We start from the raw sequence: 72,089 nt of genomic DNA on the forward strand, positions 1-72,089 counted from the left end.
CAAGTCATGTGTGCTGAATTAATGTTACTCAGCTTTAACATATTCTACCATTTATTAATTAACAGAACCTTGTCAAGTTGACGATGCTTATAATTTGAGAAGTTAATGATTTATAATCATCGAGGGGGGTATTCCAGACGTAAAACATTGCATCATTACATGGAAAACAGCTGCACAACTGTATGCGAAAGGTAAAACAGTATATTCTATCGAGAACTAACTTGCAATTTGCATAGCAACGTCCGAAATGTGCAAACTCCGACATCTATTTCGAATTTATAAATTCAAGATATAACGTTAACTGAACTGTTATACAGAAATCAAACTATAAAACTTGTGTTTTGATAAAAAAAAATAAGCAAAGCAAACCAAAAAAAAATTACCCTTTTAACGGCAAAACGATTAATTTATCCAATATTCAACACATGTATTTCCATTCAAATTATGCCCTTGAACTTTAACGGTTGATTGTCGTTTCGTGCCAATACCAGTTCGTGCCACTAATATTTGTGTGTTTATTTTTAAAGGTAAGTTCGTGAGAAATAAATGTGTTTGAAAACTTTCTCGCATGGTAATGGTATATAAAATTCAACTCATCGGACAAATTCAAGAACACAATGACACTTACAAGTTTTCTGAACAACCGTACACAGCGCAAAATGCGGGAGGCGTGCCGCGTGATGTCTATTTCCATATCCACGGGTGTGTTTATGTCAAATGCTAGTGTTTTTCAATAGATCGTATACTTATCAAAAAACGGCGAAGTAGCGTTCACTTTAATTATTTTGATGATGTTATTTTGTAAATACTTTCTCGCGTTCTTTTCGAACGTTCATTGGCAGCCATATTGAATGTTGGTTGTATACTTCCGAAATTATGTGTTTTAATGACTCTCAAAAATGTTTTTAGTGCAGAAATTGTATTTTTAAGTATCAATTTCTCGGATTTATTTTATATATTTTGTTAACTTATTTGCGTTTAAATTTGATTGTTTGTTGTTTACTTGCGAACTATTTTTCATGTGTACGCTAGTGGATATGTAATCAGGTTACCATATTTACATTAATGAAATTTAACTGTTGTTGTTTTTGTTTGTTTTGTTAATATTTTCTAAACGGGTTCAGCTATGTATGTTAAACGCAATATGAATTTATTTATTAATTTGGGAATAAAATCGCATATGTATTAATTAAAATCAAATTTGAAGTGTCTATCGCGTGAATTGTCTCCTTGGGTTGAATTGTGTTGGGTTGCTATTAACGCTATTAACGCTTCCGGCGAGAACTCATTTTATAGCGATTGCGCATAAAAAAACACCACTTTTTCGTAATTTTATCAAAAACTGGACTTTTCCCAGATATGACGAATACGCCATCGTGTAGATCGAGTTCTGGTCCATATACATGTCAATTTCAGCAAAAGTTACAGACCAGTTTTCAAGACTCCAAATCGCTGCTATACGCTGGAGCTTAACGAATTTTAGCCCCCTTTATCATTCGTTCGATTGAACGTCATCAATGATGACGTCCAATACAGCACTCATTCCATATGATGAAGCATTTGTCAGCATTTAAATGCTTCGTAAATTAGTAAAAGTAAACATGTAAAAGAACAATTCACCACAATTGAAACAATTAACACTCTTAAGTGACTGACACAGTTTCCAATTTGTACATTGTTCAATAAAAAGGCTTGATTTAAAGCATCGCGTTACTAGAGTACATTCTACATTATTAAAGAAAACTAAAATGCCATCTCTCCGCTTTCATTTGAGCCATATAATCCAACACTATAATTCAAATTTTCTTATAATAATCCATCACACAAAAATACAGCTCCACGAAGCCATATTCGGCATAAAAACGCTTTTATTTGCACGTTGACAGTGGAGTATGACCTTGATCTTAGACATATTTAAGTTTTTTTTAATCCTTCATTGCATGATGCAGGTATTGCTCGATAATGCCCCTAACTTTATATGTTTAAAATTCGACCTTGAAATATGATATCAAAAACACAATTGTGCTGCCACTTAGCAAACAAAACCTTACGACTGGTACTTAAAAATTCCCAATCGGGAAGAGAGCACGGTCTATTTTCAGGTCATTGTTTAGTAAGGGAATTACCATGCTCAACTGTTTAACTTTTATCTGCAGATGCGGCGATACATGGCAGCATATGTGGAGCTGACGGTGCGGGAGATGGTAGAGAATGAGTTCGGCTCTGACAATATCGCTGTTCACCTCGAGCGGATCAAGGAATGTTTGGAGAAGTGCGACCTTATGTCCGTGTTTGATCTTGATAGCGAGACAGGGATGAAGGAGATTGATGTGGTTATGCTTCAGGCTTTACTCAAAGGTTTGATTGAACGTTTTGTGGTGTAGAGTACGATTTCCTAGGAGGAGCAGTACTTTGTTTATTTAAATGATCTTGAGCACGCTCGACGAGTGTGGATCGGACCCGCTACCTCCGATTGGCAAGGCGAAAACCATATCAAATACACTATTACGGCCTATTACGGTCGTGGGCATTATTTCACGTCCAATCCCGACAAACAAAAAACTAAATTGTATAGTATATTTACCAGCCCAGGTAATAAGTATGTGGCTCTTCCAATAGAGATACTTATAATTACCTGTTATAGATAGTAATCGATAAGATGAAAACTATTTAATTATTTCTTATATATTTTATATTCCTGACCTATTGGCATCAATGTACATCTAATTTACGATAATCAAGACCAATGTTATTTTAAACTTGCAACGTTTTTCCATTAAGTGCTTGAGTTATTTAATATTTCACTTTTTATGACAGCCTATAAGAACCAGGTTATTGATCAGTTGCGGCTAGCCCTAGCATGGAACAGGAATTGATGTTGCAAAGAGTGATATCTTCACTGACGATAAACAATGGCCGGTAATGATGCCTTATTGAATGTTTTTGTATCCTGTGCTACGGGTGTATTTTAAGATGAGATCAATCAAGGGGTAGATTGTAACAAATTAGTTTTTTTATAAAGAATATGTCAGGCCAATACATTGAAATTTATTACGTCAATGCTTAAAAAGCAAGATGTATATATTCAAATTAACCACGTTATACCGGGGTTGTTAATTAAAGCCTGCTATATTAACTTAAGCAAACCAATGTTTTATTAATATTTAAATTAAAGTACGTTCCTAGACAGGTATTTTGGACGATGTCATGTTCTCGGCAATTCAGCTCAACCGTGTAGATTTCATAGAGCTATTTTAGACCATGGGGTCAGCTTACACGAATTTCTCACCAAAAAGCGTCTTCTTCAACTCTACAACAGGGTTTGTTAAAAAATATTTTCTCATATAATTATGTTTGTTGACTTAAAAAATACTTAGATTAAAAAACGTTTGTTATAAATACTGATTGTTTAACACATGCGTACAAGTACCCTAGCAGTGAATATTTACAGAAAAACTGAACTATTTTCCCCTTATATTGTGGAGTACACTTTTCATTATTGTTTTGTTGGTATCTTTGACATATTTACAAACAATTGTAATAACTATTTCTTTTAAGGTTTAATGGCCAATGTTTTAAATCTTTCCATTTCAGATACCAAACAATTGCTTGTTGCGATCACTACTTACAAAGATCAAGGTCAGAGAAGATCCTGTAAGTCATTCTTATCTCACATGATATTAAGTTTTATTTTTTGTGAGATTAAAATACTAATTTCTTCATAGTATAACAAGATAATTGCATGTTTGCGTCCATTTTTTAAAAACATATTCAAAATGCCGTACAAAACACAACAATGAATTAAAAACAATTACTCGGACGTTAATTCAGGCATATACAAATTTTCATCAGACTTGTTTTGTCAAGAATGATGAATTTAAGTAACCCAAACCTCGACATAATTGCATTAAATTTATTTTAGCAAAGAAAGAACTTTTCATTGCTTGATGTGGGCATGCTGATACAGAGCCTGATGGGGGACACGTTTCAACCCTACATACATGACTAAGCCAGAGTACGCAAACATCGACGTAGATCACTTACTTGACGACGACCGCACCAGCGGAAAACAACTGAGGACTGGCCTAAAAGATATCGCAATGGTCATGGTTAAATCCGGCAAGAGGCCTTGATGATATAGACGGAAGTAAGTTGCCGTTTGTACATCTAGGATGAGTTAATGTGGCACTGACGTTGTGTTTGCCCCACCTTTTGCCTTTGTTTGTCTGTCGATCCGCCCATCCGTCCATGTGTAACTCCTACAAGTATTGATGCTTAGGTGATTAAACTTTACAAACAAATTAACAGGCTGTCGAACTGGAGTATCTGGGTATTTTTTCCATGTTAGTTGAGGTTTTACACCAAAAGAAAATGTGGTTACGTACATAACATAAGGAAAAATGTTTAAAGAGTTTGTATGTTCCCGGATGTGGCACAAGGAATCGAGGTATTTACAGTTTGACTGTAGTTTGCGTACAGTTTCCGTACAGTTTATTAATTATATTGATGAAATATTATACAGAGCTGAAAATAATGTTACGGTTTCATTTGAATAATAAAACACAAAATTAACTAAATGCCTGTAATCCATATGTCATATTTTATAAGGGTCAGGTTAATGTATCTAAGGTATTGTTTCCATGTCTCCAGAATTATAAGTTTATCTTCAACATGATTTTTATTAGGAAAAACTAAGTATGTTAAAATGCTTAAAATGCTGCATACTTAGGTGAGTAAGTTCTTCATTGCATTGGTAAAAATTATTAAGCAGTTGATTAAAATATGCTCTGTAGACTGAATTAAACTACATTTGTTCCAACTTTGTATGCCAATCAACACAAACTAATGTTGTTTTCTTTAATAGCAATACACCTATGTATTAATGATTTAAATGAAGTATTGTTGTTAATCTTCCAACCTTTAACTAACTTTCTATACACATCTAAAATCATGGATCAATTGTACATTTCAGACATTTATTTCAATTATTGTTGTTTTAGAGTATATACTACATTTTGACGTCGCTTTGATTAATAAAATTGACGGAATATTGAACATTGATTATGTTTTTTGTCGCTATTTGGAGATATGATAATCTGAGATACTGATAAAAAATCCCATGATGTATTATTTCCAGAACTGAAGAAGCCTAATGAGAAACCACTTCCCGACTTTGAACAGCCCCTGCCAGGATCTGTTCATCTGGTCCATCCTAATGATACAACAGGATATGGCCAAGACATTCTGGGTCGAGGGCAAGGTAAAATATTATAGCCAAGTTAACACATTCACACTTAGGGGCACTATGAAGAATATTACATTATCATAATATTATAAGAATATTATGTTATATTATAAGAATATTAAAGGGTGGAGTGTCTACTCCATCCATTTGAAAGAACAAGACATAGCAATTCCATTCCGGGTCAAGGATACGTTAAAACGTCCACCGTTATAGACGCTATCAAGATTTTCTTATGATGTCATGTCCATTCTTAAGAGACAACAGGACATGGTCATTCCGGGTTATGGTTAGCTACTACATGCAGAGTTATGTGTACAATGAAGAGTTGATATTGTTTTCGAATGGTATTTTCCAATTTAATACAATATATGTTTTTGTATATTGTCCGTATTGTTCTTGGAACATGAAAACTTAAAAACTATCAAATATGTTTAGTTGATGTGAGGCCATGTCTTTGACGTTACCCCCCCCCCCCCCCCCGCCCCAATAATGGTGATTGATATAAAAGGTATCCATATCCCCCTCAATTAAATAATTATACCAGTTTGACTTTAGGTAAACTTCTCTGCATAGAATTGCCTTGGTTTCAAGCATAAATCCTAACGTTTTGAGAACTATAGTGACTACATGCGTAATTGACTTGTATTATGTAGGATGCCATAGCGACTGCTCTCGTTGGATACAACCTGTTGAAATGTTGCAGAAGAAGACGGACTCATACAGAGTTTGTCATCACCATTCAAGGCTGCATTGAGTAGGATTATTTGATAGTTTGTTTTGTTCGATTGATTGCATTACACTCTGTCTAATGCCGCTGTATTTAGCCTGATATCTTATTACATGACTTAAATTATAGATGATGCAAATGAGGATATAACAAGTCAGAACTTAGATAAAATATATAATAGTATTTTGTATATAACTCAACTCTTCACCGGCTTAGTCTGACTTTACACACCCAAACGTCATTGTCGTCGGCGTTCGCATAATCCTCTGGTTAATGTAAAATGCACTTAATGTAAACTAAATAATGTCTCTAATTTTTATGTTTGGTACGTAGACATTAAGCGTGTAAATGCAACAACTCCTATCTCAACCTGACAGGCATACCCAGCATGGGGTTGCATTAAGGGCCAGCTGGGTCAAGGTCAATGTCCTTGTTACTGAAAAAGATATAATGTCTGCGCTTTATAACTTAAGAATGGAGATATTGTGCTGAAATGTGTGACAGGGATTTCAATCAATGTCCGTCCGGTCAAGTCTATTGTAACTTAAATACTTACAGTATTTCCGCTCAATCAATTATTGTACATGCATATATAGGGTGAGATTGCATTTGTGCCAGTTGGATTAAGGTAATTGTTACTTAACATATTTACAAAAAAAACAACAGGTTTCCGCTTAATAGATTTTGAACGGGGGCGTTTTAATATAAAAAAAAGAGTAAATTTATTAGTAAATGATGGAAAATCTTATTTCTTTGCATGTTGACATTTTTTGTCTCAATAAAAACAGTTTTAGTTGTCAGGTTACTAGATAACTACTACAAATATTCAACGTAAATGTGTCTCTGTGGTCATTATATCATCTGACTGACATAACATGTAAACAATACTATCAAAAGTGTAGAATAGTCGAGCGCAGTGTGTTGGGACAGCTCTTGTTTGAAGTTATGTAGGTCTAACAATTTATAAATTAGTACAGGGTTATAGAAGATTATTATCTAACAATGTAATGAATTTGTTTTTTGTGAAGCTGAATATTTAATTAATTTATATCTGAAATATGAAATCATTAGTATACACATAATTGTTTCAATGGTTGCTAACTGTAGATTGTAACAAAATTGGTATGTTCCCATGGTGATTATTACTTAAGCGAATGGTCTGAATTGGCGGTTGGGGTCCTAAGCGAGTGTTATACGACAGACGAACGCAACGCAGCAGGATCTTCTCATGCGGGGAACTGTCTAACTGGGGGCAACATGACATGCATGATGATTGCCGTGAAGGCTGTTAACAAGGAAGTTCATCTCACAGACCGCATGTCAGTCGGTCTTGAACAGTATCTGGCATGGCAAACTGGCTCAGGAGAACAGCGTGTTAAGGGTAGGGTTTACACAATAAAACTTCAATTGAACAATTTGCATTACACTAGTAAATACAAATTTAACTTTTATTTCGTACTTTACTCAGACTACAAGATAATTTTACTTCTATTCAATAGTGGATTATAAAAGTTTAGTGTTGAGTTTAACTTTTGCTTTGCTTAGACTGAGAAAACCACAATGTATTTTCAATCGAAACAATCCGCAATAAAAGACAGATCCGGCCATCAAAAGATTTTCACTCTTCTAAGTTATTCTTAAAGTTTTATAATGTATGTATTTTAATTCATCTAAAATTACAACATAATATCAGACTTTTTTTTAAATCTACAACAAAACACGCATGCTCTTTTGTGTAAAATATTAAAGCTACTGAAACACATGATATATACAAGCGATATTTGGCTTATATTACAAGAGAAGGAATATTACAAATATTTTCCAGCTTTTCGTCTGCATGTGTTTCCCCTTCTTGATTGTGCCCCTGCTCAAGTTCAACCTGCGCATGGACCCCTCTTCCAGCTGCTACCATCCACAAGCCATGGCATCAGGGTCCCAGCCCCGGAAAGTGTGCTCTAGGCACCAGCCCTTCACAGAGCAAACCCAACCCGCCTTTAAGCCAGAAGTCGAAGCCAAGCTGTACAAAATGGAGAACCGCTTTTCGAAGTAAGTTTATTCCCGATGTTGAGGATTTTGTATTATGAATTCGATCTAACATGACATTGATAGCATGCTAATTTAGGGATTAGCTTAAGCAAATAACCTAAACACCCTCTGCCTAACTGTTTTGTCCAGGTTGATATTCCAAGGATTTAAAGTAAACTTATTGGATAACATGTGGCTTTATTTATCACTGAAAAAAAACAACATATTGTTGAGCTCCATACTTTTCTGATAAGTTATTTAAGAAATAATATTTTTCTATCATGGTTTGTTGTCGAATAACCCACAGTAAGGAGTATAGATGCGTAGGAATTAAATCACGAGTGCGAAGCCATCATATAAAAATATTATTTCGATTCTAACACGATTCTGATTGATTTGGTTCAAGCTTTAGGACGTGAACTATATTTTTCACTACTCCGCCCTTCTAAGTACAAAGTTCACTACTTAATGACGTCATTGACTTGTACAAAATATGACGTCGTTTTCATTCATAAATATTTTGCAAATGACGTCACTTTCATTGAAAACAACAATCGTAGAAACTTAATGACGTCACGTTTATTGATGCTACTGAAAAGCTGATATGCTATAAATGTTTTCTGAATTACGCTTCCTAACCAATAACATTCTTTGTAAGTGTGGTTATGCCACTTATCACCAAATATACAATTTGTTGTTTCATTACATTTATATACATGCTGCATTTATTACATTTCTTTTAGGGCGGGTTTTAGCACGTGCATTTTACTGCAATATTTTCTTTATTTATTCGGAACTTTTTTCGAAACATTAAGCTCCGCCCATAAGTTATTGAAGATTCTAACACGGCACGTGACTTGTTTTCTATAGACAAAGAAGGAAATCAAGCGTGGGTTATTCTGCAATAACTTATGGGCGGAGCTTATACACTGAAAGCACGCGCTGTAGCTAAACAAAACATGCCGATACATTTTCCACCAGCGTAATAATCCGGTATTTTATGAATGAAAGTCACGTGACAAAATACTACGCTATGAACAGAAATGCGTAAACTTGACCCAATTTCCCACGGTGTTCGTCTGCTGCTTCGATACTGAAATGGCTGAAGTTCGAATCGGAGTGTTTTCTTGTAGATTCAACACTCTTGCGTTAATTTAAAGTGTACAATGAAAACATGTTAGTTTACGCAAGTTGTTGTTGTTCTTAGTTAACCAAACGTGAGAAATGAAATGGGTTTTTTCCATCCAGTTTGGCTGTTATTGAGGCCGGAGATCTGATCGACAGAACAGCCGAAAGCTATTTTTATGGGCGGAGCTTCACATAAAATAGTATGCAAGAAAAATAAGATACATTCTATAAATCTTTAGTAAAAATCGTGTTAGAATCGAAATAATTCGTGTACGTTATAGTTTGTTGTCGAATAACCCACGGCCGGAAGTTTAGATGCGTGGTTTCAAATCACTCGTGCTTCGCACTCGTGATTTAATCCCTACGCATCTAAACTTCCGGCCGTGGGTTATTCGACAACAAACTATAACGTACACGAATTATTTCTTAAATATCCCACACTTGATTTCCGTCTTTGTCTATAGAAAACAAGTCGCGTGCCGTGTTAGAATTAAGTATATAATGGTTCCAAAGAAACTGTACATTTTCTTATACAGTTGCATGGTTATAAGCAACCCGCATGCAAATTTGTGTGAATGTTGACAGTTGAGGTTAATAGACCAATGTCATTGTTGCTTGTCACATTAATTTCGTTCTGTTTGATATCTTGAGAATACCTTTGATCTACGTTCATGAAAATTGGTATTTATGTTACTTGAGTGAAAAGTTAGACGCCTATGTTTTTTGCAGGTCACACTGTCAAAGGTTCATTTCATTGTGTTTGTGGAAGAAATATTTAATAAAACATTAATTATTCTTTAGATAGTATAGTTTAATATGCGAACGTATGAATAAATCTCATGTTATGTACAATTTAAGAGCTAACAAAGTTTTCAATTCTCGTGCTTACTGGCAAAAATAAAATTTATTATCTAAACAATGTACATCTTTGTGGAATCTATATATAATTACTTATGTTAAAGGGGCCGTCCAACAGATTTTGGCCATGTATTGAAGCTTGTCATTAAATGCTTTAAATGCTTTATATTGAGACATTTAAACATTTGAACTAAAAATCTCCAGTAAAAAACAAGAATACAATTTAAAAAACAGGAAAAAAATTAACCCTCAACAGGGCTCGAACCACTGACCCCTTGATTCCTGGAGTCCTGGAGTCCTGGAGTAGAAAGCCTTCCGCCTAGACCACTCGACCATCCACGCTCATATTCAGAGCGGATGTATTGTTTAGCTATATAAGCAATCCTCGTAGTTTCCCAAAATATCACACGGCCCCTTTAAGAAATTGTAAATTATTATTTAAAAAAGATAGTATATGATAACAATGGCACTTTATTCAAGAAAAAGACAAATGTGTATACCTTTTAGTATACGTATATATAACTTTTTCAGAACGTCTGATTATTCTGAGGTACAGAAGCCTAATGAACTGCATATCACACCAGGACAAAAGCTGTATTACTTTTTCACTGCTCCAGTGATCATCTTCATGTATAATGTGGTACAAAGCCTGATTTTTTGTGTAGTTACTGTAGGAATGCTTTTCCTTAATTTGAGTATTTTTCCTTGGAATATTTCAAGAGTTAAAAATCTTTAGTCGTCTTAGGAATGCATTTGCTTAATTAGGCATTTTTATAATTTAAGAGTTACTTTTGCTTTTCATGGTATCGGTATATATCTAAATTCTTAGTATCTATTCTGTGCAATTTAAAATTAGTCAATGTAGAAGTTAAGTTTTGCATGTGGTGTCAGCCTCGTGACCAGGATAATGCGGGTTTGATTGGTACTTGGATTGAATTCTAAAGATATTTCCAAAGAAAAAAGCACGGATACTTCCCTGAAAATCGGTTCGGGAGAGTTTCTATAATGCCAAGGTTTTCGATGCAATTTAGCTAAAGTTAATAGGTTTAAACTATTTTCTTGCCCTGCTGGATTGCATTTATTCATAACATTCAGTTAATGTTAAATAGTGTGATGACAAGTATTTTAACATTTTTACACAGCACAATTTTTCAGCTTTCCTACTTTGGCTTCCTGAGTCTGTACACGTATGTTCTGATATTCAACTTCGCGCCAACGGTGTCCGTTCTGGAATTGGTGCTTATGGTGTGGGTGTTCACGATATTATCGGAGGAAGTGCGACAGGTTTGTGTTGATGTCTATAAGACCAGTTTGCTTAATATTAAAATAAAATCCTCGAATTATTGTTATATGGTTGGGAAATTGTATGGTAAATTGTCATGGCAAATAATACCGTAATGCTTTATAATTGTTGTGGCGTTTATTGTGACTGCACATTTTAAAATGTGCAGTGTAACAATCGTAAACGTAAAGGTATTTACGTCCATTTCAAATATAATTAAGATATTTTATACTGTTCACATAGTTTTCATCTTCAATAAGTTTGTAATTATATTAAATGATCTAATAAGACATGAAGGAGTATTGATTAGCAAATAAGTAAATAATGGTGTACATGATTGATAAGTTTTATACTAAATTATACAAACAGGTCTATGTCTGCGTGTATGCTTGACTAGAATTTCAAATGATTTTGCTAAATAGAGCTAAATAATGTGTTCATGATTTTATAATTTACCAGTTTTAATGCTTAACAGAAAGGAATGTTAGTTCATTGCTATACTAAACTTATGTGTTTGGTGCGAGTATGATAACATTCTTCTGTATGCTGGCACCGTATTAGGGCTATCAAAACATATGAAAGGCATGCCGAAATTAGTTTCATGTAACCAATGTACAAATGAAGTTTAATCACGTGCAAACAGTATATTTGGAAATGAGTGCCATGCGTGTTTCCTAATCAAACATGCTAAAGACTAGAATATATACCAGTTTTCTGTAGAAGCGACAAGCAATATATTTATATTAAAACGTTTTTACTTATACATTTAATCGTATAAATCATTGTCAAGAATTGTTGTGTTTAATACTGTTTACTCTTCTTATATTTTACAAAGTACCCATGTACTCATGTGTGTGCATATGCACAGCATCTAATCGCTCACATGTGTATGATGGTATACCAAATAGATCCATACTTACTAAACTAAGATAAAGCAGACAATTTTAATTACAGCTCTGTAACAAGTTCAATATCATGTGTCATCTTATCTTCTGTAAATGGTATATACACATGATCAACAAAAAGTATTAACAATTTTCACTTAATTTCTAATTGTCGGTATTTAAAAATTATCTGATACAAACATATGTTATCGTTACATATTTTGTTTATGTATTGTACATTTAACCTGACTGAGTAGAAATATTGATTTAGTCCTTTTCAAGTGTTGTAGTTTGAATAGTATATGTTAAGATGTAATCATCTTTATTCGTTAATATATATAGCATTGGTCATTATGGTAAAACACTTTTCCTTGTTTAGTTGTGTAATGTAATAGTGCCTTTGATTCGCTATTTAATTATACTATTAATATACGACAGCCCAGTACACGTAGATGTGTGGGGGAAAAACTTGATTTACTGTGTCCATCCAGTGTCTTTTTTCGTCAAAATGTTGGCTTAATTCCCATTTTGAAAGATTTTAATTCTTCCAAAATGACTGTCTAAATTAAAGATTGAAAGTTTTTTTATCTCGCTTGAGCACAGCGTGCTCACATTTGTTGTGCTCACATTGAGCTTTTGTGATAACCTGTTGTCCGTCGTTCGCCATGCGTCGTCCGTTGCAAGTATATTATGACCTGTGGTACTCAAGAAGCAACACGCGTTGCACAATCATCATGTAACATGCTCGGAACATCGCGATGATTTCTCGGCTGGGTTCTAAAATGATTCCGATCTGGTGGAAAACATAGTTAACAGGAGGGGGGGGGGGGGCAAATGTAGTGAAAACTTGTGGGCAACCTTGTGAACACTCATTGTTAGGTAATATGTATTGCCCATTCATCGTTTAACTTGCTAAGAATATTTGACCTGTTGAAGTATGGACTGAGTTCCAAACTTAGTCACATGGGGTTCAACTCCTGGTCACTGGCTCAAATTAAGGAAAGCTTGTCAACACTCTTGTCACATTTATTTCCCTATTTACATGAAATTTGGTCAGAGTATTTGTCCCAAATGATATCTCAAACAAGTTTGAAACTGGGTCACAAGGGATGAAAACTCGGTCAATAGATACAAAATAAAAAGCCTGTGAACATTAAAGAGGCCATATTTATTACGAAATATTTATTAAACTTTGCATAACATTTCCCCCATAATAATATCTCGGTAGATTTTGAAACTGGTCGACTTGTATGCCACATTAATGCAAAACTCAGAGGCCGCCTTTATTGACCAATCTTCATGAACAGATGAACAGTTTTCCCATGGATGTATCGGCTGAGTTTGAAACTGGTTCAAGAGCGGTTATACATAAGGTCACTAGGTCAAATTAGCAAACACGCTTGTGGGACAATTTATTGTGAAATCTTCACGAAACATGGTAAGAAAATGTTTCTAAATGATATAATAACCCGCTTCATAAATGAGTCACATGGTCTAAAAACCTAGGTTACTAATTTGATTTGAACAAAAAGTTTTCAAACATTCACGAATCCACATTTTTGCTCAATATACAGAAAGCTCTGTTTGAACATTTGTACAAAGTATTTCTCCTCCGATTGAACTCGGATTCCAATCCATTGAAAAAATGGCTGTCTTAAACCGGGCCGGTTTTCCTTATGTTGCTTAGGTAAAACCATTTAAACTCTCTAAAATCCCATGTGAAACCTATTCATTATAAAATTTGCTAAGATTATAAAAACATAAATGTGTTTTTATGATATCTATGAAATAACAGTAGTTTGTTAAAAAAAAAATCCTGTCGTCATGTTTTGGGACAGTTTTATTGTGAAACCTGTTGCAAACGAAGTTATCGGGGTTTAAGGTGAGCTCATAAGCCCGTTTACTTAAAAAAAGAAATGTTCGGTGCTTCTCCGTTTCACCCTTGTGAATTTATTTTTAGCAGTTATAATGTTTAAAACTCGTTTATTCCCAATTTAGTAAAAGCCCATAAATTCACATGGATACAATATATATGTGCAATATGTATGTTAAATTCATTTTAGTTTTTTTACAAAAATTGGTCGTGCATAGATTTAACTAAATTTATTACCGCACTCTATAAGTGTTTCGTGCAAACTGTCAAAAATCATCCCAGTCTCTTAAGAACAATAATTGGAATTGTTTATAAAGTGTTTTTTAACCACTTTTGTCTTCAACAACACAAGTATTAACGAAAATGGATAACCATCTAATTTAAAAGTGATATTTAATTATCTAACATCACTGATAAAATTTTAAAATGTCATGTATACAACAATCTTAATTTACAGTGACAAAACTATCTTTATAAGCATGTGCTAGCTATTAATATATGTTAAAACATAAATATATATGACTATTTTGTTTCAAATGTAATGCATATGTAAGGGATTTGTTTCTGTCGTCATTATTCAGGTGGTCACCAGGTCCTCTACCACTCTTGTTTCCAAACTGAAAAGCTACGTCACCGACAGCTGGAACATCGTTGACATTATTACAATTATTCTGTTTATAATTGGGATGATCATGCGTTTCTTGCCGTACAAGGACACGTTCGAAGCTGCACGCGTGGTCCTTGCCTTGAATTTTGTCTCGTTTTGCATGCGTCTGCTGCACATTTTCTCTGTGCACAAACAGCTGGGGCCCAAACTGGTCATGATTGGAAAAATGGTACATATTGTAGTTAATATAATGCTAAAAACTGATTTTCTTATGCCTCACATAAGTATCTAATTGAAAACATTCAGCTGTCGATAAAAAATCTTCATGAAATAAAGTACTTTTTAGTGAATAATAATTTTAAAAATGTTATAATAACTATAATTATAAAAAATCTTTAGAACTTAACATCGTATAAAATACAAAGTATGGCTTATTTAGAGAAACGTTTTAAGATAATTGAAAAAAAAAAAATTTATAAGTAGACACATATTTTCTTAACGCAAGGTACAAGACATGATGTTCTTCCTCGTAATACTGATGATATTTGTTGTGTCGTACGGAATCGCTTCGCACTCAATCCTGTACCCAAACTCCCCTCTGGCCTGGAGCACGGTCTTGCAAGTCATCAAAAGTCCTACTGGAACGTATACGAGGAGTTGTTTTTGGATGAAATTGAAGGTGAGTATAAGGCAGGTTGATACACTTGCAGCAGGTTTTTTTAAAGTATCAAAAACTGTCGGAAAACTAGATGCAAATGATGACTCCAGTATATTAAATACAATGGGAAATGAAAATTGCCATCTGAAGCGCCTTTACATATTATCGTGAAACGTGGTATACACTTTAAAGGAAGTAAAGGTTTTCGCAACATTTTATATAAAACACGGAAACCACTTTATACAAAAAATGTAACACTTAAATATACGTGACTAACGGAAATGTGATTCGATAATGGTTGTTTCTCTTGGAAATTACACCCCTTTATACGTAATCACGTTAAATTACAACCTCCGGAGACTTATTTCCCAGCCATTATTTTGAATTATTTTACTATTAATCATATAAATTACTTAATTACATAACGTCTTATTACAACTTTAAATATATTAAAATATTTCTTTACAATTATATTTAATAATAAAGACAATTTATGAACCATATGAATTATTGCGGTTGATTGTTAACAATGGTATGAAAAATAAATAAACACACAAAGGAAACTGACTTGCTCTTCTTGTACCGTTGCTTTATTGATAATAAAACGTGTTTTCATACAAATTATTTGCTATCCGACTGAAGTTAAGGATCATCCAAAGTCTCAAACCACAGGATCTTATCAACACGGATTTAAAACAATACCGTTCTGGATGCAATTTGGTTATGCAGATAAAGATTTGGATCTGTGTGTGGTGCATAGGTAGAAATACAAATATTGATTGGAATAAAGTAAAGAAAGCCCTTGATATTTTAAAGCAAAACATTGTATAAATCACAATTTCAGAACAGATGTAAAGCAGTGTACATTTGTGCACTGAACAATAGCAGTCTCTGAATAGATTTTCAGTAACATGAGTACTTTTCAAAGTGCGTATCATAATACACTTTGGATTTTGCAACAAGGAAAAACAAAGTTGTCATGCTAATATATCCAAATTGAGAAATATATAATTAGTCAATGAAGTTAATCTATATTGTACTTTTCAGCAGCTTTTACATATGAGACGTAACATTTGCGTATGAGAGAATACAATGGTTTTTTTCCTAATGCGATATATTTCGTGATGTTAATACATGTTTTATTGTATAACACTGACACTTTATTTAGATTCCTCAGCAATTGGGTATGTGCGAAGAACTGCTTCTTTAGTCGTGTTCATTTAGTGGAAACTTGTAGTGGTCTCAATATATTACTTTATTAATAATACATAATAATAAAAATATTCAATAAAAAGCCTTTATAACTTCGTTGTTACGACATTAGCTTATGTAATGTATCAAAATTATACATACATTATTACTGCGTTTATATTTATTTGTAGACATTTGGTGTGTAAGTATATATATATATTAATACTCTTTAAAATCAGGGGATGCGAGCGAAGCTTATACTGTAAAATCCCTCCTCATTTATTCACCGCAGGTAACACGAAATGCACGTTTGATGAGATACTGTGGGGTAACGGTACCTACCCACGCTGCCCCAGTAACGTTGGCCGGGTAATCGTTCCGATTCCTAATGGGTGTCTACGTGTTGTTGGCCAACGTTTTACTTCTCAATCTTCTCATTGCCATGTTCAGGTGCAAACACTGGTTCATGCTTATCTGTGTGTTTTTATCTCGATGTATAATGCTCATTGATTTTAATTGAATATTGTCAAATTTAGTTTTTGGAGCTGCTAATTTCAATGAATTTCTCTTCTCAAACAGGGAAGAGAAGAGAATACACGATATGTTTGTTTCTTTCGCATGATAATCTACGACTGTGTTATAATGTATACATAGAATGTAAGATTTACCCCGTAATTAATTTGGTGTAAAACTTATGCATTGATACTGTATGATTTTGCAACAAACTATGACATACATTTTGATGATGGTTGAAAAACATTAATTGTGCATGTTTTGACATTACATCATTAAAAATATGGACACTGCAATTGATTTTAAAATAATATACATAACATACATGTACAGTGCACATGAATTGTTCCTACAAGTATAAATATAATTTATTGCGCATTACTATATGTAGGCCGAGATTGAAAAATCAGCCATGTTTGTCAACAATCAAAGTCACGTGATCAAATTATATTTAGCAAGACATTGTTATCACTCTTAAGATAACAGTTATGATTCAATCTTTGTACAACTGTGTCAGAATGTTTCTCGTGAAAAGATCTAGGCAATATTGGAATGTCTGTAACGTGCGTCCAAATTGGTCACCAGGTCAAATGATATAAAAACTTTGTTAATAATGTACAGCATCCCAAAACTAGACTGCCAAGTCAATATCTTAGAAAACCTTTGTGTTCATTCTACAAGCCACAAATAGGACTTTATATCGATGAATCTTGGTCGGAATGTTTATCTGACAATATCAAGGCCATATTTAAATCCCAGTTACAAATTTTAACCATATCAAATCATTTAAAAATTGATATCACTTTAGAGGCCACACTTTATTACTCAACCTTGATGAAATTGTATCAAAATTCTTTTCCTTGACAATATCTTGGCCGATTTTGAATCTGGGTAATGAGCATCAAAAGACGAGTCTACCAGGTCACAATCTTAGAAAACTTTGCAACCACTCTAAAGACTGTATGTATGATTCGATCTCGATAACACTTGGTCAAAATACTTATCGTGACGCTATCTAATCCAAGTTTCATTCTGGTTAATGTGCGTTCCAAACTAGGTCACTAGGTAAAATCTGAGGTAAACATTGATTTCATTCTTGAAGCCACATTAATAACTCAATCCTGATTAAACTGGGTGGGTCGCGATGTTAATAGTTAAGGCATTTTATCATTTAACTTCAGTCAAATCTGTCAAATAAAAGATTTTGCTTTTGACTTAAGTTGTATTCCTTCTCTGTTTTAAACACACATGTATTTGATATGCATTTAAAAATACGTGCATGTGTGTCAATGAAATGTACTTGATAGTTTTATAGATTGATCTTATATTTTCATTTAAGTCTTATTTAAACAATGTGTATGTGAGATATGCGAATGTGGCAGTAAAGTGCTTTGGTAATTATTTTTAGCTGATAAACATATTGGGGCAATAGACTCATGCTCTTTATATTTTCGCTGCACTGAATATCACTGTGTTGTATACTTGCAGCTATACTTTCACCAAAGTTCAGGACAACACAGACAAGCACTGGTGTTTTCAGCGTTATTCCTTAATCTACGAGTACTATGAACGGCCCGTGCTGTGTCCACCGCTGATTATGTTAACCCAGTTATACCTGCTTGTTCGGTATATTGTTACATCGCTGTGTGGCTCGAGATTAAAACACCAGGACTCAAGCAATGACTTTAGTAAGTATAACTCAAATAATCTATGAATGAACACACATTGTTGTTTGCTGTATTTAATTGAATGAGCTGTTTTTGGATTATTGACGCAAAGCGGCAATAATACACAGTAGCCAATCTTCAGCCTAATTTGCATATTACTGCAAACTTCGGAGCACTTCTGTCTACGCCGCAGAACTAACTCTCTGTTAACGCAACGCAATTTGATTGGGTGTTGTGAAAATGTTAGTACATGCGCATTGCTAGTATTCTCTATATAACGATAAAAGCCGTTACCGAGAAAAAGTATCCGAATGTACAATACTCGATTCACACAGGCGATATTTTAGATTGTATGTTTCCCTTTAACTCTTTCCTATTGAAGCTGGTCCGAGACTAGTAACACACTAAACATCGCAGTGGCGAAGACAGGGTTCAGAAACTTGAATGTTTTTCTAAATGAACTTAGTTTCCTTTTGAATCAGGGCCACGTTGTGAGATTTCATGTCAATAATCCACCAGTACTTTCAGTGCTTTGATTAAATATCTGTTCTTTCTTTGACGATGTTGTTGCTAAACATAATAACACAAGTATTGCAAAGTTTTTTAATTGTGTGGACAGATTTTCTATAACAAATAAATTGTATTGTTGTAAGCTGTTACAGTATTACTTTAATACATGACCCGAAAGTTCCTATAATGTAATACATTTTATGCCATTATTGTATTTCTTTAATATAAATCATGTTGTCATATAGAAGTTTTATTCTTTTGTATAATTGTTAGTGCTTTGATCATGTATGCTAATTTAAGAGAACAATATTTCAATTCTTATAATAGGTGTTGTTGTTTTGAGATTAAGTGTACTGTAACATTATATATTTGATTGAACTATTAAAGAAACAATTACATATCATCTAAGCTTTGAATTAAGTATATTTTTCATGACACTCTTTGCCATATTTTTTATAATTAATACTAAACTAGTAGAAGAAAACACACACGCTAATTATACTTAAAACAGTATGAACAAGAAATAAAAATAATCAAGCGAATATGTTTGTTAAAGGATTTATTAAATTTGTATTCAATGTATATAATCATTAGTTTCAGGACGAAAATTAAAACATGACCGCGAGCTGGTTCAATGGGAAGATGTAATAGCTGACGCCTACCACCAGAAAAAAGAACAGAAAAAAATCCAGAGTATGGAATTCAAAGTCATGTCTTCAAATGACATGTAAGAAGTGAAAGTTTTACTTGTTTTGTCGATTGTAGGACATAAGCCCCCCAGGACAAACCCCCCCAATGAAAAAATGAACATTTGGACAATTGCCCCCCAGTAGAAATGACGGTTAGGATATAAGCCCCCCAGTGCTTATTTTGCATCTGGATATTTGCCCCCCAATGCTTATTTTAGAAGTGGACATTAGCCCCCCAGTGCTAATATCATATGTTGTTTCCATTAGACTAGTATATCTCTGTATTTGGATTCAGTATTATTTCATATCTCCTAAATATATATTCATAGAAACTTGGATCATTATAATTCGATATAAAAAAGGTCCAGAAACTCACTTCAATTGCCTAATCTTAGGTAAAACAAACATCTTAAAGAATTTGAATTGTTTTTTAATTAATCAATCAAAAGGATTATCAGCTTGTTAAAGGTGTGACATGTGGCTTTGAAAATATACTTGTTAATGAAAATTAAAGGATTCTGTATTTAATCAATAAAAAGGATTAAAAGGTGGTGATAATTGGACATGATTATCTGCTCAATCGAGTAATGTCATTTAGAATTAGGCACTGGGGGGGCAAATGTCCACGTCTAAAATAAGCACTGGGGGGCAAATGTCCAGATGCAAAATAAGCACTGGGGGGCTTATATTCTATCTGTCATTTCTACTGGGGGGCAATTGTCCAAATGTTCATTTTTTCATTGGGGGGGGTTTGTCCTGGGGGGCTTATGTCTGGATCCCGTTTTGTCAGTGAATTAAAGACACTATGATTGGAATGATACAACATTGAATGCAATCATTGCCATTTTGTCAATATATATATAAATAAATAAATAAATATTTGGCCAACAACACGTAGACACCCATTAGGATCGGAACGATGATTCGGCCAACGTAACTGGGGCAGCGTGGGTAGGTACCGTTACCCCACAGTATCTCATCAAACGTGCATTTCGGGTCACCTGCGGTGAATAAATGAGGAGGGATTTTACAGTATAAGCTTCGCTCGCATCCCACATAAATATTTAACAATTGTGAGAAAATATGTGATTTTTTTTAAACTTAAATTTGTGATCAAAAATATTAAAATGACCCTTAGAAATGGTCCTAGATCATATCCAGTTTTTTTCGACTTTGGGAAAAATACATTGACAATGACGAACACACACAAACCGTATTGTACACGAGATATTAACCTTTCTTATCACTTCTTCGCCATCGCCGCTACTCTTCGAGTCTAGAAGCCATGATAAAACGGGGGTCTTATGTAGAGCCTCCACTCGGTCCGTAAGCTTCTGCAGACTTAAGGGCTGGTCATATATTTTCCTTCAGGGTTTCGGGGTCAATGCATTTCTAGAAGATTGGTCCAGCCGATTGGTCCGCTTACCCACAGGGCCACTAAAGAAACGGAACGATGAGAAATCTCTTGTATATGTGGTTGATTGTTTTATTATTCACTATTTGCTCAATCTGTCCTTTAAACTTTTCAGGCTGAAGGCTCTTATGAATCGCATAGATGACCTTCAACAGCAGCAGCGCAAATCCGAGCAGTTTTTGTGTGACATCGAGTCAAGCGATCATGTGACACCATTGTCGCCTACCAACGTCAAAGCCAAACTGTCACCAGATCTCGACAGTCGACTGGCAAGTCTTGAACAACAGGTGTGTCTGGTGTGCCAAAGGCTCGCTTTCTAAAAAAATTCCTGAACTCGTTTAATAAAATATGGTATGATATGACAACTTGTGCCTGATCCTATATTTATAATTGTCATTTGGCTATTAATTAAGGGTTCCGATATATGTGTATAATGGTCATTTTGTAAATAAAGAATTGTTCCATGTTTTTTTAAAATACAGTGGTGTAATGACCTAGAAGCTTAATAACCATAATAGAGCTATAACCAGTATGGCAATATACTGTCTTATTTCTAAATAATTAACATTTGTGCTGATAATTAAGGGTTGTAATGGCTTTATCAAGGGCGCTGCTACATGTATTGTAGTTTGCAATGAATTAGCCCCTGCTATGGTTTGTAGATACAATGGATTGTAAAGACCCTGAAGTGGAGCAGCCTCGTTGACGGTCACCTTCCTGCCTCTCCGACTGAACAACGTGTATGAACGGAAACGACTCGTGATCGCAGATATGACTTAACGGACCGAATATGAAAAAATAAAAGCTCGTCTGATGTTTTCCTATAGTTATATGATATGCAATCATTCTTTGAATAAACATACACTTTATATCGCCCCATAGGTGCAAAAGGTACCACGTGTGAAATAAGAAGGCACATGGCACCTGTTTGCACCATTCGGGCGATATATCATTGAAAAAAATAAGTCATTGTCTTGACATAATCAGTTTGCAATTTTATATCCACGAATATTACTTACCTGCATGAAGACAGCTTTTAGTCTACACACCACCACTTTCGAAAGTAAAATCAATACCAAAAATACACAAGCAAAACTATTGTGAATGTTTATACTATTTATTAATAAATTATATGGTATAAGTTTCCCGACAAGTTCTTATTGTATTGCGCTTTATATGCGCAATAAAAAATTGATGTGTAACCTTAAATATCCCTGATATATGCAAGTAGATTACAAAGTTTGATCCTTTCAGTGAAACAAACTACAGACCAGTTAGCATCCTGCCCACAATGTCAAAGATATATGAAAAAATTAGCAACCAACTCACTGAACATTTTAATAATGTTTTCCATCCTTACCTATCAGCATTCAGGTCATCTTATGGATGTCAATCAACTTTATTAAAACTAGTAGAAGATTGGAAACAAGCCCTAGATGAAAACAATTATGTTGGAGCTGTTTTAATGGACCTGTCTAAAGCGTTCGATTGCTTACCTCACAATCTAATTGTACTTAAACTCAAGGCCTATGGATTAACCGAGCATGCATGTAAATTAATGTTAAACTATCTATCAAACAGGTCTCAAAGGGTTAAAATAAACAATTGTACTAGTAAATGGCAAGAAATCATTAAGGAAGTGCCTCAAGGCTCTATACTCGGTCCGTTGATCTTTAATATCTTTATCAATGATATTTTTTATTTTATAGATAAGGCAACCCTGTATAACTTTGCAGACGACAATACCCTTTCCGTCAGTCACAAAAACTTAAATACCTTTAAGGAAAATATTGAATCAGGAAGTAAATCCCTGATACACTGGTTCAATATTAACCAAATGCAGGCAAACCCCGATAAATTCCAGGCAATATGTGTAGGTAAAAAGACTTATATAGAAGTTTAATCATTTACTATAGGTCAAAATTAAATTAAATGTGAACAAAAAGTAAAACTCTTAGGAGTGGAATTTGATTACCAGTTAAACTTTGATCCACAGGTTACAAGTGTATGCAAAAAGGCAGCCAAACAATTAAATGTTCTCCAAAGACTAAGCAAATTCCTGAATGTAAGCACTAGGTTAATCATCTTTAAATCTTTTATCCGGTCTAATTTTTAATTTTTGTCCCCTTATATGGCATTTTTGTAGTAAATCCAACACAGAAAAACTAGAAAAGCTACAGTTCAGAGCCCTTAGAATTGTTTTTAATGACTATGAATCTAGTTATGATACACTACTAAAAAAGGTTAACAGTACTACTCTTCACTTAAACAGGTTACGCCTCATTGCGTCAGAAACATTTAAATGTATACAAAATCTTTCCCCAGAATATCTTCAATCCTTGGTTAAAGTTAAATCCTCTACCTATAATTTCAGATATTCAAACATCCTAGAGACACCACAAGTAAGAACAACAAGGTATGGCAAAAATTCCTTTCGTTTTGAGGCTGTACAGGTGTGGAACAGCCTCCCAAAGGACATTCGCACAGTCGACAAATATAAAGACTTTGTACGGCTGATCCGCACCTTGACAGGTTCAAAATGTAAATGCGCCATGTGTGAGTAACCTGCTTCTCACATTTTTTACTTGCTTGCTTGTTTTTGCTGTCCCGCTTATATTATTTATTTATTTGTCAGTTAACCCCTTGTTTATTCTCCGTGTATATAGTGTATATGAGTTTCTTGTTTGTTTAAAAAAAATACTAATAAAAAATAAACATGTATATATGTGTATATATGTGCTATGTAGTTGTTTTTTATGTGCTTAAATATGCTTTTTTACATCTTGTGTGTTTTTAAAATGTTATAAACATGTATACATGTGTATATATGTGCTATTTATTTGTTGTACTATGTAGTTATTGTGCATGTGATCTTTGCTAAAATTAATTGAATTAATATTAGCACAGGCTACTGTATAATTGTCATTCATTGACACAGCAGTATAATATAAATGCAATTATTTACAAAAACGTAGAGTATACAATTCTTATACATAATTCTTACAGAAAAAGTATACTTTTACCCATGTTTACAATGAATCAATTCTATCACACAGGAAACGTCACATTCGTTGAGTTCAACTTGGCGTCTTGTGATGGATAAAGCCTTGTTCAAAACGAAAGTTGAATGAATTATCAAAAGGAAAATTGAACAAATCATAACAACAATCGATTCGTACATGTAAAATTTCCTCTTTTAGCAAAACTCCAATCCACAATCGTACACAATAGATCCTGCACAATCAACGCAGGATTTCCGTTACAGTATCTTTCCATGCCCTACCAAGTTCTTAATATAGATAAAGGTTTAAATTAACTAAAATGATGTTGCGCTCGTAGATTTCGTAGTCTTCGTTCGGTTCTCCGAAATATCGGTGCATACGCCGCCATATTTACGCTAAATTACTGAGTTACGTGAGCCTTTGAGCACAAGTAACTATACGTGCAAAAAATACGGCAAACGTAACTTTACGACGTTTATAGAAACGCTACAAACTGAACGGTTTGCACTTAAGCATGTTTTTTGAACGTACGTAGTTTTAAGAAACGGTCCCCAGGACCAAGAACAGGCGATTTCGATAGCCATAAAATGAAATATTTTTTTTGTAAGACACGCATACCTTTTGGATTATTGCAGGCTACCGGACAATGTTTTGGACATTTTTCTAACGCGACACTTTTCAAAAATGAATATTTCAATTATAAGTAAACATTTTTATGTAAAATTAAGATAATTTGACTACAATCGATGCACGCAAATCATTCATCCGTGACGATCGAACGCATTAGCACGTCGGGAAGGTAGCCTGCAATTTGCTGGTTTGTTATGTTTTTCTGATGTATTTAAATAAATTGAGAATAATAATGCTTTCCACCATTGCCACGTGCAAAAAAGAGGAAACCATACATTCCCCACGTGATAAAGCGTCAAATCGTAACGGATAAATGATTGTATCGTGAGCTTTCCCAAAATGAAGTTAAATAAGCACATGTGAAAATGATTTTCACAATCTTAACTCATTTGAGAGATATTCAAGTGGAAAGTGTTGCGCTAGAAAAGTTGCCAAGTGTATATGGCTGTTCATCCCCACTCTCTATTAATAACTTATTCATGCAATACATGCTTTAATTAATTCACCTTTAGATTCGGAATTTGCATGTTGTGAATAATTAACGACCGCACCTGCATTTAATGTATAGCATATCAATTTCACCAGGGAATATATGTATCTTGTTCTGTGAAAATTTGGCAAAAAGCATGAGCGCAAAGTGTCGTACCAGATTAGCCTGTGCAGTCCGCACAGGCTAATCAGGGACGGCACTTTCCGTTTGTATGGTATTTTTGGTTTCAAGGAAGTCCCTCCTTACCAAAAATCAAGTTTAGGCGGAAAGTGTCGTCCCTGATAAGCCTGTGCGGATTGCACAGGCTAATCTGGGACGACACTGTACGCACATGCATTAAGCCCACTTTTCTCAGAACAAGGCTCATATAATGACGGAAAATCCACATGCTGTTGACTGTAAAAAACTTAACTACCGGTAGTCTGAATGACAATTATGCTAATCGACCAGCTTGCGATGATACTACGAGAGCTACTGACATTCGAAATTGATTAAAAGGAGAATCCGTTCCATTTAATAGAATAATTTCGAAACTTTTTAATGTACTAGTATCAGCAATTTTAGTAAGAGGGTTATGTGGACTATTTAAAAGTTAAAGGGGCCTTTTCACGTTTTGGTGAATTGACGATATTAAAATTAGTCGCTTCATATTCGCAAATTTTCGTTTTAGTTATGATATTTGTGAGAAAAGTGTAAAACCGAATATTTACCATCCTCTAAAATAGCCCTTATATGCATCTTTTGACGCTTTAAAAACATGAAAATTCTAAAGCGTTGCAACGCGAAACGATTGAATAATTTGTAGATCTGTTGCTGTTGCTATATTTTGTGAAAGACGAGAATTGCTTATATGAAGTATAAAATACACCCTTCATTGTATGAGCACGGATGGTCGAGTGATCTAAGTGGAAGACTTTTTACTCTAGGAGTACAGGGGTCAGTGGTTCGAGGTCGGTTGAGTTTGACTTTTTTTTTTTTTTGAATTGTGTTCTTGATTTTTTTCCTGGAGCTTTTTAGATCCAGTTTTTAGATTTATTAATATTAAATTAAATTAAATGACAAACTTGCATACATGCCAAAATCTGTAAAAAGACCCCTTGAAAGTCAAATAGTAATACAATTTATATAATTTTAATATAGTTCTAAAGTTGTAATTCATATAAATTGTTTTATCGTTTTATAACATAAACCGTGGATGTTAAAATACATTTTGAGGAAAACATTAAAACATTTAACTATAAAAAAGTCAAAAGAAGTGTCGTCATATATCTTTCAATCTTTGAAGCTACAAATGCGAAGTTGATAGTTTATAGTCTTGTCGTTGCGTCAAAAAAATGTATATATTTGGTTACGTTTTTTTCCCAGCTAATACTGTTAGTTCGCCTGCTAATAAGATACAGGCTCTTAATCACAACCCAAGCGTTCAGTAAACTGTCGTGTTACGAATTCTTCAACCAAATTTGTGAAACTAAAGTAATTGTTGTATAATTTTATATTTGTTTTGTTACATTGAACAACGAAATATGTATATCATTATTAATTTACCCCTCCCATTACCTTTTTATTACATTAAAAGTTGCTTACTCACCCGCCATGTCTACATTAGATGTGCAAACATAATAGTTTGAGGATTATGGTAAATATTGAAAGCGATTCGATATAGATATGGAAATTACCTCATATGTTCTTTTTTATTGTTTAAGTATATCTTTCAATGTCTCAACATGCTAACGCCTAGCCGTGGTTTACCTATATCAGTGTAAAAAGTCAACAATAAAAATCATAGAAAAAAAGTTACTTCAATCGATATTCTTTCTGTAGGATAAAACGCCATATACGGCACACGGTCAATGACATAATTAGTCAGTCGAATAAGTTGAGGTGAGTCCTGTATAACCATTATTGCATTGTGTCTCAGAGAATTGGGACGCGTAATTATGTTACCCCAATCAATTCTAAAACATAAAGTAATACCATTCCAATTAGATTAAATCCTTATTTGTTCATTGATATTTACTTTTAACAGCAATTCTATAAGTTTAATGTTATTTTACAGCCAGTTTATTTTGGGATATATGTTTGGCTTAGAGTGATGTTCGGCATGTCATTCGACTGGTCTGATCCCCCAAGTGTTTTGCATGTACTGTTACAAAGCGGTAATCCCAGCCTTTATCATCTTAAAGTTTGTGTTTAGTGCTAGTGTGTTTGTATTTTTCTGTATTGTATATGAACTATTTTACTTGGCTGTAATTAAACGACTAGAGGATGGTGTCACACATTTACCTCCTGATACTATTTCTGGTGTTTCATTTCTTATTTTAACCACTTGGTCATTCAGACTTGTTTGTTTGTTTTGTCGATGTTATCGAAATATGTATACTAAAACAGTGCATTTCCATACATAGCAATACTTAATTTCGTTCATTTACATTATTTGTATCAGTTTTTCAACTAAGTTGAACATCCTTGTTAGTAGATTCAGGGATGGCGGTCGGGTGGGCCGGCGTTCCCGTTATCTTAATAAGTATGTCTTACAACGCATATCTAATGACATATGATTAAGTATATGAAATCGTGACAACAACGCTGCGTATACATGTTTGGTTCAACATAGCGGAGGGCTGAAGTGATACAAAAATTACGATTGTTTGTTAGTATTGCAATGTTAGCAGCCTTACATACGTTAAATTAACACCTAAACAAAATTTAGATCAGATGCTGCACATTTACTAGTATTGGTTGGTTTTCATCGATTACGCTGGTTTCATCGACGTTGATTAATTGTTTAAAAAAGATGATCGATTTATTGTATTTTAATTATGCTGTCCGGTTTTTGTGTGTGTATTTACATAATTGTTATTGAACTAACATCCGACTGAACATGAGATATGAATAGATAAAATCGCATTGCGAAAATAGGCAACAATTTGCAGAAACATAATATTAATAAATGTCAAAGTAATGTCCACTCATGTATATTTGTTAAGTTTATTTTTAAATGTTAAATGTTTACGTGTTATTCATTTGACTTCAAAATTAATAGTGATGTTTAAATTCGATACAATACAATCTAGAAATTACATCAAGCTCAATTATGTTACAATAGCAACAAGATAAAACTGCAACTCAAATCTTGGTGATTCTCTCAATAACACAATTTGTTTTTAATTCAAATCAGTCTTGTTTATTAACATTTCCCTTTTTTCGTTGATCACTTACTTGTTTAGGAAAATATATTTTATTTTCCAACAGGAACGTGGAAAACATGATAATTTGAAAACAAGAGCAATATTGTAAGAATTTTTTTTTAGATTGCTATATGTGACATCAGGTGTTGATAATTAAATTTCGTATTTCATACTAACGTGTTTATATCTGCACATTGCAAAGCTTGCCTTTTCACATGAAGTAGAAATATAATAACACGTTATAAGACTTCCTTACATCGTTGTTATTTTAGTTCTTGCTCGCCATTAGTTTGTTATTGTAACGTTATGAGCAATTATATATATATATATATATATATATATATATATATATATATATATATATATATATATATATATATATATATATATATATATATATATATATACTTGGAAACTATTAAAGTTTTCATTGATAATTATTAATACTATAAAACTTTAATTTTGAAAATTATAAATATATGTCTAATTATAAAGATATTGAAATTATAATAAAATAATTGAAATGTGCAAAATATTTTAAGAACATTTCAATTATTTTATTATTAATTCATTTATTTTATAATTAGACATATATTCATATTTTCCAAAATTCAAGTATTATATTATTAATAATTTCAATGAAAGCTTTGGAAATCATTAATAAATCTTTCATTGAAAATTATAAATAATATAATATTTCAAACATTTTGCATAAACAGGCAAAACCTTTTCATTTCTTGTTAAAATGTTATAGATCAGTAACTTGAACTCTCAGAGAATGCCAAAACAGATAAAATATGAGAATCGGCAGAAATAATTGCAGAAGTAAATTATGATCAAGTCCGACAATCTATAATGTCTTTCTAACTGACCAAAGGTGATGATTATAAGTGCAATTTGGATGCCTCAAGCGTTATAATCTGAGTCAGCCATCTATTACATCGGTCGAATGTAAATAATGTTGTCTATACATTTCTTGCATCATTGAATAAGTACACTTAGCGATTTAGCCAATCAACAATTAGCACGTGTGGAAACACGCACTAATGACCAATTGAAATTATAATTTAGTTTTATGCAAATTAACATGTCAATAAAATGTAGATGTTCTGTCAGAATAGGACACCCTCCGCTTAGATTCAGATATGAACTGATCAAGAAAGGTCCAACCATGTAGTTATCAGACTGTATTTATATATTTGGGAAAAATAATGACGCGAAATCGAACGATCGTGACATTATGTTGCCACTGATTCGGCTTTGTTAATGCGTAAGAAAAAAAACACTTTATAACTAAGACCTAGCTCAGAACGCAAAATAAGTAAGCCACAACCCGTATAGGCTCTCGTACATATCTTACCATGTGAGCATTTAAGTCAATCGGCATGAGATGATTATTGAACGAGTTAAATAAGTTTGCGTCGAATCGTCAACTAGGTTATATGTCCTTCTGAAGGTGCAACTTTATGGAAGGCGCATTAAAATGCTCGCAAACGGGCGGTGTTTAGGAATTAGGAGAAAAACATTCCTTATAATTTTGATATTGTTTGTAAGTAGTATTGCATATTTGTTATTAAAAGGTTTAAGTATAAGAACAGAGACGGATGAAAGCAATACATCGGATATGCGAAGAGATTTTGATCAGAAAAGTAATAAAATAAAATGTCGTTTTGTATTTTTGGATCTTGGAAGTAACAAAGGTGTTCAAGTAAGAAAAGTGTATGAACCTTGGTTGTATCCTAACGCACCGTTTTTAAAATATTTTGACGATTATTTCGGACCTGTTTCACGGACATATCGACGACAAGATGTCTGTTCGTTTGGATATGAAGCGAACCCTCGACACTTCACCAGACTGAAACATATCGAAAAGTCTTACATAAACAAGGGGCTTTCGGTGAATTTTGAGAACTACGCCGTGTCAAATAGGACTGGAGACACAGTTACAGTTTATTCAGAGACAAACTTTGATTTGGACTGGGGTGCGGGAATCCTTGATACTGTTATTAATAATAAGAAGAATATGACCAAGTATGACGTTCCGACAATGGATTTAGCTAAATTCATCCGTACATCAATTCAACCGCTTCGCCCGGAGAAAGTTCTAATGAAAATGGATATAGAAGGATCCGAGTTCATTGTTCTGCCGCATCTGTACGAAAACGGGTTACTTTGTAACAACACAATTACTGCTATGGCAATCGAATTACACGACTGGGCAAAAACTTCATTCAACTCCTCATTGACCATTCCGTCATTGAAAGGTCTACTTCAAGCACAAGCTTGCAAACCAACGTTGATAATTGATTTGGATGACGAAACGTACAACAATGATGTCAACGTTCAACCAGATTGGTGAAAATACTGAAATTGAAGGTTTTGTTTCCGTTTGTTATAAGTGTTTTATAAATTGACCAACGGAATATGCGTATCATCATGAATTGGACAATCGTTTATTGGCTTTATCAAATTAAAAGTATCTTGCTTATGCGACAACTCTACTTAATATTATTCAACATTAAAATGGACATTTTATAATTGTGTAAATTTATGAATACTATTAGTCATTGTAAAGTTGTTATCATATGTTCTTTGTCGTTTTTTAAGTATATCTTTTCAATGTTCCAACGTGTTAAAGCATCGGATTTCCATGATAAACCCCTTTTTGAGTAAAAGAAACATAACAAGAAATTATTTATACCGAAACTCGATTTTCATCATAAATACGCCATATACTGCTTACGACACGCTTTGTTGAACACATTTCTTTTACATCCGACCTACATTTGGTAGTAAGCGTGGCAATTTTTGATTTCCTGTATATGAACATTTTGCTACCATAAACTACTGCTTTATATTATATGGAAATTATGTTGTGATAGACCACTGCTGTCAATTATCTGGAATATTAATAGTGCTTCTATACATCAAACCATGACTTCGTCCTAAGATACTTCACGAAACAAGTATAGAATTATATAATGACGGGGGTTTCTGACATGGTGGGATTGAGCTATTGTGAGTATTTTCCTCATTTATCGTGCCTAAGAATATTGTTGTGTTTTTTTTTAATTTATAAAATATAAAATTGCAATCTAATTTAATAAATCTAAATTTCAAAGGAAACTGCCATGCTATCAGATTTTTGTCTGTTTACACCGGTGATTTGTGATGAAGTGTGAGGTTCGGCATGTCGTTTTATCCTTTTAATCCCTGGATGAATTACCGATTCACCGCGTGACACCTGTTTTATTTATGTTAATATTATTTTTGCATTGTGTGTTTTTTTCTGAATTGAATGTATGCAATTGAATCACTTGCCCGAATTAACAGAATGGCGGTTAGAAACAAAAATGTCTCTACTGATATCTTTTTATTTATAAAATATGAGCAGTTTGTTACGAAATTGATCGATGTGTTGCATAAAAGTTAAAGAAAATTATAAGTATTTGTCTTTATTCACAGTGTCCATGGGTAATTTAGTTTCTTAACACACACATTTTGTTTTGCAATTTGTGACAAAATCAGACATGCGACATTCTGTCAAAAAGTGCATATAATTCACCTGTTCAAAAATGAAAACTGAATCAATAACAATTTTACTTTCACAATCTGTTTTCTGCTAAATTGCTCAATTTCAATTTGTTGTTCAATCACGCCCCTTCATGTCAATTTCAGTCGAACACCGTGTACAGTTAACTATTGTTATAACAAGAAATATCCGAAAAATAAAAAAATACCGGTCTTCTGAATGGCTTTAACAAATTATCAATCATTATATATCGAACGGCCGCTTGTCGCGCTTCTTGCACTGTAACTTCACAGCCTTCATGTTGTAACTACATGTGTTCAAATACATGTATGGTATTTTTGCAACATTCATCTACTGTTGTTGTGTTTAATTTCACAGAATGCTCAGATCATCAAATTAAATTGTACACACGACCGAAAACGACGCTATACTTAAAATATTTATTTTATAAATTAGTTAAAAATCACTTTTTTTACATAAATTGTGTAAAAGTCAATTCAATTTATATAGATAATACAAACGTGCACATTCAAACGGCATAGCACAGACATAAAACTGTATTATTTAAATTTCATATGTCGAAGGATTTTGCAAACTAATGGACATCACATTAACAAATATAAATCGGACCCTGCTCGAAGATTGTTCCATATATATAATTATTATAGATAAACGTCACAGTGAACACAATTTGTAATATTCATTATATGTATGAATGACAGGTACAAAATAAAACAATAATCTAAATATGCATTTTGATGTATATTCATTTTTTAAATGTAAATATCAGGTGTAAAATGTAAAGTTTAGAGTATTTCCTTATGACAAACATTGAAATAAAACTCAATAATAGTAGATTTGTACACAATGCAGAGTCCACGCCATAAATTTAGAAGTATAATGATCATATGTAAAGTTACAGTTCTTGTATTGTTTTGAAATGAAATGAATGTTTCTATACCTGCTGAAATAATTATTTAGATAATTAATTGATCAATAGCGTTTACTGAAATAAATCATAGCACAAACATATTGTTGTACGAATTCAAAAGAAGGAAATTAAGAGTGAATTTTATAATAAAATAAGCATTTAATTCAAATGTCGTTTTATATAGAAATTATAATTCTTTAGCCTATCTATCGTTTGGTATTGTTTTAGTTTCGTTTCAAGATGCTGAAATTCTCAATGCTATACATAATTAAGTAGTAGTTCAACTTGAATACTTTTAATTCAAATTGTAAATTTGTATTGTAAAAGTCCATTTAAAGCGAGTATATACGATTTTGTCAAATATTTATGAATTAATACAAACAGTGTAAACAAAACTTATTATACACATATTTCAATATAAATTAAAATAAAAGTTAAGAAAAACATGTGTCGAAAAACGCGAAATAAGCCAGATATTAAATTCTGAAATCGAAAAAGGCTGTACAGTCGAATTTGCCAGCATGTATATCATGCATGTACGATGTGAATCATAATTTAGTTTTAGTGCAGATTCGTTCATACGTCACACAGGCACAATTTTAATTTACGGATCATTTTAACAAATATCTCCATCACAATCGGCTCGGGCGCAAATTTGTGTTTGCTGCATTTTATGAAATTCGTCTTCAATGTATAATTTTTCTGGCCTATTTTGTGTGTTTTTTTGTAACAAATTTTTATCAATTTATGTAAAAATCGTATATTCTCGCTTTAAACTGTGAATTTATTTGATCTTGCGATATTTATTTACTTTTGAACCTTCTTTTTAAAACACTAATTCATGCAATTGATGTGTTTGGAAGGCTACAGTTTGAATTTCGAATACAATATTAAGAGCTTAAATATATTCATTTATGTCTAAAAATGATTTATTTATTATTATGGAGAAAGAAATTTCCCGATGAAGATTTTCTTACTGTTTACCCTATTAACCACCTAAAATTATATTAAAGCTTGATGTGTCGAATTGTTCATATCCTTTTCGAATTTGTACTTAGAAAGAACTACAGCTTTTTCACTCGCCAAATCGAAGCCAATTAGGAATTCAGTCTATTATTTAAAAGCTTATCAAACTCCGTGTAACAAATCAACCATATAATACGCGGAATTCTGTCAGATTGTGGTGTAATTGTAATTATTTTGTGTACAAATATTCACTCTGTATTAATTCTAAACTTCGGTAAAATCAAATTAAATTTTTAAAATCTTGTGTTGTATTAATAGTTTTAATGATTTTTTTAATTTATAATTGAATATAACTGTATAAGGTAGAAGAGGTCCACAAAATTGGATGAGTGCACATATCATCTTGTATTCAGTCGGTCGCAGTTTCACTGGTTATTGATCAGCCAGACAGCAGGGGAATGCCTGTATCCGCGACAAAAAACGACGGATGTTTAATTAATCAATTATTCAATGATTGTCTTAATTGGAAAATCAGGTTTCATCGACCATACTTGTAACAATTCGTTGCGTGTTAGCAAACCATGAAATCAACATAGAACTGAGATCTAATAGATATAACTTTACACACAAAAGTGACATTAATTAAATATTTCAATCGATCTACATGTGCTCGTAAAATATAAATACAGAACAAGGAATTCATACTATACCTGCATCTTTGCGGTATAACGCAAATAAAAAAAATGTTTCAAGGAAAAAATAACTGTATGCATAAAAAGAATGTCTGCCTGCCTGCCTGCCTGCCTGCCTGCCTGCCTGCCTGCCTGCCTGCCTGCCTGCCTGCCTGCCTGCCTGCCTGCCTGCCTGCCTGCCTGTCTGTCTGTCTGTCTGTCTGTCTGTCTGTCTGTCTACATTTTTGTTTTCGTTTCGTCACTGCCAAAAAAGGCAATCCATCATAAGAACTCGTGAAAGAAAGTACATTGGTCTCACATGCAAGGATACTCACGATACTGACACGACACACACACACATTTTACCCCAAAACATGCGACAAAAATATATCTTACCGGACATAAGAGCTGTTCGGACCTTACCAGGTTTTGAACATCAATATTAAATACAACTAGTCTCGGAGGGTTATAAAGTGACGATCAATACGGCGACTTTTATGCCGAGACATGGATATTTCGCCGGCTTAAACCCTTTATTACTTTTGTTTCAGTTTTAAATGCCGCTCACTTTCCAGGAATATTAGTAGAACGTGATTAGGATTCCTTTCGTATATATATTCGCTTATTATCTCGAGTTTACTCGTTACAAATTGTCTTAGAGGTAGCTGGATTATGTGATCCCGCTAAGATAATCTGTAACAAGTAGTGTCGAGATCCAGAGCAAATATTAATACGAAACAAAAAACCAAAAATCACTTTCTTGTAAAATAATATTTCGAAGTTAACAAAAACAACACATACACCAGTCCTTATTTATATGTCTTATACATATTAATAGTTTTGCGTTAAATTTAACCAAAATTTAACCAAAGTTTTGCATGTTGTTGTGTTTTTTTGAGGGGGGGGGGGGCTGCGTACACGAGGTCCGACATTTTCGGAAATACTATCGAACTTCAGCAAATGTTATCGGCATGTCTGAGGTCCGACGTCTTTCGCATTGGTTGTTTTCCCCACACCAGCAGATTGCCTGATCGATAGACAATCGATTGTATTTTATATAAATATGATGTTATTACCCTTCTCTGTGAGTATTAATATGTATATTTGCCGGTTTTTATTAGTTTGTCTTTAATTGCATGAAATATTCCTTTAAGCTGTTTAATGAACTTTCATACCTGCAAGAAAAAACACATACATGTACAGTCATTGACGAGAAGAATTAAATTAATCGGCACAGTTGTTTGATAATTTTTACTACAAGGTTTAACTCAAAGGTGATGTTTTTTTTATATGACAAACACCATATAGTTTTGGATACAAAGAAGACTTGGATTGAAATCATGATATAATTAGGCAGTTGAGAAATTATTAAATACAATTTATGACATTCCTCTGTCCACTGATACACCTATGTTCGGTAAATTTGTCTCAGAGCGTTAAATTGTCCGTGTCGTCCGCATCTTCTTCAGAACAGACCTCTTGTGAATTGTTTGGATTGTCACAGTTTTCAGTTTGGCAAGGGCCACATACAGCAGTGTAGGGGAGTCCATAGCGTCGGCAGCTGCATCGAGAGGATTCACATCCTACAGAACAGTTACACTGTATGATTTTCAATAGTTCGTCAGGTGCAGGATTGCTTTGGTTTATGATGGAATTAATTGGTCGTTTTCTTGTTTCCATCCCCATTCAGTAGGTTTCATATTATTTGCCATCCCCATCCACACAATGATGTGATTATATTCGCGATGGCTATGGCAAAATGTTGCATGTGATGTTGGGGGGAAGTCGCCCAGGAGTGACAATTGTTCCGACAATAGCCACTTTTTGTGTGAAAAAGTTATGGCGCAGTGATTCTAAGAAATCATTGGACTTTCCACCAAACAGTTCCACCATCAAGCCTTTTCCAAGATTTGATATTTCCTCTTGAAACTTGTTTGGAAGGAGGAATGAACTAGCGCATAACTTCATGATCGCAACAGGTTTTATTAATTTACGAAAGGCTAACTTTTTACCAATGCCGAAAATCCTTCACGTTGAATCACAGCCTGTGTAAGCATGAACAAAGAGCAACTGATTGCACACTTCGTTTCCTAAATGTTCTTTCAAAAGATTAATATTATACACTTTGTGTTCGTCTGACTGTTTGTTAATATCAGAACGGAACTAGATGGTCTTATGGTTCCGTTTGGAGTAATGTAGGAGCGAGATTTACAAATCTGCATCCTCGCCGATTAACGTTGTGGTGCTATGACGGGATCTTTCCACTGTTGCTTTAACAATATCAACGTCTGCATTTCCTGGTGTAACAACGACATTACACCCTCTAATAGTCAGAGCTGTGCTGATCAGAGCAATCATGCCTGCCTTGTTTTTGTCACGAGATAAAAATTCCTCCTTTTTGCAGGAACATTCTGTTTCTTTGGTGAAACTCACAATAGGTTTCAGATTTTTTCCTCGTCTCTGGTGTGTGTTGTCTTTGATAGAAGGGCCGTCTTCGTAACCATCGAACACCACTGTCGCTTGTCCTTAATGCCTTACAGTAAAATCAGCATAAGACTCGGCTATTGCGTTAAATGTGTCGCCTTTTTTCCATGGTTAACGATGAAGTAAGGAGCCACTATCAAGCACGTAACACTCTGTTTCAGGAATACTGTTCATCACAGCCCCACTTTTTCAGCATGATCTCTTATTGTCCGAATGATCTGAGGCCTGTCTGCTTTGCGAAGTGTGTTCTTGGCTTCAAAGAGGGCGGGAGGATGGGGGCTAAGTTCATACGATAATACGTCTTCAAGGGAAAGATCTCCAGATCTTGACACTTCAAGGAAACGCTGGAACACAAGGGCAGGATCAATAGAACGGTCTTCAGCAATCTTAACAGCGGATCTATTCCCAAGAGTTTTGGCTCTATCTTTTCTCTTTAATTTGTAAGCAAAGGCCGACTTTTCTTATATATATATAATGATCTTGCTCCAAACCTCCTGAAATGCATGCACATTCACATCTGACCCAGTCACTATCCCATTGACAATGTTTCTCATAGTTGGATCAGCTGTGTAAGATGAGCAGGTTGTAATCTAGGTATGCATTTTCTCTAGATCAGAAGCATCTCTTTTGATGCGCGCCTTAGTCGAATGTTTGTGTTGTGGACTTGTAGTATAGGCCAGGTCTGTGAAATCCTTCATTGAACCATTGTACTCACATGTTTCAGGTGCAGATAGGGTCTAAAGGTTTTGCATTTCCTCGGTCATCCCACTTACGCGATTTAGACCCCTTGTGCTGTTAAGAGACCTCATTAATGTTTGCTTAATGAAAAGATCACTGCTTAGCCCAGCCAATCAAAGATTGCTCCTACGAGCAACGTGAAAACCATCAACACATTGTTGATAAACTTTTGGATGCGTTTTCTCTATTAGCAGATTGCAAATAATTGAAGTGCCCAGCTGCAGCAAAGACGGATAGACAATCGGATGCTGCCTGCAAATGCATCAGCCAACAACCAGTACGATCCGCATTGATCAACATCCTTGCTATGCTGACCATTAGCTGATAATTTAGCCATAATTGGATTGTCTTTGATGTTTGCGTAAGTTCATGTTTCTTCTTCTCCATAGCCGTCTCGAGTTTTATCAAAATCTCAGAACATGTTGCATCTGCTAGCGTCGTCGCGCCCCTAAGAAGGGAAGAGTACAACTCCTCGGCCTGATCCAGACGTATCTGAATCTCGGAATCTTCCTGGGTCATTTCGGATATAATCTGGCTGTGAAGGCATTTGTCAAAAAAGAAAATGGCCTCGCAAAGCCCTCTGGACAGCCTTCCCTGTCATAATGTGCACAATTGCATTTTCCCCATAGACAGTCTCAAGTATGTTTTTAAGACCGGTTCCTTCCATGAGGGATCCTATGGCCCTAGAAATTTCATGAGTGTATCAACAATGTTTTTAGACAACTACTTTGTGGCGCATCAATGATTATTTCAACAGCTTTTCAATACAAGGATTGGTCAAACGTTACGATTGCGGGAACTTTGTGCTTAATTGCAAGGTTGCAAACAAAGTCGAATGTTGACAGAATGCACGATTTGTCCCCAGAGTACATATTGATCATAGGCAAGAATGTGTCGGTCGACTTCCCAGTGTGCTGGCTCCCCTTGTGCAAAATATGCATCATTCTCTGCCAATTCGGTGTTGCCTGCTTGAAGCTGAAGGAGACTTCCCACAAAATATCGACACTCTTGTCATAATCCAGAAATCGCGGCAGGTCCTCGAATACTACCGTATGACAAGCATGTCTTTGTAACCGGTACTCCAAGATAGGAATTTTAGTCTTATTTCTAGTGTTCAGCACTGAGGTCTGTTTTCGCGGAATCAGAAAGTTCGTCGGTGCTTCAGGGGTGATAGTTGCAATGATACCCATCCCATGCAAAGTACCTTTGCCATCAAGGGTGACAATATTGTGGTCAACATTATCTGCGGCAAAGGGAACAGACTTCTCCAACAAATCAATATCACTACCCAGGACATCAGGTTCCATAAAATCCGCTGCATTTTTCTCAAATCTCATAACTTCTTTATATGAACAAAAAAATCCCATTTCGTGAAGAGTATCGACAATGAACTTGGACCGATATAGATGATGGATTTGTACAGCAAGTCCCACTTGCAATGGTGCAATAACAGCAAGTGGGCGAACTGCTTGAATAATAGCATGACCAACTGCTGCAACCTTGATTCGTGTGTCTTTTCCATAGAATAATTCTTCCAGTAGTGCCCGCTAACTAGTCGGAAGGAATGATGGAGCTTACTCTAGCTTTAAATCCTCACTACTCGGATACCAATTCGTCAAGGTAACAACCTCAGACTTAATATCACGTATTATTAATCTAGAAGCAGTTTCACCTTCTCCTCCGGAAAAATGAATAGTGTTATTGAAGCGTGTTTTAAGATGCTTTTTCAAACTGTAAATGTCATATGGTTCCAAATCATATTTGCAAAGAGACCCTCTCATTATTTCTTTCAAAGACGTAATAGTTAGCTGTTCCTCGCTGTGTAATTCTAGGTAAGAAGACGTCTTCTGAAATGCTTGATACTAATCTTCATTTTTATGACGACCAGATTTTCTGCGTTTGATTTCGGCGGCATTTTGAAATTCTATCGGAACACATTTGAAAGACCGAAATTTTCCACTACATGAATGATGATAAAGTCCGTCTGCTGCATGTAAATCTCGTATATAGTATTCAGTCCGGCCCTTTACGGTAAGTCCCCACTCATCTGAACGGGAATCACAGAGCTTTAAAATAGTCTGCTCAAATTGGGCAGTACGTACCCAGCTAAAATGCGTTTTGTCCAATTCAACCTTACAACCGCAGAGTATGCAGTCTTTATGACTTTCAAAACCTCAACTTGATTGCCTTGTGGTTCTCTTATGCACAGAACTACAACTTTGCTTTGCCACATAACTGTTTATGCTTTTATCATTTGTGTACTGCTGACGACATTTTGTATGTACTTTAGTGTCGGCCTCAATAACAAGATTATCCTTCCGCTTTACACTAGCTTCATTCATTCCCTTCACTCCCTTCCACTGAATAGCTACCCAGTTATTCTTGGAAATCTCAATCTCCTCCTTGCATATTGGACACAAATCTTGCCTGGATGTGCTCGCACTCATTATTAGATCATTTATGGAAAATGAGACAATACTTACTTGTTTAAATTTCTAATTTAAAATGCTGTAATGTAAACAGAATGGGTCCAATATATTGGCATTGTTGACACAGCATTTAAAAAAAATAATTATTAGGCAGTGTTTAGCAAACGCAGGTCTGATTTGTTTGTACAATGTATATTTGATTGTTTATGGTGCTAGAGCTTCAGTATCGGAATATTCAAACAATGTTTTACTGGGGATTAATATTCAAAACAAAACATGAAAAATATATATAATAAAATTACGAAAATAATACACAGTTGAGTTAATAGTTATGCACTTGCGGTCATTGGGTTAGCGATTATTTTGACACTATGTTGTATTTCTCTGTGACGTTATAGACTTACATACTTTTTCATTATCTTAATGTGTTATTTGACCCCCGAAACCTATGTTTAAACACCAAAATAATGCAATTTGAGTGAAAGTCACAGTTATCAGCATTAATAGGTTTTGGCGGCCATCTTGGACGGCATCTTGAAAAAAAAAACACTTTTCGGTGGTCCAATTTTGGTAAACTTTTGACATGTTATAACATGCATCCTATCCTATCAGAATCAGTTGAAATACCCTTTGTAGCAATTTTTGGGGGTTGGTTTTTTTTTCCATATTATAACCCGACTAAATACATGCCAAAATCTTTTGAAAGTTCCATTTAATGTGTGACCTTTCCATTTTTATTATTTATTACCCATTTTAGTAACGTTTTCAATGGTTTGTTTGTGCAGTCATTTTAATATTGCAAAGATTTTATGAAAAAAATCGTTTATTTCGCAACTTTATTTTTTCCATTTTACGGAAACATGGTAAACACTCTTATTGAAATTTTAAAATTAGGATCGGCGCAATTAGCCGCTTCGAGTGCAATTTTGTACATGATAATACAGTGTGTAAATAATATTCTTGTTATTACTATATGATGTTTGTTTATTTGTTCATTTAGGTCTATCGTATTGTTCTCTCACTAAACTGGAAATTTTAATATTTATTTGTAAAAACAAACATTTCAATGTAAATATGTTCAACGCTTTTGTACATAAAATAGCAATGCTACAAATATGTGAGAGGTACACGATGATAAAAGCAAACCAATTATAAATAATAACAATAAAAGCTATTGAGCTATTTTGATGCATTCACTGGATGAACATAAAATTTGTAAACAAACAATAGTGCAATGTCAATACTTATGTAGCAAATATATTATCAAGTTCAAACATGGGAGTACATGTAAACATCGCTAAAGTAAAACGTATTTCCATGTTTAGTTGTTCGTGTAGCGAACAGCTCATGTTGTTACTGAGATTTTCAAGTCAGTTCGGCTTATCAACAGAAAGCCAACTACCCGCCACACCTGCCGTATCCGCGCGAGAAAGAGTTGTATAATTTATGAAAGAGGTTTGAGTTCTCCAACTATATTCATTCACAAATGGAAACATTATGTGAATATCTTGTTAAATTGAATATTTTTAACGGAGCTTATATAGAAAAGAATCAATAAACAATATTTGTATTATACGTGTCGCGGAAGAAATTATTTATGAATGATTAAAATAGTCCACTATCTGCTGCGTCTTAATGATGTAGTATAGGTCATCCATTATCTGAGGCTATTAATAGAATCGGGAAAACAACGCAATAGTATAAGGTTACGCTTGTTTATATTCTCAACTTATAAAACGTTGAACATGAGTTCAACAATAACTTCAGGAAAACGATAGACAATAACAAAAATGCTTCGTAATCGCTCAAATCGAATATCAAAACAATTAAATATAACAAGAATTATCTGCTTCGTAATCTCAGTTCATGCTTCTACAGCGGGGTTAAATTTGATTTTTCTTGGAAACGTTCTTTTGTTCTCAACAGATAGCGGCGATCCATTGTATTTACAGTTGCTAACAACGCAATAGTAAAAGGTTAAGCTTGTTTATATTCACAATTCTCAATTTATAAAACGTTGGACATGAGTACACAAATTATAACAGGTATTCTGTAGACAACCTCAAAAATGCTTTATAATTGCTACAAACGGATTATTAAAAAACAACTCAATATAACAAGAAACTATCTTTTAAAAAGGTAGTCGGCGTAAATGCTGACTTTGAAATAAAGTTTGCAATTTACGTTTCTAAATAAATAAACTGATACTGAGTGTTATTAATGTCAAACCACAAATTAATGTAAGTAGATAAAAATTATACTACGTGAGTGCACATCATATGTGTCCTTAAATGCCTTAGTATGAGTATATTTTTTCACTATCGAAATATGTCGTATGTTAATATTTGATTTATAAACGCAGTTTTCTTTCGACACATTTAAATCACACTTTCATAGCCGCGTCATGCGAAATTGGATCTTATGCGTTTCGGCCAGCATATCTTAAACCCAACATGCGCAATTGCGCAGTCTGGTCAGAAGCGATGCTGTTCGCTATAAAATCTTTCAATGTGTTATGGTCTCATTATCTCCTGACTAGACTGAGAGATGTGCAGGCTAAATGGGCTATATATATGATGGGCGCATATGGAATAAGACCCATTTTCGCATGATGAGGGTCATCAAAAATCTTATTGAGAACTGTAAATGGCACATTTTAGAACAATGCTTTTTGATACAAAACTTAATTCAAAATAGCAAACTTGTAAATAAGGGCTGCCTATCGCCTTGATAGAAACGATTTCCAGACGTGCTGACCGATAACGGCAAACATTGTGGTTGGATAATTAAACGATTTTCCTCTTAATCGTACTACCATACTGTTTCGGTAATGTTTGTTTTCTCATCTTGAAAGCAAAACTGTGTTTATCGATTGTCAATTATATATTCCCCGGACGATTTAGTGAACGAGTACTGACCCTGAAAATCTGAGATATGGGTTTAAAGCGTAGTTGTAACTCGGCCACAATTTGTGTCGTTTGAACACACAGAGGGTAGTCCGGAGTTCCTTACACTGAACAGTGCTACATCCGTTGCGCTGAGCACAGACACGGTGATGTATCCAAAGTTCAGAGGTTTTATCTCGAATCAGCCTATGAAATATATTTATAATTATTCACATGTGTCTGCTGGCGTTATGTTAAAGTCATTTAAGGTGAAAAGCTGTGTAAAACAGCTACGCCGAAAAAGCGCATAAGTGCTTTTTACCTTTGTTTAGGTCAGAGTTGTTGACACTGCGTAAACAGCTAGGGTAACAAGTAATGCATAAACAACGGGTCAACAGGGCTGTCTTTATGACCTAATTCGTGAGTAAAAAGTATTACTTGCAGACTTATTTTTTTTCCTCCATTATAATATTGTATATTTTGAATTTGTCTATGGTGTTAAAAATACAAAGTTTTGTACAGGGAATTTTTATTATATAATTATATTCTTAGTGGGAAAGGTATTCGATATTCTAACAATATTCATTGAATATGATGGTGATGGCAAACTGTCTTTATATTCAGTTCTCATTACCATTTTCATCATACTTTCTATGCTTTCAAAACATCCAAAAAGGGCCATGTTGTTTTTATTTTGTCTACTGCCAACAAAAATAGGTCCGTGTATGGTCTCTTTGGAAAAAAACAACAGGGTCGGTAGGTAGGGACTTATTTATTTATTTTTTTTTTTTGGGGGGGGGGATGGTACTAGAATGGAAGGCTTGTAAAGCTTATAATAAGAAATGCATGTATGTATATATATATATATATATATATATATATATATATATATATATATATATATATATATATATATATATATATATATATATATATATATATATATATTTATATATTTATAAATGGTACTATATATATATATATACATATATATATGCTTTGTTTGCTTGATATTACATCTTATATAAACGATTTTGTTTTTGCGACTCCAATAAATAGTTAAGGGTCGGCACCGATTCGGGAGACACGGTCGGGCGACCGGAAACGGACATATTATTTGTTGGTCTAAGTTATCTCTATAAAATAAATAGGATGATAAAAAGTGCACACAAATCTCGACCCGTGCGTAATGACACACTCTTTATAAATTTGAATGGCGTGTGTTCATTTCTAACTTGCTATTAATGTTGAAAAATGAAATGCTTCTTAAATTATGCAATAGCGAACAACTTCAGTGCCTTCGGCGCTTTGATTCTTAAACGAGTCGAGTTTCCCCGATTCCCGTATGCAACCGTTTTTGCAGTGCATTCCGCGGCTTTTGATGCACAGATATTAAACAGTACAATCAAAGACGGTCTCACGACATATATAAATATTGTTAAATGCTTTAAATGATTGGTGTTCTCTGAATGATATGACTGTTATTCCGTCCAAGAGTAATATTATTCACTTTCGCCCAAATGCTTTTCAACGTACGAATATAGTTTTTAAATGTGGTGAAAATGTATTACAACTAGTAGATAGATATACTTACTTAGGTGCTATTTTACATGAGCATCTTGATTATGATATTACCGTTAAAGCTGTTGCTCAGAGTGCTAGTCGTGCTTTGGGTCTCTTAATCGCAAAAAGTAAAAGCTTGGGTGGCGTTCCATATAATGTTTTTTTTTTCAAATTATACGATTCTGTCGTTTGGCCTGTAATTAACTATAACGCTCCTTTATGGGGCGCTCGGACTTATTCATGCATTAATGCGGTGCATGACAGGGCGCAACGCTTTTTTCTAGGAGTGGGAAAATATACACCAAATGATGGCATATCGGGTGACATGGATTGGATTCCACCACAAGTACGGCAGTGGAAATCTATCACGCTTTATTGGTCACGTTTATCATATATGAACGCAACGAGGGTAAATAAGCGAATAGCACTCTGGGTAGCATCTAAGTCTAATCGTTTATGTAAAAATTGGGTATTTGCTATAAAACAGTTTCTAGATGTTAATAACTTGAATATGTATAGCAGTATTTTGCAACCGATGTCGTCATCTTTTGTCGATGAAGTCATAGATATTGTTAAAAATAAGTATATCTCCCAGTGGTATGACAGAATAAATAGTAACACTGGTCCTTCTAGAAGAGGAGGTAATAAATTGCGTCTGTATACGTGTGTTAAATCTGAATATGTCACTGAACAATACTGTAAATTAATTATGCCACCTAGACATGGGAGGCGGAAAACTACAACGGGCGAGGCATGGTCAGGGGTGATAACCCAAAAAAAAGGTTAGGGTAAGGGTGAGGATTAGGGGTCGGGTTAGGGTTAGGGTTGGGTTTAGGCTAACCCAAACCCTAACCCGACCCCTAACACTAACCCAAACCCTAACCCTAACCCTCTAACCCCCCCTTGCGCAATACCATACCATGCCTCGCCCGTTGTAGTTTTCCGCTAGATCTGCGTTTTGTAAGTTCCGGTGTGGGGTAGCTCCCATCAGAATCGAAACCGGCAGGTATGAAGGTTTACCAATTCAGGAAAGAAATTGTCCATTTTGTAATAATGTTGAAGATGAGTACCATGTATTGTTCCATTGCCCAGTGTACTGATATCAGGGAAACTTTGTTTAAACGTGCTTCCGAAACAAATGTGTTGTTCTTAACACTAAATGATGTTGACAAATTTAACTATCTGTTTTCCAATTCTAATATCATACGAGCCTGTGTCAGATCCTGCTATCTCATGCTACAGAGGCGGGTATTTTTAATTTGTAAGTAATCTATTTTATTTATGTATATAATGTGATCATTGCTTTAGTTTTCCCCCGTTTTATTGCGTCTGACGCAACTTTGCTAATCCGGTTCACGGTGATCTGATCAACGTGATATATGATTTCTTACACCCATTTTTTAACTAATGCGCGATCGTGCTTTTTTTCTATCTTTCAGTATCTTACCATTGTTTTTAGGCAGATCGTAATTAATTTGATAAGCAAAGTTTCTCCAGTTTTAAACTTTTTAACTTTTAATTTTTTATTTCATTTGTTTGTGCAAAATGTTGAATTGATAAAAGTCGTAATGTATGCAATTTGTAAATATTAAGTGGAATTCTTAATTGCGATAGTCTCTTATAATTCCAATATGGAATGGCAATATACATTTGACAATGTGTAAATAATTGTAATATAATTATCATGAATCTACTATATAACTAGTCCAATCAAATACGGTCTCACGACAGATATAACCGGTCCAATCAAAGACGGTCTCACGACAGATATAACCAGTCCAATCGAGGACGGTCTCACGACAGATATAACCAGTCCAATCAAAGACGGCCTCACGTTGATTGAATGGCACCGAGTTGTTTAAAGTGGTGTGGTCATCTGATATCAGATTTTGTGATGGGTCATGCTGGATTAACAGTTCTGTCAGGTCGACTGATGCGTTTCCACATGAACAGTTATACATAAATGTCGTAATTTTAAATTTTATTCTCACCTTCAAGTGTAAAACATCTAAGTCGAAAAACGGAAGAAGTCGTTTCAGAACTACTTTAACCCACAGGTTGTTAATCCGTTGAATTTTGTGTTAATCACAAGCGGGTACACAATATTACAGTACTTAAAATTAGAGATAACGAGTAGAGCTGGATCTCAGTTGCTTTTTGTGTTAGTTATTTGCGTATACCGTTCATTTGGATGAAATTTCTCATAGCAGTTCTACATGCACATTTGGTGACATATTTGTAGCTTAATTTACAGTTCATTGTGTTCATTGAATTGTTTATTGCCAATTCGCTCTAACAAGGCGTTAATTTTTGTGTATTGGTTTGAATTTAAACGCCTATTTACTATTTATCCGTCAGCGAATGCATACACCGTCAAAGATGGCAGAGTTGAGTCAAATCCTAACATACGTTATATTTCTCCAACGTCCGGACAAAATTCTAACTGATCGAATTCTGACATTTTATTTAATTGTATTTTGTTGTTATGCCAAATTATCCCCTCTCCTGGGACTCATTTATTACAAGCTTAATGGTATTTTATTCAATGTGTGGAGATATTTTGAAGAAGGAATGGACTGTGCAGGGTACTAAGATATGCAATATATCAATGTGTATACATTTTAAATACTAGTGTTTATTTCCGTGTCTTGTATACATGTATCCCTTATATCCTAGTGACCTCATCACCATATGCTGGATATATAGTAAATTAAAATTTACTAAGGAATGGAATATATTTACTACAGTTTAATTGATATTTTGACTGAGATAAGTATATGATCTATTTAATTATGATGCATACATGTAAATGATATTTGAAAATATGATGACAATGATATTTGACTCTTAAGAATATACATATTCTGGATAAGATAATGGGCACATCCTAATTGCGGATAGTATTGTCAATTAATTTCAAGTTTAGCTAAAATTCCTTACAAAATAAATATATTACCATAGTGTCAAAAAGAAACCGTTACACTTAATATATGTTGAACATGTATACAATATGTGATTATTGCAACGGATGCAAGAGTTGATGTAGTAATATACACGAAGTTAGATACAAGTTGAATATGTAAGCTTTTATCTACAATAAACGTTTCGATAAGAAAGCTATTGTCACAATGGAACGCGCGCCAAAATGTCAATATAGAAAGAGATGACGGGTACCGTCTATTGTCATACATTTCTTAATATGACACATTGTCTTCTCACTTCACCTTAGAAACTGGTGTATGTGTGCGGTATTCCTTCTCATCATCCTTTTAGTATATTCCAAGTAAATTGACCTTCCATCCATGCTGGATATAAATAAGAACCATACCAAGTTTTGACCGTGATCTTTGAATTAGGGACTATTATTTGAGACGGTGTTCATATCGATTCTCGGGAAACGTAATGTCGTTTGTCAGTGTTCTCATTGATACTGATACAGAGACTGGAAAACGAAACTCCTCAAGGACCATGGGCACTCAATTTCTGATTAATAATATTATGTTATAACATATTGAGACAAACACATGTTCAAATATCTTTATAGTTTTTTGAAGTGTCGAATGTCTCACAGTGTACAGTGGTTCGCTTTAACAGGCACATGGCGAGTTCAATTATTAACAGGCGTCGTCCTATGTGTCTGAAACCGGATTCCGTAGGCAGTAATAAAGTAACCCATAAATTTAAAAAAAAGCTTTATTACCAAGTGCGTGACTGCATTACCGCTCCTCATTAATTACTTATTCATGCAATCAATTACGAATTGAATTGATCCGCCTTTAGATTCAAAATTCGATTGTTGCATATTATACAGTTGAAACAAGTGTTAATGCATACCATGGTAGCATGTTAATATAAACAGGGAATATATGAAACATGCAAATGCACACGCATTGCTTGTACAAAAGATCAACTAGTCTGAATGACAATGAATGTAAGGTTATTAAAAATTCGAAAGCTGTAGTTTTATGTCCATGAGCATGTTAATGCACATGCGTACGCTGATAAAACTGAAATACGAAAATTTGAATAAAAAGAGCACCAGTGCAATTTTACAGAAAATTTCGATTCCTGTGTATGTATTACTATCAGGAATACAAGCAATAGGGTTGTGTGAACGATGTAAAAGTAACAAAAATCTGTATAGTCTGTGTATGTTGTATTGTATATACACTAAGAAGTAATCAGATTGTGTTTACAGCGTGCGCAAGTTGTATTACATAGACCTTTCTAACGCAACTATTTTCAATCTCGAATGACTCAAGATTTTGATCATTTTGAAAACATTGTCATATTGACAAATGAAATATGCATATCATTATGAATTTACCCATAACGTGTGTAAAAAGTAACTTGCTTATGCGAAATGTCTTAATTATATAAAATAATTTATGTGAAATGACAATAAAATAGACAAAACGAATTGTGTGTTGATTATGCTCAAATTTGGCTATACGATTTTATAACGAAACAAACTTTATCTCAAATGTTCTGTTCTTATTTTTATTATATATAACATCTTTCAATGTCTCAAGAAGTTAAAGCATCGAACTAAAACAGAAATCAGTATAAAACGTGCACAACAATTTAACCAAAATAAAAAAAGAAATAACTTCAATCGATATCCGATCTTAAGGATAACAAGAGCTGTCAGAGGACAGCGCGCTCGACTATTCGAGTGTTTGACAGTATAATGAAGGCCATCATGGGGAAACTGTTCATATTCAATAATTTATAAGACGATCTTTCAAAAATAAAAAAAGGAAAAAAGAATTTATTTTTATTTTTTTTTGGGAGGGGGGGGGGGGCAGGGGTTGAGAGGGGGTATAATGTGGGATGTGGTCATTTATTAGACGATCTTTCAAAAATAAAAATAAATATTTTACTTATTTTATTTTTTTTGGGGGGTAGGGGGGTAGGGGGTGAGAGGGGGGGTATAATGTGGGGTGTGGTAATTTATTAGATGATGTTTAAAAAAATGTGGGGGGTAGGGGGTGGGGGTGAGAGGGGTGTATAATGTGGGGTGTGGTAATTTATTAGATGTTTAAAAAAAAATTGAGGGGGTAGGGGGTGGGGGATGAGAGAGGGGTATAATGTGGGGTGTGGTAATTTATAAGATGATGTTTTAAAAAAAGGGATTCTGGGTAGGGGCGTGGGGTATTGTTTGGATGGAATCCATTGTGGTATTCAGGTAAGTGTTGTTTTGTCAAAGTAATAATAAAATGTGATCATAAGTAAAGAAGTTATGACAATTTAAGCAAAATGTTAAATTATATAAGTGTAAAAGGAGCCATAATTATGTCAAAATGCTTGATACAGTGGTCTGCTCTTGTTTATAGATTGGGGTCATGTTGGTAAACAAGTATGCAACATATATAAGCAATATGTCAAAGGATATTTGAAATATTTGGGGTAGTACGCAAACATAGATTTATCAATAATATGCATATTCTAAGTATAAAAGGGGCAAAACTTATGAAAAATGCTTGATAGAGTTGTCTGCTCTTGTTTATAGGTTGGGGTGATGTTGGTAAACAAGTATGCAAAATATGAAAGCAATATGTCAAGGGACAATGAAAATAAATGGGGTAGTACGAAAATTTAACATTACGAAAACTTTAACATTTGCTGCATATTTTAAGTGGAAAAGGGGCCATAATTATGACAAAATGCTTGATAGAGTTGTCTTCTCTTGTTCATAGGTTGGGTTCATGTTGGTAAACAAGTATGCAAAATACGAAAGCAATATGTCAAGGGACAATGAAAATAATTGGGGTAGTACGAAAACTTTAACATTTGCACGCTAACGCTAACGAAAACGGCACGGAAACGCCGGGGTGAGTAGGATAGCTCCACTATATATATTTCATATATAATAGTAGAGCTAAAAACGCCATACACGGCATACGGTGAACAGCATGATTAGTCGAATAAATTGCTTTCTAGTTTCGGCTTCCATACACTAGTTAGCGTCATCTATTTAGATTAAAATATACTTAAGCATTCGAGTATATTTTTATTGTGCCCATTGCATCAAAGCTATGTAATCGTTGACCATGCATTTGGCTTCATCCTCTAAAAAACATTACTATGAATAAGGAATTGTATTACACAACGTCGGGTTCTGACATATTGTCAACAATAAAAGATTGAGGTTAGTCCTGATTTTACTTCAAAACATCGTGCGTAAAAATGTGAATTGTGATTACTCCGATCAATACAAAACCTATAAGTACACATATTCCAATTTAATAAAAACATGTGTTATTCACTTTTATTATGAGCTGCAATAATATGAGTTCGATGTTTATTTACAGAGAGTGCATTTTGCGATTGAAATTTGGCTTAGAGCGAGATAACGACTGGTTTTAACCCACATTGTTTTATATTGATCGTTCATAGGCGGTGACCCCAGCGTTAATCAGCTTAATGTTTAGTGTTGTATCTTTGTTTCCTTATTGTATATGAAATTGGTTATTTGGCTCAATTAAAAGACTAGAACGCGACCGTCGCCCTTGTATAGGCGATATCTCGCATATAAAAGGGCGACGGTCGCGTTCATAAAGGGCGACGGTCGCGTTTGTAACGCCGACGGTCGTGTTCAAAGGGCGAGATATCGCATATAAAAGGCGACTGTCGCATTCTAATTTTTTTAAAACGAGTCATTCGACAGGCGATATTATTACGGCGATATTTGAGCAGTTCAAATATCGCGTGTCGCCCTGACTGTCGCGCAAAACTTCGCATATCGCTTCGTGCGTCGTCTGTCGCGGTCTGAAATTAGAACGCGATACACAAGATTCGGATAATATGGGCGATATTTGAATAATAAAATATCGTGCGTCGCCGCGACTGTCGCGCAAAATATCGTGCGTCGCTTCGTGTTTCGTGCGTCGCCCTTTGAACGCGAGACACGACACACGAAGCGATACACGATATTTTGCGCAAAAGTCGCGGCGACACACGCTATTTTTGCGGGACAAACGCGGCATTGCACGATATTTTGCGCGACAGCCCCGGCGACGCACGATATTTTGCGCGACATTCGCGGCGACGCATGATATATTTAACACGATATATCGCCTTTTGGGCTTTCTACACAAGGGCGATATATCGTGTTAAATATATTGTGCGTCACCGCCACTGTCGCGCAAAATATCGTGTATCGCTTCGTGTATCTAGTGTCACCCTTGATGAAAGAAGGGCGAGATTATAGATGGCACTATCCGGATACCGTACTTAACGGCTTAATGGTGTTAACATTAAATCGTTAAGGATATGATATAATGCAATCATTCCTTAGTTGCACTTTACAAACTAATTTATGTTTTTATGATAAAGTGGACATTCCGGTGGCATTTTCCATTGTTTACGTATTCTTTTTGGGTTGTTAAAGAAATGTCCCATTTTTCATTGACAGTTATTTCATTTTAAAAACAGCAACAACATCAACATTAATAAGACTAGTATGTATTGATATTGCTTGTTGGTAATATGTAAACGACGAATTGAACACATAAAGTCAATGTTATAACATATGAATGAATAAAACAACACTGAAAAACACAACAACAAAACAATTGAATATAAATATTTGAATGGTATTAGTATATTTTGATGTTAAACATCAGGTGGTAAATGCAAATCAAATCTTATGTGTATATGTTGTATTAAGACAAAATAAAATGTGTCAAGACTAGTTGATAAATAGATAAGTAATGCGTTTTTAATATGATGATGAAGTAAATTTATATAATTTGTATTGTTTGTGGAGAGCTCAATTGATCCTTTAGTGTTTAGCAAAATCGGAACAGTTTCACAATTAAGAACATATTATAAGCATTTGATGGCTACTTTCAATATGTGCATTTATTAGTTTAATAATGAACGTATTCTTCAATGAGATTCGTAAGTTAATTATTTCATGTTACATACATTTGCATGTTCTGTGTTAATTTAAAGAATAATTTTGCATAATAAAATAATATTTAATCTCACCATACAATTCACATAGACATAATTCAAAATTTATCATTTAGTATTTGAATCGTTTAAGTCAAATTAAATATCTTGTTTATTATCTTATAATAAATTTCATAAAGCATTTTAATTTGTGTTATGACTATTCAATATGCACATATATAATTTCAATGCTTGAATGTGACACTAAATTAACTTATCAGTGAATCTCTAAACACTAATCATAAATATAAGTTTTACCCCAATAGCGACCAGAAATGCACCAAGTAATATCATTTATGGTCAATTAATAAGAAACGTATTTATCTACGTTAATACATGTATAATTATTAGCAATTACCATAAATATTAATAGAAATTATATTATGAGTATGATATGATTATTTACTTTTGTCATCACCGATGCAAAACGAAATTGTAGTGGATTTTTAAACATATATGCAAAGTCCAATGGAATAATGATCATATGTGGAAAAAAACAACTTATGGTTGGCATCGTGATGGTCAATAAAGTTGTTCATCGTGCGTAGTGTTCTATTGTTTAGAAATGAAATCAGTGAATATATTCTTGCAATCATATTTGCAATAATTAATAATTAATTTCTTAATTTAGTTGACTTAAATAATTAAATAATTAAACATATTGTTGCCAGAGTGTAAAAGAAGAAAACCGAGAGAGAATATGAGAATACAATAGGAATATAATTTAAATATATGTAAACATAGAAAGCCTTATTCTTTCTTTCATCCGTCTTGAGGTTTTCGCGTTTGCGGGTCAATATGAAGTAGCATAATTATTGACATTTTGCAGTATTTAAACTTGAATAGATATTATTGATGTTCAAAGTCCATTGACATGACGTTCATGATATGATCATGCAATATTCCATTTCGTTTTGGAAGCTTCTTTTCAGGCACAGTTATTCTTGCGATGTATGGAATGTTGAAGGCTACATGTTGAATTTTGAATACAATATTTAGACCTAAGAAATATTTATTTATTTATAAATGTGATTGTGTTTTGCCTTATAAAGAATTAAAACTTGATAAAGGAGAAATAATTCTCCCTTGCTACTTTTTCTCCATTCCGAGCGCGCACATTGTTTTATTCACATATTAGTTGAATTCTTCCTATTATTTCGGCTTTTTCCTAAGGAAAACCCACAGCCTTTCGAGTCACCAAATCTCAGCCATTCCTCAATTAAGCCTATGATTTTACACCCAATAAAAATTAGTGTAACAAATCGACCCTACAAAACGCGGACAGTTGTATCAGTTTAAACAGTTATGTACAAATAGGACCGAGGCGCGTTGTTTTTAACTATTTTTCTAATCAAAGGCACTAACAAAAAGTGTACACTACAAAACTTGGATCGGAAAACATTTTGTAAACATCACATCACCCAAAGCATTTACAATTACATCAAAGTTATCAGGGTAAACGATAATACATGTTTTAAAATCTAAATAAACAATTCATCACAATATTTAAAAAAAAAAACATATCACCGCCCTTCCACAAAATTGGAACTATCAATGTGTTTCCAGACGGTAGCACTTTCGCTGGTCTATTGATCAGTCAACACTCGAATGCCTCTCGTCCGCGACAAATAACGAACCAACATTACATTGCTAATTGGAAAATCAGGTAAACTCGACCACACTTAAAACAATTCGTTTGAAAACTGCGTGTTAGCCAACAATCAAAGCATATAGTAATTATCTGGATGGATACAACTTGTGATTACATAAACATCGACACAAACTGCAAGAAAAACTGTCTCTTGTGAACTAGAGACTTTTGCTTATGTATTCCAATAACGTGAGATATTTTCAAAAATAAAGTTCTTAGCGGTTAGTTTACATTCTCTCCAGCCCGTGTGTAAACCGTTGAAAAGGTCGTTGATCCTGCATCCTGGCGCTTGCACCAAGTTCAGATGCGGTGGTTGCGAAAACCTTGCCGTTATGAAAAGATGCAATAAGAATTTGCGTCCAACGAACGTTAAGGTAAAAAAGCAAACAACCGCAGCAAAATCTCGACGCATGTCAAGGCCTTCTGTTGTTGAAAAATTTGTCAGATACAATGTTTACATATATGTAATCGGATGTTTGTGTTTTGTTACTGTTTAAGATGTCAAAGATGTGAAAAATGCATTTACAAATAGTGATTATTGGCGACCGACCCCGACAGTTATATTGTAAAATCATCATCATCATCATCATCATCATCATCATCATCATCATCATCATCATCATCATCATCATCATCATCATCATCATCATCACCATCATCATCATCGTCATCATCATCGTCGTCACCATCATCATCATTATAAATAGTAATAATAATCATCATCCTTCTCTCTCTCCGCTTCATTGCAACATCCCGTGTGCACGAGTATCAAACTAATGGATACTAAAATATAAATTTACGGGTAATATCGTGAAATAATTTAAAAATCTATATAACCACTTGAGTGAACACGTGCAATTAACTGAACAATTGTTTCGGAATTACCGGAACTACTTCAACAACATGAGAAAACATCCGCGGTTTGTTGCAGAACACCCACACTTATGATCCTTCTTTGGTTATAAAAACAAATTGTAGATTTTTTATAGAATGTAAAATAACAGATGGTTTGTCTTAGGGAAATTAGCCGCATGTTCTTATAACATAGCAAACATACTCAGTGTTAAGCTTGTTGGACACATTTGCACTGCTGAATGTGCATTAGAAAGGGCATTATTATGGCATTAGCTTTCCTTATGATCAACCATGAGAGCTGTAAACTGTCAATTGTGGATTACAAGCACTTCAACTGATATGAAGTGGATATTTTACAGCCAGACAAAAATGAAGTACGTCAATGGGGTCAATAAACACTATATTTTTGAGGCACTGTGAGCATGTCATCAAACAAAGAAACTATTTGCCTAGACACTAGAAGCGTCAATAAATCAAGCCTCGCAATCAATTAACAATTTACAAGAAAATATATTAAAATCATGAAACAAACAAAAGATTGTTAGCAATATTTACATAAACCTATTTTAAGCGGATAATCATAAATGTTGTTCCGTTTTGCAGTTTACACAATCGACTTTATTATTAACAGCTGTTGAAAGACTGGCCGCTTAGATTAAGTTTTCATATTTTTAGGGCTAGCATGCTCTTAAAAAAATAACTATACGGACCTGAAAAAGGCAAACGGACCCAATTAAATACTGTACACTAACTTCCGGATACCCAGCTTTGTGGAATTGTACTTTGTACTTAAATTATGAATCACCGAATACTTCATTTAAACGTTAATAAAAACTCAAAATAAAACGTAAGTTTCAATGTGTATTTTCTTCTAAATTGCAAACAATTCTATAATAAATAATTGGAAATAATGCTATTTCAATCGGGTCCGTTTATTTTTGTGCTGACATGCATGACCTGGAGTACCGAACGTTTGTTATATTAAAGACAAGTACTGGCAATATTAGTGAATATTCATTTTGCTAATTGAATAACCACCTTCTATGGCAATAGACAACCAGGCTTTTAAATGGTGCAATTTAAATAGCAAATGTCTGTTACAATATGCGAGCTTGCTTAAAGCGACCGGGAATGCATATCAAACGAGCTCTTTTAATTGACAAATTATGAAGCCAATACCGTCCTTGCGTGGAGCGATTCGAATAGCAAACTGCTGTGGCCGTAGGCTAACAAGCATTGGCAACATTTGGGATATTTAAAGCATAAAGTAATGTGGTCATAAAGCCCAGGCGTTGATATCAATGTTGTTTTCTCAAGCAAATTACTGGGGTTATAGTCATCCATGCGTGTACAAAGATGAAGTTAGACAAATGTCCAGTAACTTTGGCCATAGCGGACCTTGCGTAGAGCAATAAGCGACAATGCAAAAAGACCAATCTTGGTACTTATATAGCCATCCTATGTGGCCATATTCAATCGTGTAATGGTTAGATAATAAAACTACTTTGACGAAAACCCGCAACGTTTGGAGATCAATGACGCTATTTTACAAGCAAATAATTATTTTGCAGCCTGGTGTATATGTAATGGTGCTATTTAAATATGCTAATGCTCTGGCAATTTGAGATCAGGCATGGGCATCAATACCAGAATGTTAATAGCCATATTATATGGCCATTAGAAAACATAATGTGGCCAAAGGCGACCAGGCGTGTATATCAATGGTTCTATTGAATACCATCTACTGTGGCGTTAAGAACAGTGAGCCGGAACAATCTGGTTTAAAAATTCTTCTTGAAGGGAGAAAATACAATTTTGACAAATATTTATGAATAAATTAAATAAAAAATAAATAACACTTATTATGCATAGATTTCTATATACATTAAAATAAAAGTTCAGAAGAGCATGTGTCGAAAAATGCGAAATAAGCCAGATACTTAATTCCGAAATCGAAAATGTCTGTACTTTCGAATTCGCCAGCATGTATATCATGCATGTACGATGTGAATATAAATTTAGTTTGACGGATCATTTTAATTTCATGCAACGATATCTATTCATACGACACACGAACAATAACTCCGATCCTATTTAAACAAATGAATGCTTCGGTTATTGTAGGAAAATATGTACGACATATCGCCGTCACAATCGGCTTGGGTTGCTAATTTGTCTTTGCTGTATTTTATGAAATTCGTCTTCAATGTATAATTTGTTTTGCCTATTTCGTGTTATTATAACATATTTTTATCAATATATTTCAATTAAACACATATACAAATTGTATAATCTCCCTTTAATAATGAAAGAGCACAAAAAGGGGATTCGATCTTTGTACCTGTAGCTGTATAAAAAAAAGACATTCATTTTAATTTTGATTGTCTTTTTATGAGACATGTCTTATTTAAGATTTATCTTACACAATGTATAATGGATGATTTGTGAAAACACGCTTTTTTGTAGAAGTTTTTTTTTCTGTACTTTCGAACAGATGAACGTGCAATGGACTGTTTTTAAGGGAGTCACAGATATAGCAATGATGGGGAGATATTCTATGTAACACAACATTTACTTATCATATAAAAATATACGCTAAAAAAGCAACTGAAAAATGAAAGTTTACTTTGAAACATAACAATGAAATGCGAACAATCTGTGAATTCTCCAATAAACAAAGTAAAACTGGTGTCAAAAACAATTTTCTTTTGTACGCCACTAAATTAACATTTTTTTTTATAAATTATTCAAAATATGTTGGGCATGTTTCCGGAAGAATGATCACTGGAATTAAACGCTTAACTATGCAAGTCAGCCTTGCTTTATATTAAGCTCTTTGTATTAATTTGGCCGATGATACACAACAACAAAAATAAAACTGATCCTAAATATTTAAACCTTTCAACGATGTATGGTGCTCTGGATTTCACAACCATTCTATATCATGTTAGAATATTTTAAACATTCCTAATGTCTTTCTAATGCAGAGAATGGTAAGTGGTAGAATTTCAATTGCAATTTTGCAGTTAATGCAAGATTTAATTACTGGTACCCTGCTATAAAAATTCAAAATATACTTGATCTGAATGTCTTATTTTGATAACTGACTGCCATTATAATCATCAACACTTCTACTTTTCTCTTGAAACCATAGCAACCGACAATCGCGGCCTCTTGCTTTCCGGAAAAAAACGTTTCCAGTAGTCAGAAGTTTTGGACACTTCCTGCATATGTTGTCCAACAGTGACCCATTTATCGGTGCGTTCGACCAACATTCTACTGTTTCCAAGGGCTGGTAGCCTTGGATCTCAGTTGTCAAGGCAACCATTACACCTAGGGTGAAACTGGACTGGTTGTTTGTTGCCTCCGTTTGCATGCCCAACTGCAGAATGGGGTTCTGACTGGTTCCCTCATTTGATTTAGTTGACATGGAACCATGATGCTTTTGTTGACAACAAACAAACGCGGATAATTATGAATTTGACAGTTGTCTATACTACATAAGTACAGAAAAAGCATACATCTCATTTGCACTCACGTACCAGCGATGGCACCAAGTTCATGTTTTGCGAGGGCGGCGTCTTCAAAAGCTGGAAATTTAACGAATTCCGGGACTTTCGCTGCCAGAATGTCGCTGACCTGTGCACAGACATGGCTATCCGTTGCCTGTGACAGGCCAGTACTATCACCGACGGTGAGCTGCAGGCCGCCGCTGGCCACGTACCTCAGGTAGGTACATACTGCCAGGGCGATCGGAACTGGCAGGCTACGCATTGTACTCCGGATCAGCTCTTCATTACACAGATTACACATAAAAAGAATACCCGGTCTTGTAAAACGAAAACGTTTATATAATTCAAAGTCCTGAAATATTTCCACGGGATGCGTTCGGTCGATAAACACTTTCAACTCTCAAATAATTATTAAAACGCAAGTGGCCTCGTGCGGCGGCCATTTTGATTTTTTACGTGCGTATAACGTTACGTCGCGATTGTATTACGTAAGTCTAAACATTGTAGACTTAGCATTTGAGACTTACATTACTGAGTCTGAGTCTAAAACTTACCGTTTTATGTTTCGTGAATTAAGTTTTGTTAGCCTGAGTTTGAGTCTGAGTCAGAAATTTAAGCTGAGTCTAAGATTTTGAGACTTACGTACATTGGTGAATACGGCTCCAGGACTTGATGTCTTTGAGGGAGATCTAAAGAACGCCCCCACGGTAGGGATCGAACACATTACCTCCCGGTAAGTAAGACACCATATCTATTACACCACGGCGACCTCAATTCAATTTTTAAATAGTAACAACATTTTCTACAAGAAAAGTCTTAACACCTTTGGATAACAATGCAAAAAGAAATAAAAAAAATTAGCACAGTCCAGTATTTTTCATTTTAATTGCGTATTATTTTTCAAATTATGTTTAAAACAGTTTTTGCATAATCTGTGTTTAAACAACTGTTTGTCGATGGCAAGGCAATTTACATGTTGAAAAATTCCTTGGTTAAGTATTTAAACTGATTTCATTTAGTATCACTGGAATATTTGTTCAGAAAAATAAAAAATAAAGCATTTGAATGTATCAGTAAATGATGTGTCAGATAAAGTGGTCATGATAATTTACGGTGATATAAGACTGTCACAGTGTTCAAAAATCACTAATTACTGAAATGTGTGAACCACCTAATAGATTTCATTATACAGTGACGTTTGACGTTGACTAAAAACCTAAATAAATAATTGCTCCCAAATTAAAATCAATAGGGTCATATGCCAGTCATGATAAATGTACCTATGAAGTTTCATGATCATAGGCCTTAGCATTCTTAAGTTTTCATCCGGAAACCATTTTCCTGTTTCGAGTCAATGTGACCTTGACCTTTGACCAAGTGACCAATAGGGGTCATCTGCCGGTCATGATCAATGTACCTATGAAGTTTCATGATCCTAGGCCTTAGCATTGTTGAGTTATCATCCGGAAACCATTTTACTGTTTCAAGTCACTGTGACCTTGACCTTGACCTTGAACCTAGTGACCTGAAAATCAATAAGGGTCATCTACCGGTCATGATCAATGTACCTATGCAGTTTCATGATTCTAACCTAAGCGTTCTTGAGTTATCATCCGGAAACCATTTGGTGGACGGACCGACGGACGGACGGACCGACATGTGCAAAACAATATACCCCCTTTTCTTCGAAGGGGGGCATACTAAACAATTGAAGAATTTTATAACTCAAGAAATACCAATCTTAATGTTAGAAAAATTGTCTAATAAGCCATGAAAAACGAATTCAATTGTGAATATCTAGCTTCTATTTGTCTATAATTTGTCTTAATATAAATCAAAAAGCTATATACAAATAAGAAGCAACAACCGGTAAACAATTCTTAAACAAAAGAAATCCATGAAAAAACCATATACCTGTGTATTGATATACCCATACCTGTGTATCAATTCAGTTGAACTGCCAAGGCCAGGCCACATTGTACAGGAACTGTCGATGGTCATAACGATTGTAATCGGGACTGTAGGTCTCAGCATTGTAGCTCGGCGTGAGGGTCGTCATCTTGTGAAGATTCATAGCGTAGCATCAAAAGAAGTGCTTTACTTTGTCTGAAACCTGAATTTGAGTAATATTTCAGGGTCCATATTGAGGAATAGCCTTGGGGAAAATCAAGCGATTTCACTGTTTCATTAAAGTTTAATTGTACTTAACAGTTGTATTCTGGGAATAATCTAAAGATTCTTACAGTTTTAAAATAAATACGGAATTATTTTTGCATACAAAGCAATATGAAATCTCTATAAAAAAAACAACAGCGTCTAACCTGTTCCGGTGTGAGCAAGTCCAAAGTATGGAGTAGCTTGGTGAACATGCTGTACGGGCCACAGCCGTTTACGCAGCTTTCCGTATACACACAGTTCGGCATAAGTCATGCCCAATTCATCCTGCAGAAAACATGCAACTGTTTATATATGTGGGTTCTGAAGCATTTTCCTACTGACCGTGGAAAAAGCAAAATAACAGTAAAAACTGAGACACAAAAATGGAAAAAAATTACTAAATCTACGAACATTCAAGTAGTTTAAGTTAATTGTCTGCCATTATATTGTTGAACCTTTCTATAACCATTAGTATATTGAGGAACATAATTAACATACAGTACCAAGTATGTGTTTATTCTAAGTCAACAATTTTCAATGATGCTATGTTGTATTTAATTTGGGATAATGCAATTAAATGTGTAAATACATTCAATAATCTTATCTTCATGTACTTATGTCAGATTGTACCTTCTTGATAATATTAAGTGTAAATATAATATTTCTAGTTAACATGAACCAAGGTGGTTGGTTCTAATTCTTTATTAGCTTATCTTTTAATAGTAAGTAATTGTCAGTTAGTGTTTTTTTCTCAAATATAATTATTGAACTGTACCCCATCATGACAGCAGTAAGTAACTTAAAAGCCACTGACATACTGCTAATTTTGGCAAAAAACAACAACAACAAATATGGTTTACAATCTTAACATTGGATTAACCCTTCACTTGACTTCACATATCATGCATGCCAGGTGCAGAGTTGCACTTGATTTGCTAGCCTGGAAAACTGGCAACCCTGTCACCTTGGCGACCCTGTTACAGCGGCAACCCTCTTACCTCATCTGTCTGCGCAAGACGTCCGTCTACCAGGGGTTCCAGCTCTGCAGTGGGTGGGGCAGAGTAGATCCTGAAACACGAAACATTGTCCAGCACTACAAACAGTCGTAAGATCTATCTCAGACTTAATCTTAAATAGTTTACAAACGTCAAGCAGCAAAGTTAAAATGTAACATATGTTAAATTGAGATTAATGCAATAACTATAAAACATATTTATAAATATTGATGTATAAAAATTAAGATGCAAAAAAGTTCCTAAATTACAGGTGTCTGCACATTTTAAATGACGAATGCATTGGCGTGATACTTTCGTTTTTAAACGGCCTTAGAAGAATTATGATGAGAAATGAAAGCGCTAGTTTTTTAAGAGCCTCTTCTTATAGCATTACATACTTTAACAGATTTCATATGTTATGATTCTGCTACAGAAAATTAAACCGGATTTCCGCTAAGAAGAGTAAAATACCATTAAGGTGGCACAGGCTAATCTTAAACGACACTTTACTCATATGCATTTAGCCTGGTATTCCCAGAACGAGGCTAAAGTTCATGTAAAATAGGCGATTGTTATCAAAAGAGGATTAGAAATGGTAGATCTCTGGTTAAAGTCGTCCAACAAAACTGCACTTGAAAAAAAGCAAAACATTGCTATTAATATTTTGACTATTATAATCAATACATGCAAATAATACGCCTCACATTTCCCGATCCCAGGACCAGCAATCGCGAACCTGCAACGTGAGCTTGGCAAAGAGGTACACCACAACCAAACGAACTCGTGCCAATTAACCATCAAGAACTGTAACTCTTCACCACTAAGATATGCACTTTGACGAGTTTATAGTCCCATAGAAAATCAAAGTAAATTAAAGATCTTTCTTGAGTTACCTGGTATTTGCTGGTTGCATATAGCCATTTTCACGTTGCTTCTGAGCAGGAAAGTGTTGAATGTAAAATATCAAAGCAGCGGATCGGTCTTCTTTTCCAATTACTTCTAAATTGCTCTTTTTGACTTTCAGAAAACAATGTGTACTGCTTTTATTATATTTATTAAACGTGCATCTTTAAAACAACATGGACATACTCTGGAAACCAAAGTTAATGTACAGTCCACACATTGATTTAACCAGTTTCAATTTTTACTCCATATTATTTTTTTGTGGTTGATATACATTTTTCAGTGCTTTTTTCTCTCTTTTTTCTGTTGATTGCCTTTCATGGATGCAAGGTTTTGCAAAGCACTGATTTATAGTTCTTTGGCTGTAAGAAATAGAAGTCTATTAAACTGCTAGTGTTCATTAATGTCCATACATGTTTGGAGAGCACATAGCTTGTGCAAAGTTAAACATATGGCTAACAGCTGCACTTTTCTTAGATTTAATTTAATTACATGCAAACTATGAAAATGGTTCCTGAATGTAATATTGATAATCACTTCTAGTTGTGTCAGCATTGTGTACCGGCTCTTTTTTCCATGCCCTCGCCTGAACGTTCTGCAGTGCCTCTAGCCAACCCCATGAACGTTGAAGACTGTTCAGGCTCATCTGAGACCAAACTTGACGCAATGCATTAAGTGCATGCCCTTACTGAACGTTCGGCAGTGCAAGGTTTTCCCGCAGACCACCCTCAAGAGCCTTGAAATTTGGTACAAGCTTTGGTTCCGTTGTCAGTATGTGTCAAAATTGATGCATACTAATTTGGCCACTTTCTGAGAGAACCGAGCTCAATGCATGTGCTAAAGTGTCGTACCAGATTAGCCTGTGAAGTCTACACAAGCTAATCAGGGACGACACTCTTTGATTGTATGGAATTTTAGTATAAAGAAGGTCTCGTGTAAACAAAAATCGAGTCTGGGCGGAAAGTGACGGCCCTTATTAGCCTGTGCGGACTGCAAAGGTTGATCAAATATGACACTTTAGGCACTTGCACTAAGGCCCACAGAGCAATTCTCAATTATTTTATCCATTTAAACAATGAACGTTGGTAGTAAGCTTAAGTGAAGCAAGTGAAAGTTATTGATGATGTTTAATAGAAAGTATGCAACATATCCAAATTCAGAGGACACATTGTGTAACAAATATGGTATTTGTGTTCATGAAAAACTGATGACATAAAATAAAACTTGATAAAAACTTAAGATGTTCATGAACTACTGTAGATTCATTTTTATTCGTCGGCATGAAATTTTACGGTTTGGCAAAAAAACCTTTTTGGTGGACACATATATCTGTGGATTTTTGATTTTCTTTGAACAGAAATAACACGCACAGTAATGTATGTTTCTTATTGTGCAATATGTTTGTGTTATATTCGTGGTTGGGTTAATCTACAAAATCAACACAAATTGATGACCCACACATTATAATGATTTTACACTTTAAGTAGTGGACTGTCAGAGAAGGCACCTCCTTCGATAACAAAGGCAAAAAAATAAGTCTACAAACTGATTAATCAAGGGTAGGAATTTAACTAATTAGAGGTATTAAAAATAATTTTCTTCTTTCAGGCAATCTATAGATACCCATCCTGCCAATATGTTACATAGATACCCCATCTGCTAATATGTTGTCTAGATACCTCATCTGCCAGTATGTTGCCTAGAAAACTCACCTGCGCCTATGTTTCTTAGATACCCAACCTGCCAATCTGTTGCCTCGATGCCTCCTCCTGCCAATATGTTGCATAGATACCCCACCTGCCAGTCTATTGCATAGATACCCCACCTGTCAATCTGTTTGGCAAGCTAAGCAACTTGGTTTCTTAGGACGAATTTTCTGAGTCTACATAACACGTGATAAAGGGTCTCCCTACCAGCTCCCCTGGGGTCACTGGGGTAGTAGCTGGGGTCACTGACTGTCCGCCTACATCGGATAACACGTGGGAATCTGGGGGAGTAAAACAACAAGGTCGGGTTGCTGAAAATTGAACGGCCAATTACCGATAAGCGTACTTCGGTTAATTGTTGGAACAAGGTATTTATGTGAATTAATTGTTGAACCTCAGAACCTTACATGTATGTGTTCATTGTAAACAAATATGTTTGCTTGAATTATTTTCATATGTATGGCTAAGTAAAAATTAGGATGGCATCGTTTGTTAAAATTAATTTAAGAAACCTTAGCTATTAACGATGTTTTACTTCCGCGTGCTTGTCCCTTTCACAGGTACAATGCATTGTGTGTGTGGAATTCTTTTGCGAAATACACGTTGACCTTATTGTGATATATATGCATGTGTATTCAACAGTCGCGGTGACACGACGACTATAATAAAAGGAGGCTTGAGGTGTATACAAAGGCATAGTTGCTCCTTTTGTGACTGACCCTTTGCAAAATACTGGATATTATATGGCTGCATGTTGCAACTTGCAAAACAATTGAGGAAAATGGCTAAAATAATTTTGATTAATATATTACCAATCGCAATATAATACCTAAAGGGATTAATGGCAAACATGTAAGTTAATCCATTAACCCTTTATGATATGTCAAAAAACATGTGTTACATATAACTAAGTTTATTTAAACCATTTGTTTTAATGAGGCTTTACAAAATGTGAAAGTAACGGCTAGATCTAGTTGTGGTGTTGATTCTCTTGGAAAGAAACAAACCAGACGGAAAAGTTGCTGTGGCAAAAAAACTGTGAAAAGTAGAGAAAGCAATTTAAATTGGTTAAGGTTACTAAAACTAAACGGGTCTAGAAATAAATGCATGCACTTTATACATAGACGCATAGGATTGAAAATAGTTCCCCTATAAATTAACCTTTCTATTATATAGCAAGGTTATTTCAAAATAAATAATGCAATGATTCTCAGGTATAAATCATGAATCCGTTTAAAATAAACAAAATACAAAATTAAATCAGTACAATAAACAAATTATCATTAATTATGTAAACTCAGCGAAATTACATATAATCTTAATTATACAAGAGGCGTCTAGATTATATTAAAACAAAATCAGTGTGGACGATTTAACAGTACCGCGTGAAAAATCCGTACATATTTGCATTTACTCAAACATGTATAATCATAATATTGATGTTTCAACATTGCTATTCGTTTTTAATACCATGGTGCGTTGAACAAATAGTGATAAAGTGGAAGGTGTACTTGTTGGACGTTTAAAGAATTAACACACGTGTAGGAAATGAGTTAAAAGCAATCGGATATTTCCTTGGGTTCCATCAAGAACATTTGTAATAATGCAGGAAATCAACGAAAGAAAAATCAATGCTGGTCTTCATATACAAAAGTTTAGACATTGTCGACATGTGACCACATCGGGCGTCATCAGAAAACTCATCATATGAATTCCAAAGTTAAACCACCGACCCAAAGTGAGATGTCGTCATGCATCTCTTAAGTAACTGTATATAAAATTATCACCAAAATATTGGAAGCTAAACTGTAAACAAACTGCTAAGTGCATCAGCTTATCAAATTAAGAAGAAAAGGACTAGATCATATTAGTAAATTACTGTTTGTAATACATGAAGTAAAGAGGTGGAATATGTCGGAACTGTGTTAATTCTGATGTGGCAATGTTCTATTTAGGTGGGTCGTACGTATTACGCAGATTTGCTGCATTAAAAAAGGCTAAAAAATTACGAGTTCAAAAAAGTATGTATTATAATAACATAAGAAATCTCAAAAAAGCCTATAGTTGTTGGAACAAAACATACTAAGTCGAATCCACTTTAGGTTTAGTAAACAATTGAGAATTAAGTTAGTTGTTAAGCTATTAATGAAGTTAACTAAAGGTACGTTCAGTTCAAATTAAAGGGTTAATCTGATAACGATGATGACACTGACGATAATAAGTCTGATGTTTTACTTAAGATGGCGAAAAAGGTGATTATGATGATGATTAAAGATAATTGCCCATTGATGATGATGAAGATGAAGATGAAGATGATGATGATGATGATGATGATGATGATGATGATGATGATTATGATGATGATGATGATGATGATGATGATGATGATGATGATGATGATGATGATGACGATGATGATAATGATGATGATGATGATGATGATGACGACGATGATGATGATGATGATGATGGTGGTGGTGGTGGTGGTGGTGGTGATGATGACGGTGGTGATGATGACGATGATGATGATGATGATGATGATGATGATGATGATGATGATGATGATGATGATGATGATGATGATGATGATGAGGATGATGATGAGGAGGATGATGATGATGAGGATGATGATGATGATTATTATTTTTTCCAATTTCATCTCCCCATTTGTGTTTCCTACTAAGTACAATTCAATTAGCCTATACGAATCTTCGGTGAAATACAAGTTAGCCTCAGTGTGATCAGTGTATACAACAATCGCGGTGAAAGGACGAACGTCATGAAACGGAAATATGGATATGGATTATATACAGAGATTTTACAAGGAATTTTGAACCCAAAATGTATTGATCCACTCTTTTCATATTGAAGGTTTAATTAAGATAACGCAGCAAGAATGTCAATATGTATTTCTTCCTGCTTCAAAATTTGCTGGCAACTCTGTTCGATAAGAGTAACAGGCATACGTGCAAAACCGCATGTATTTAAGTTGTTTATTACAGCTTACTAGCATTGATAGCAATTGAGTGGGATTTCCCAGTTTGTAATCAGGTTTCACTTATCCATTAAAACAAAGACGCGTTACCGCGTTGAGAGCAATCAGGAAGTATTGAAATATCATGAAATATTATCAGTCGTGCATGGCCTCATTTATATAAAAGCAATGCATTGACAAAAGTTGTCTTGGTGTTATTTAACCGTTTGCGTGCAATAAATACCCGTGAGATATTCAACATTTTAATAGTGCTTATTAAAGGGGCCTTTTCACGTTTTGGTAAATTGACACAATTAAGAAAAGTTAATATAAAGCATTTGAAGATAAAATATCATAGGATTCAGCTAAAATTTCAAAACAAATGCTCATTTAAATGCATGAATATCGATCTTAGAAAGGCCTCTGTCATTAATATTATAAAACAAATGAAAAACGTTGACAATAATTCCTTTTCAACTACTCGACGTGTGTTTATATCATTCAAAGTCATATACATAGTATTAAGATCATATGGCTTTGTCCAATAGTATTTGAACAACATTTCTGTTATACCATCTGGCCGTTCATCAATTGGATTTTCCGAAACACTTGTTTCTGTTTGAGTGAATATGTTGTTAAGTTTTACACAATGAGATTGGCGGTGTACAAAAATGAAAAAAGAATGGCCTAAGCGTATCTCGTGGGCTACAATTGTGGGTTTTGCAAGTACTGTTCAGCTATGTTTACTGACTCCTCTGGAGACAAGCACTGACCAGAACTACAGTTAATTAATTCTGAAGAGGCGTTTCCCCATATTATTATTAAATCCGGCTAGCCGGATTTAATCCGGCTAGATTTTTTTATATCTGAAAAGAATCGAATCGGATGATACTGAATAAAATAGCGTCCACTGTATATTAGATTAATGGCATTCTTTGAGATTTAACACGAGTTATCAAAACACACAATTTAGTAAATGACACGTTTACAGTGTACTTCAACGACAACCTTAATACAATGCTTATAACCATAAAATTACAATGGTATGCACTTCCATTTTCCGTTCTTCCATCCATTCATCTAAATTTATTTCAAACCACCCATTTGCTGGAAATTTTTGTATCGAAATTTGAATGCTAGCCAAACTGACCAACGATTTAAGAAATCGTATAACCGGCCGGAGCGATTTATTATATTCCTATGGTTTCAAATTATGCATGACAAACACACACTCTGAAATACGTGATAGATTCGATCGATACTTTTAAATATATTTCATTGTTTTAGAAACCATAACATCCAAATTATCGTCCTTGAAATCCAGGGTCTAGCGTAAACAGCTGTGTCTCGTTACAGAAATATCGTCACATCAGATATGTCATATATTGCGTAATCAATTCAATAAAAATAAAAATACGGATAGCTGGTTTGGAAATAGATTGAAGTGAAGGATCAAGATAGGATGACGTGTAATATAAAGGATAACTCACGACAGAGATTGACCGGACGTCTATAATCGACTTCTGTCGCATACTGGCGCTCGGGTCGGAGGTTCTTTTGTGTTTTGTCTAAATGTGCTTTTTTGTCCTAACGTTAAAATTTATATCAAAAATACAAGACAATCAACGAATATAATATGTATATTATTATATGGTTATTTAACAGCGTTTAGTACAATTCTGTGATATACATGTACTCGTACGCAGCTGGTACACCCAAATTGGAATCGTCCATCGGATATATCACCGTGTTTTACACAACGATTTTAAATAATCTAACAATACAAAAATTATTATAAAAAACACATTCATAATGTACACAATCCGTGCAAAATATATCAACTGTAAACAAAATAACATATAAACATATATAATCATAATAAATATATGTTTCTGTTTTATATAATTAAGCTGTCCAGTCATTTACATCAAACAACACAAATCTTACCCATGTATACATGCGTGGTAAATAACTTGACGAACTGACACTTGACTCTTATGACTACATTAAGCTCATACTGTGTTTCGTTAATTAATTAATGGTTAACATTTTGAAGGAGAGTCAGAATATAATGCAACCAGAGCCCGATCTGCTTCTTGAGCTGCTTGAGCCACTTTTCGGCGATCGTGACCCAAGTGTTTTTGCAAGTGTGTTCATCAATTGAAAGGCCACCTGTGCCTGTTTAGACTCTTTACATCCCGTTTTGCAATATATCGCAAAATGCTCGCAATTATTTAACAATAAATTACACGAGTTATATAACAATTAAATTCCACGATTGTGGATTTTGCAAGTACTGTTTAGCTATGTCCACTGACTCCTTTGGGGACAAGCACTGACCAGCACCATAGTTAATTCTGAAGAGGCGTTTCCTCATATTATCAGTAAATCCTGAAATGTCAACAGTGCAAAGCTGAGCATCAGCCGCGGTGTCTCCCGAGAAATGTGCAACAACCTCCTTGTGTCCTAGGAAAATGCCGTGGTGTGTATAACCTTTGCCGGGTTCTCCAATGTGATCTCCATCTTCTAAATGTCTTTAAAAACAATTTGTTAGTTTGCAAAAATATATTGACGTGATATGTTAATATGCACAATTTAATATGTTTGGCCATATTGTTCTTTTAAGGCGAATAAGAATGTGTAATTGAGTAGGATGCGAAACAATACTGCTATATTCTAATCATTTAACGTCGTTGAAATTTCGCTTAATAACCGAGCGCCTTTGAATATATTTAAAGATGTGTTTTACTTTATATATTTTGAACTAGTATAGTCATAATTATGCTGCTCTTTCAGTTAAAGTGATGTTTTATTTGTAAATGCATTAACTGCTTTTATAATTAACGTGTGTTGTTTTTGTTTGAAAGGGACACATCGTTCTTTAAGCACCGTCTACAATATGATCATCATTTTAATGCAAATATAAAACATAATTTTTGAATGATAACAATGATACAAATATATAACAAAATTTACCTCACTTCATGCATCTGCTCCGAATCTTTTGATTTTTTCATTGCCATTTATTGCAAATCTAGTTGAAATGCAGTTGATAAATAAAATTGAATGTTTTATCTTCAATGTTCACTCTTGGAAGAATAGATGTGTCGTTAAGAACGGAGAACAAGCACCGAGATCGAATGTTTAAACAGGGAAAATCTCAACGTTGTTCAATAGTATGTAATGCACGAAATAAGTATGACACGCAATTAGGAACACGTAGAAATATCGTACATTCGTTACTGTTTCGTCGAGACTTTTAAAAAATGCGCTCTAGTTTTTTTCTTGAATATACCAGTTTGATACTTATCGAGATGTCAGAGACAGCATCTGCCTGGAATTTCGCCAAACAAAACCCACATATCTGAAGGTTTTTAAGTCAGTGTTCTACATAAGGCCTAATCCTATTGGTAGCATAATAAGTGTTCTGACATAATGCAATACGGAGGTCATTCTTGCATTTTCTGCTCAGTTAAGCCACTGTATAGGATGTCATTAGTGGGTGCCCATTCCTACATATTGTGTATGCTAACAAAATACAATCGTGTGGAAAGAGCACTTCTGTATGCCGTACCATTTGATTCAAAAGTACAAATATGCCAACAGCTAAAAGTAGATATCACCGTGTTGACAAAATTGTTACCGCGGTGACAAATTATGACAAAAGGTATACGCAGATCTAGCACATAATTTTAGACTAGTCCCGTCAATTATTCTTACGGCCATTGAAATCAGCCCAAATGCACCCCTAAAGCTCAGCCTTTCCGGAAAGAACGCTATTGTAAAAATTCATAAAAACATCGTCTTAGAAGGATATTAATAGCCTCAGTTCGCATTTGTTTATCAACACACGAATGTTACATAACAGAACGAACACTTGAACACAGATTTGACTGATGGCATATACACCATAACATTTTATTTCTCTTAGACAGGGAAGGGAGCATGCGTAGTCTGGAACTTACTGGGTTAAAGTGAGGTTAGTTAGAACTAGCTTCGAAGATGGCGTCGTTTTCGTGTTTTTCGTAAAGGAGTAGCGGATATTTTCCACCGGTAAGCCACTTTATATTTATATTTCTTTTTTATGAATACGCCCTTTTGGCTGTATGGTGTTTTTGCTCCCCTCGGATTTTTGTTTCAATACCGAAGACGTCGAAATTAAACAATTATTGAGGCAAACCCGCCACAATTGTTGTTGACTTTCTTGACCTTCGATATTTTGGATGTTCGAATATAATGTTCTAGTATTTTAAGCCGTATTTGTGCATGTTTACAGTAAAATATAACATATATTAGGATTATTGTATTATCTCGACGCGTGTTTATTTCTATTCATTTATTAAATTCGAAATTATAATGTTTCAACACCCTTTTTGGAACTGACTTTCAGCATAAGTTGGGACCTGACTTTCAAACGGCAAACACAGTTAATAGCTATGTTAGGATGTTTACAAGGGGTAACTGTTGTGAATGTTTTCCGCAATTATGCGAATGTTTTTAATCATGTGTTCTTATTAAAGGTGAGGAGTTAACATTTTGTTTTCTTTTGCAGTTGACCCAGTATGTAATATATAAGGAAGTGTTCCGTTTTAACCAG

At 34.4% G+C, this 72,089-nt stretch overlaps 2 protein-coding genes and 1 long non-coding RNA gene across 3 annotated transcripts; 2 read left to right on the forward strand and 1 right to left on the reverse strand.

Moving 5' to 3' along the window:
- Nucleotides 1–1,943: 1,943 nt before the first annotated feature.
- LOC127852441 (transient receptor potential cation channel subfamily M member-like 2) lies at nt 1,944–16,774 on the forward strand. Its single transcript, XM_052386396.1, has 10 exons — nt 1,944–1,949; nt 2,157–2,358; nt 5,138–5,260; nt 7,174–7,295; nt 7,798–8,018; nt 10,515–10,623; nt 11,139–11,267; nt 14,604–14,858; nt 15,135–15,274; nt 16,771–16,774. Exons 1-10 carry the CDS (start codon nt 1,944–1,946, stop codon nt 16,772–16,774), a joined length of 1,311 nt encoding a protein of 436 aa, XP_052242356.1.
- A 92-nt stretch (nt 16,775–16,866) lies between these two features.
- LOC127852443 (transient receptor potential cation channel subfamily M member 2-like) lies at nt 16,867–22,090 on the forward strand. The gene is made up of 5 exons (XM_052386397.1): nt 16,867–16,928; nt 18,480–18,679; nt 19,763–19,895; nt 21,387–21,558; nt 21,934–22,090. Exons 1-5 carry the CDS (start codon nt 16,867–16,869, stop codon nt 22,015–22,017), a joined length of 651 nt encoding a protein of 216 aa, XP_052242357.1. The 3' UTR covers nt 22,018–22,090.
- Nucleotides 22,091–69,116: 47,026 nt separating this feature from the next.
- On the reverse strand, nt 69,117–70,611 carry LOC127854251 (uncharacterized). The gene is made up of 2 exons (XR_008036986.1): nt 70,469–70,611; nt 69,117–70,026 (listed from the first exon to the last, which is right to left on the reverse strand). It is a non-coding gene; the product is annotated as an uncharacterized LOC127854251 (long non-coding RNA).
- Between the last annotated feature and the right edge of the window lie 1,478 nt (nt 70,612–72,089).

Source organism: Dreissena polymorpha, chromosome 12, assembly GCF_020536995.1.
Source record: "Dreissena polymorpha isolate Duluth1 chromosome 12, UMN_Dpol_1.0, whole genome shotgun sequence".
NCBI lineage: Eukaryota > Metazoa > Mollusca > Bivalvia > Myida > Dreissenidae > Dreissena > Dreissena polymorpha.

What these genes read in the sequence shown, in the direction of transcription:
- LOC127852441 (XM_052386396.1), top strand. An exon ending in ATCTCACAGACCGCATGTCA is followed by an intron (nt 7,296 to 7,797) that starts GTCGGTCTTGAA and finishes AATATTTTCCAG; the next exon opens with CTTTTCGTCTGCATGTGTTT. An exon ending in TGGTCATGATTGGAAAAATG is followed by an intron (nt 14,859 to 15,134) that starts GTACATATTGTA and finishes TCTTAACGCAAG; the next exon opens with GTACAAGACATGATGTTCTT.
- LOC127852443 (XM_052386397.1), top strand. Translation starts at nt 16,867, where the DNA reads ATGGGTGTCTACGTGTTGTTGGCCAACGTTTTACTTCTCAATCTTCTC. An exon ending in GTCATGTCTTCAAATGACAT is followed by an intron (nt 19,896 to 21,386) that starts GTAAGAAGTGAA and finishes TAAACTTTTCAG; the next exon opens with GCTGAAGGCTCTTATGAATC. An exon ending in TGGCAAGTCTTGAACAACAG is followed by an intron (nt 21,559 to 21,933) that starts GTGTGTCTGGTG and finishes TATGGTTTGTAG; the next exon opens with ATACAATGGATTGTAAAGAC.